Raw genomic sequence first — 72089 nt, forward strand, 5'->3', positions numbered from 1 at the left:
TGAAGGGAGTGAATGTTTAGGGTGGTGGATGGGGTGCCAATCAAGCGGGCTGCTTTGTCCTGGATGGTGTCGAGCTTCTTGAGTGTTGTTGGAGTTGCACTCATCCAGGCAAGCGGAGACTATTCCATCACACTCCTGACTTGTGCCATGTAGATGGTGGAAAGGCTTTGGGGAGTCAGGAGGTGAGTCACTCGCCGCAGAATACCCAGCCTCTGACCTGCTTTATGTGGCTGGTCCAGTTAAGTTTCTGGTCAATGGTGACCCCCAGGATGTTGATGGTGGGGGATTCGGCGATGGTAATGCCGTTGAATGTCAAGGGGAGGTGGTTAGACTCTCTCTTGTTGGAGATGGTCATTGCCTGGCACTTATCAGCCCCAGCCTGGATGTTGTCCAGGTCTTGCTGCATGCGGGCACGGACTGCTTCATTGCAATCTTGCAACCACATCTCTGTAATGGCCATGAGATTGTACCCATTTGTTTCTATTTGTGCCGTCAATTCATCTATCTTTTTACGAATGCTGCGCGCCTTCAGATAAAGAACCTTTAATTTTGTCTTTTTACCATTCCTTCCTAACCCGGCCCCATTTGCTAGTGCACTCTTATGTTTGTACGCTCTGTCCCTTCCTGACACACTCTGAGTGAAGAAATTTCTCCTCATCTCAGTCCTAAATGTCCTACTCCATATCCTGAGACTGTGACTCCTCGTTGTGGACTCCCCAGCCATGGGAAACATCCTCCCTACATCCAGTCTATCTAGCCCTGTCCGTCCCTGTCCATCCAGTCTGTCTAGGACTGCAGAGCTTTGATCTGATCCGTTGGTTGTGGAATTGCTAAGCTCTGTCTATAGCATGTTGCTTCCACTGTTTAGCATGCATGTAGTCCTGAGTTGTAGCTTCACCAGGTTGGCACCTCATTTTTAGATACCCCTGGTGCTGCTCCTGGCAGGCTCTCCTACACTCCTCATTGAACCAGGGTTGATCCCCCGGCTTTTTGGTAATGGCTGGAGAGTCTAGAACTAGGGGGCATAGTCGTAGAATAAGGGATAGACCAGCTGCAAACTTACTGTAATGTTCAAGTTGGCTGAGTGAGACACAATAAACAAGCACCATACATAAAGCTTGCTGCTGATTAAAAGTAAAGTGCCGTAGGGGGGAGAAGTTGACTGGGAACTGCGAGAAAGGAAACCCACACTGCCATCAACAGCCTTATCCATTTCATTGCAATTATGCCACGGGTTTCAGCAATTCTCCCTGCACCGAATCAATTACCCATGTTATAATCCATTCAACATGTTATCTTGAGGCACTTGAGCAGGATGTTATAAATTTGGAGTAAAAACAGAAAACACTCAACGGGTCAGACAGCATCGGTGGAGAGAAACAGTGTCAACGTTTCAGGACGACGACCTTTCATCAGAACTGAAATTTGGATCTACAGTCAATACCTTCTCCAGTACCATGACGATATTCAGTCCCGTACACAGTCTGAGCGTCTTACCTTTAAGGGATGTGACTCTCACTGCCCTATATCTACTTGCACGAGGTGTAACAGTAGTTTTCTTTTGTGATCTGGACTGGATACTTGTATCTTTTGCTTTTCAATCTCTCTGAAGGCAGACCGAGCACACACATGGTGAGACAAGGCATGGTGTATATCATTATGTTGTTTTATTTGACAGCGAGGCATACATAGAGAACAACTGCAATGATCAGACTGATTTCATTCAATCCGTTTAGCTTATCTTCACATAACAATGCAAAATGAAGAACATGCCATGACATCCCCCATCAACGGGTCATCTTACTTGACTTGGGCAAGATGGCTTCCAGCTATTTTCCAGCATGTTCAACCTCTTCACTTCAGAAGGCTGTGGAGGCCAAGTCACTGAATATATTTAAGAAGGAGTAGATAGATTTCTAGACACAAAATTGGCCATGTAGTGAAGAGAATAGTTGTAGACTCCAAGAAGATGTCAATGGGTTGGTGGAGTGGGTGGAAAAGTAGCAAATGGAGTTCAACCCAGAGAAGTGTGAGGTAATGCACTTAGGGAGGGCAAACAGTAAAAGGGAATACGCAGTAAACGGGAAAATATTGAGAGGGGTGGAGGAAGTGAGAGACCTTGGAGTGCATGTGCACAGGTCCCTGAAGATGGCAGTACAGGTAGATAAGGTTGTGAAGAAGGCATATGGAAAGCTCTCCGTTATTAGCCGAGGTACAGAATACAAAAGCAGGGATGTAATGATGGAACTGTATAAAACGCTGGTAAGGCCACAGCTGGAGTATTGTGCGCAGTTCTGGTCACCACATTGCAGGAAGGACGTAATTGCTCTGGAGACAGTGCAGAGAAGATTTACAAGAATGTTGCCAGGGCTTGAAAATTGCAGCTACGAGGAGAGATTGGATAGACTGGGGTTGTTTTCCTTGGAACAGAGGAGGCTGAGGGGAGACTTGATTGAGGTGTACAAAATTATGAGGGGCCTAGATAGAGTAAACAGGAAGTACCAGTTTCCCCTGGTGGAGAGTTCAAGAACTAGAGGACATAGATTTAAGCTGATTGGCGGAAGGATTAGAGGGGACATGAGGAAAAACTTTTTTACCCAGAGGGTGGTGGGTGTATGGAATTCGCTGCCCGAATTGGTGGTAGAGGCAGGGACCCTCAACTCTTTTAAAAAGTACCTGGAACTGCACCTAAAGTGATGTAAGCTGCAGGGCTACGGACCGGGTGCTGGAAGGTGGGATTAGAATGGGCACCTGGTTGTTCTTCGAGCCGGCACGGACTCAAAGGGCCGAATGGCCCCCTTCTGTACTGTGCCTTTTCTATGTCTTTTCTATGATTCTAAAAGGCATCAAGGGGTATGGGGAGAGAGCGGGAATATGGTATTGTGATGGAGGATCAGCCATGATCATATTGAATGGCAGAGCAGGCTCAAAGGGCCGAATGGCCTACTCCTGCATCTACCCGACAATGTGGAAAATTGCCCAGGTATATCCTGTCCACAAAAAGCAGGACAAATCCAATCCGACCAATTACTGTCCCATCAGTCTACTCTCAATCGTCAGCAAAGTGATGGAAGGTGTCGTCGACAGTGCTATCAAGCGGCACTTACTCACCAATAATCTGCTCACCGATGCTCAGTTTGGGTTCCGCCAGGACCACTCGGCTCCAAACCTCATTGCAGCCTTAGTCCAAACATGGACAAGAGAGCTGAATTCCAGAGGTGAGGTGAGTGACTGCCCTTGACATCAAGGCAGCATTTGACCGAGTGTGGCATCAAGCAGCCCTAGTAAAGTTGAAGTCAATGGAAATCAGGGGGAAAACTCTCCAGTGGCTGGAGTCATACCTAGCACAAAGGAAAATGATAGTGGTTGTTGGAGGCCAATCATCTCAGCCCCAGGGCATTGCTGCAGGAGTTCCTCAGGGCAGTGTCCTAGGCCCAACCATCTTCAGCTTCATCAATGAGCTTCCATCCATCGTAAGGTCAGAAATGGGGATGTTCGCTGATGGTTGCACAGTGTTCAGTTCCATTCGCAACCCCTCAGATAATGAAACAGTCCGTGCCTGCATGCAGCAAGACCTGGACAACATCCAAACTTGGGCTGATTACCATCGCCGAATCCCCCACCGTCAACATCCTAGCCTTTCAAGTACCTCTTCGTTATCAATTTTTAGCCCATCCAGTATCTTTTTTTTATATTTGTTCATGGGATGTGGGCGTCACTGGCAAGGCCAGCATTTATTGCCCATCCCTAATTGCCCTTGAGAAGGTGGTGGTGAGCCGCCTTCTTGAACCGCTGCAGTCCGTGTGGTGAAGGTTCTCCCACAGTGCTTTTAGGAAGGGAGTTCCAGGATTTTGACCCAGCGACGATGAAGGAACGGCGATATATTTCCAAGTTGGGATGGTGTGTGACTTGGAGGGGAACGTGCAGGTGGTGTTGTTCCCATGTGCCTGCTGCCCTTGCCCTTCTAGGTGGTAGAGGTCGCGGGTTTGAGAGATGCTGTCAAAGAAGCCTTGGCGAGTTGCTGCAGTGCATCCTGTAGATGGTACACACTGCAGCCACATGGCGCCAGTGGTGGAGGGAGTGCATGTTTAGGGTGGTGGATGGGGTGCCAATCAAGCGGGCTGCTTTGTCCTGGATGGTGTCGAGCTTCTTGAGTGTTGTTGGAGCTGCACTCATCCAGGCAAGTGGAGAGTATTCCATCACACTCCTGACTTGTGCCTTGTAGATGGTGGAAAGGCTTTGGGGAATCAGGAGGTGAGTCACTCACCACAGAATACCCAGCCTCTGACCTGCTCTTGTAGCCGTAGTATTTATGTGGCTGGTCCAGTTAAGTTTCTGGTCAATGGTGACCCCCAGGATGTTGATGGTGGGGGATTTGGCGAACGTAATGCCGTTGAATGTCAAGGGGAGGTGGTTAGATTCTCTCTTGTTGGAGATGGTCATTGCCTGGCACTTGTCTGGCGCAAATGTTACTTGCCACTTATCAGCCCAAGCCTGGATGTTGTCCAGGTCTTGCTGCATGCAGGCACGGACTGCTTCACTATCTGAGGGGTTGCAAATGGAACTGAACACTGTGCAATCGTCAGCGAACATCCCCATTTCTGACCTTATGATGGAGGGAAGGTCATACTAATCTCAAGTATATGTTCCTTTACTGAGACTCTGGCAGCATGTTCTTCCTTGGTAAAGACAGATGTAAAGTACTCATTTAGTACCTCAGCCATCCCCTCTGCCTCCATGAGTAGATCTCCTTTATGGTCCCTAATCAGCCCCACCCCTCCTCTTACTACCCGTTTACTGTTTACATGCCTATTGAAGACTTTTGGATTCCCTTTTATGTTCGCCGCCAGTCTATTCTCAGACTCTCTCTTTGCCCCTCTTGTTTCCTTTTTCACTTCCCCTCTGAACTTTCTATATTCTGCCTGGTTCTTACTTGTGTTATCAACCTGTCATCTGTCATACGCCCCTTTTTTCCATTTCATCTTACTCACTATCTCTTTTGTCATTCAGGGAGCTCTGGCTTTAGTTGCCCTACCTTTCTGCCTTGTGGGAATGTGCCTACACTGTACCCGAACCATCTCCTCCTTAAAGGCCGCCCACTGTTCAATTACAGTTTTGCCTTCCAATCTTTGATTCCAATTTACCTGGGCCAGATCTGTTCTCATCCCATTGAAATTGGCCCTCCTCCAATTGAGTATTTTTACTTTAGAATGGTCCGTGTCCTTTTCCATAGCTATTCTAAATGTTATGATACTGTGATCGCTGCTCCCTAAATGCTCCCCCACTGACACTTGCTCCACTTGGCCCACCTCATTCCCTAGAACCAAGTCCAGCAATGCCTCCTTCCTCATTGGGCCATAAACGTACTGGTTAAGAAAGTTATCCTGAACAAATTTCAAAATTTCCTCCTCCTCTGTGCCCCTTATATTATTATTGTTATCCCAGTCTATATTAGGATAGTTGAAGTCCCCAGTTATCACTGCTCTATAGCTTTTGCATCTCTCTGTAATTTCCCTGCAAATTTGCTCTTCTATATCCTTCCCACTAGTTGGTGACCTATGGAATACACCCAGTAGTGTAATGGCACCTCTTTTATTTCTTAACTCTAACCAAACAGATTCTGTCCTTGATCCCTCCAGGACATCCTCTCTCTCCAGCACTGCAATATTCCTCTATAACCTTTCTCTTTTTATCCTGATATTTCATTTCCAGTCACTACTCATCAGCATCATAAGTATCCTCTAATTCACTATCCGCCAACCCTATCTTGTAAAGGTACAAATTCCTCCTCTTTATTCCGTAACTCATATATGGATTCTCCACATTTACCTTACTTTTGCAATGGTTTAACCTCCCACCTCCCTCGTGGAAGGGATATTTCCCAGTTCTTCTTTCTTTTGTCTATTATTACATTTTCCACAGCCACCTGGTCCAATTAAGTTCTTCTTCACTAAGTTTTCTTCCTGTTCCAAGGATGTTCCCTTGTAATGCTGCTCTTGTTCTTTCTTCATCACTATTTTTCTGCGCAGGTTTCTGTGGCAAAAAAAACCCAAATCTCCCACCCATGTACTTTAGATACACTTCTTGGCCACTGTACATTGGCCACTGTTGTGTTGTTCTTTGCAATTCCTGCATTTGACTTCTGAAGATGCTGCAGTCACAACACATCTTAAACATTCAATGTTAATGGACAAAGCCCCAGGCAATCCTATATTTATTATATAGGAAGATGTAATAGGACTTGTGAAATCAGGCAGTCAAATTCTCCATCAATACACTCCATCTCATATCCTGACTATATTAGATGTCTGGGATAACACTTGACTGTATCTCTTCAAACAAGTCTCTACATCGTAATCACACCAACTAGATGCATCCTGACCACTTTGATTTCTTGACCTAAAAATATTTCTGCAAAAATGTTATTTTTGCTTTTTTTTTCATTGGATCCATTCCTAAATAAATAACTGCATTCCTGAAACCTATTTCATAAACAACAAGAACAAGATGAAATATCTTTATCCCCCAGGAGCTTAGTCACACAATTCAACTCATTTATGTTGCCAGAAACTCTTTGTTAAATTTGACAAATTTGCATCTTCAACTTGCCTCACTACATTAAAGCACCCATTTGTACTTCAACCAGAAATCCAGTTCAAAAAGCTCGAGCTACTTCAAAATCCACCAGCAGTCTTCCCCTTCCCACTCCACAAACTCTCTTAACACTGAAGGACCGATTTTAACTCATCCCAACCAGTGGTAACACGGCAGTAGCAGAGTTAAACTCACTGCACCACTTACCGTCTGTTTCCCACACCACCGCCATATTTACTGGGGCTTTCCGCTGAGTGACGCAGGCACCCGCCTGAATCATGCCCGGAGTTAAAATCAACCCCTGAGTGTTGGTACACGACCAGGAATGACTCACAGGGCAGGTGCATGATTCAATTGCACCGGTTGCTCAGTTAGTTCAATCATTTATTGTCATTACACAGTATTCCATTTCCCGACTTGAAAATGCAAACTGCAACTTACCGTTTGCAGTTTAAAAGTCAAAGTTCCGCCAAAATTCTAAAGATTAGTTACTGCGTCCAAATATGAGCTTTGTTCCAATAAAATATGTGACCCTTTCAAAGTTAACATCACAGGCTTTCTAAATTAATGATGAAATAAACCATCTACAAAGAAGTCATCTCTTCAGGACTCAGTGTTTGTCATGTTTACGTAATGTTCCTGTGATTTCAATAACATTGTGTTTTCCCTGCCAATTTTTTACTTTGCCTTCTACTCAGAATGTCACAGAGGTCACCAATCATATTTGCTAATAATGGGTTTATTTTATTGTTCAGCTCCATAATCCATTGGTCCATTTTCAAGTTCCTTTGCATGATTTTCAATGGATCTATCTTTCTCCTCTGTAATCGTTTCCATACTTCAGCAGGTTGCTTCTGTTGAGAAATAGTCGTTCTATTAATCATAGAATCTTAGAAAGTTATAGCACAGACGGAGGCCATTCGACCCATCGTGTCCGTGCCTGCCGAAAAAGAGCTATCCAGCTTAATCCCACTTTCCAGCACTTGGTCCATTGCCCTGTAGGTTACAGCACTTCAAGTGCTCATCCAAGTACTTTTTAAATGAGTAAAGGGTTTCTGCCTCTCCCACCCTTTCAGGCAGTGAGTTCCAGACCCCACCACCCTCTGGTGAAAAAAATTCTCCTGGGCTTCCCTCTAATCCTTCTACCAATTATTTTAAATCTATGGTCCCTGGTCACTGACACCTCTGCCAAGGGAAATAGATCCTCCCTATCTATTCTATCTAGTCCTGTCATAATTTTATATACCTCAATTAAATCTCCCTTCAGCCTCCTTTGTTCCAAACAAAACAACCCCAGCCTATCCAATCTTTTCTCATAGCAAAAATTCTCCAGCCCTGGCAACATCCTCGTAAATCTCCTCTGTAGTGTAATCACATCTTTCCTGTAATGTGGTGAGCAGAACGTTATGCAGTAGTCAAGCTGTGGCCTAACCAATGTTTTATACAGTTCTAGCATAACCTCCCTGCTCTTATATTCAATGCCTCCTCTAATAAAGGAAAGTATCCCTTATGCCTTTTTAACCACCTTATCTACCTGTCCTGCTACCTTCAGAGATCTGTGGACATGCACTCCAAGTTCCCTTTGTTCCTCAACACCTCTCAGTATCCTCCCATTTATTGTGTACTCCCTTGCGCTGTTTGCCTTCCCCACATGCATTACCTCACAATTCTCCGGATTGAATTCCATTTGCCACCTGACCAGTGCATTGATATCTTCCTGCACTCTACAGCTTTCCTCCTCACTATCAACCACGCGGCCAATTTTTGTATCATCTGCAAACTTCTTGATCAAACCTCCCACATTCAAGTCCTAATCATTAATATATACCACAAAAAGCAAGGGACCTAGTACTGATCCTTGTGGGATCCCACTGGAAACAGCCTTCTAGTCCCAAAAACACCCATCGACCATTACCCTTTGCTTCCTGCCACTGAGCCAATTTTGGATCCAACTAGCCACTTTCCCTTGGATCCCATGAGCTTTTACTTTTTTGACCGGTCTGCCATGTGGGACCTTGTCAAAAGCCTTGCTAAAATCCATGTACACTACATCAAACGCGTTACCCTGATCGACCTTCCTTGTTACCTGCTCAAAAATATCAATCAAGTTAGTGAGACACAACCTTCCCTTAACAAATCCACACTGATTGTCCTTGATTAACCCATGCCTTTCTAAATGACAATTTATGTTGTCCGTCAGAATTGATTCCAATAATTTGCCCATCACCGAGGTTAGACTGATTGGCCTATAATTACTCGGTCTATCTCTCTTTCTCCCTTTTTAAACAATGGCACAATGTTAGCAGTCCTCCAATCCTCTAGCACCATGCCTATAGCCAGGGAGGATTGGAAAATGATGGTCAGAGCCTCTGCTATTTCCTCCCTTGCTTCTCTTAACAGCCTGGGATACATTTCATCCGAGCCTGGAGACTTATCTACATTCAAAGATGCTAAACCCCTTAATACTTCCTCTCTCACTATGTTTAACCTATCCAATATTTCACACTCCTCCTCCTTAACTACATCATCCTCTGCATGGTCTCCCTCTTTTGTGAAGACAGACGCAAAGTATTCACTAAGAACCATACCCACATCTTCCCCCTCCACACATAGGTTACCTTTTTGGTCTCTAATAGGCCCTATTCTTTCCTTAGTTAACCTCTTGATCTTTATGTATTTATAAAACATTTTTGGGTTTTCCTTAATTTTACTTGCCAGTATTTTTTCATGCCCTCTCTTTGCTTTCCTAATTTCCTTTTTAATTTCACCCCTGCACTTTCTCTCTCCTCTACACTTTCTGCAGTATTGAGCTCTCTGTGTCTGACATAAGCTTCCTTTTTTTGCCTTATCTTACCCTGTATGCTTCTTGTCATCAGGGGGCTCTAGATTTGGCAGTTCCACCCTTTTTCGTTGTGGGAACATGTTTACTCTGAACCCCTTGAATCTTTCCCTTGACTGCCTTCCACTGCTCTGATACTGATTTACCTTCAAATAGCTGTTCCCAGTCTACTTTTGTTAAATCACTTCTCAGCTTAGTAAAATTGGCCTTTCCCCAATTTAGAACTTTTACTCCTGTTCTATCTTTGTCCTTTTCCATAACTATGCTAATTTCAACTGAATTATGATCACTACCAGCAAAATGCTCTCCCACTGATACTCCTTCTACCTGCCCAGCTTCATTCCCTAAAACAAAATCCAGAACTACCCCCGCTCTTGTTGGGCTTGCCACATACTGGCTAAAAAAGTTCTCCTGAATGCAATTTAAATATTCTGCGTCCTCTATACCGTTTGCACTGATTGTATCCCAGTTAATATTAGGGTAGTTGAAATCCCCTATTGCTGCCTTATTGTTTATGCGCTTCTCAGAAATTTGCCTACATATTTGCTCCTCTATCTCCCTCTGACTGTTTGGGGATCTATAGTATACTCCCAGCAGTGTGACTGCCCTTTTTTTGTTCTTTCACTTATTCATTCTTATAATATTCATTCTTGGGATGGGGGCATCGCTGGCAAGGCTGGCATTTATTGACCATCCCTAGTTGCCCTGATGAGATGGGCCTTCTACTTGAACCGATGCAGTCCATGTTTGTAGTGATTTGCTGAAACTGCGTGGCTCTCTAGGCTCTGAAGTGATCTCTGAACTTTTGCCATCTCCTTGGGGTACTCAATATTTTCTGCAGAGGCTTCAGGATGTGGTCAAGATAATTGTCATATGGCTGACTTGAGGTTCAATGGCCTAGAAATTGGTGCTGAGAGAACGACCCCCTGCCCCTGAATGGTGAGGCCCAAGGTGCACCCGGTGTTCTCATCGAGCCGGAGAGCTGTGGACAGTAACAGGCAGCTGGCTCGCCAAGTGGGATTGAAGATCGGGCCGCTGGGACACCACCAGCAGCACGCAGGTAAATGATGGAGGTGGGGGGGGTGGGGGTAGGGTGACCGGGTCAGAGGTGGTGATAGTTGGGGGGGGGGGAGGTAGCACTGGTCGGGGGGGGGGGGGCAGTGAGCAGTAGTCGGGGGGGGAACAGTTGTCAGGGGGGAGCAGTAGTCGGGGGGGGGGGGGGGTAGGTAGCAGCGGCAATAATTAGCGGGGAGCAGTGTCGATCGGAGGGGAGCAGTATTTGGGGGGAAAGTAGGCAGAGGGAGCGATGGCGATTGGGTGGGGGGGGAGCAGTAGTCGGGGGGGGAGCAGTAGACCGGGGAAGCAGTGGTGATCGGGGTGGGGGGAGCTGTGGCGATCGGAGTTGGGGAAGGAGTGGCCGGGGGAGGAGCAGTAGACCGGGGGAGCAGTGGCGATCGGGGTGGGGGGAGCTGTGGCGATCGGAGTTGGGGGAGGAGTGGCCAGGGGAGGAGCAGTAGACCGGGGGAGCAGTGGCGATCGGGGTGGGGGGAGCAGTGGTCGGGGGGGAGCAGTAGTCGGGGGGGAGCAGTCGGCAGGGGGAGCAGTGGCGATCGGGGTGGGGGGAAGCAGTAGTCGGGGGGGGGAGCAGTAGGCAGGGGGAGCAGTGGTCGGGGGGGAGCAGTAGGCAGGGGGAGCAGTGGCGATCGGTGGGGAGCAGTAGTCGGGGGGGAGCAGTCGGCAGGGGGAGCAGTGGCGATCGGGGAGGGGGAGCTGTGGCGATTGGAGTGTGGGGGGAGTGGCCAGGGGGGGGAGCAGTAGTTGGGGGGAAGCAGGAGCAATGATTGGTGGGGGGAGCAGTGGTGATCCGGGGGGGTGGGGGGGGAGCAGTGGTGATTGGGGGGGCGGAGCTGTGGCGATTGGAGTGTGGGGGTGGGGAGCAGTGGTGATCCGGAGGGGTGCGGGGGGGGGGGAGCAGCCTGCGTTCTTTTAATGTGGGATTGGGAGGGGCACTGCTGCTCCCCCCGGTTCCACATTCAGGTAAGTATACTTTGAAATCTTGCCTCATAAGTTGCGGCCTTTAGTGGTCTCTTTAAGGACTGCCAGTTAGGCCACATGTAGACCTGGTTTTCCTGAGGTGCAGCTGGCACCAGCTGCCTCGGAACGAAGCAGTCTTGAAGTGAGGGCCTCAAACAGGCATTAGGCCCCGTACTTGCATATGCAAAGGGTATATGCAAGGCACCTGTTTCAAGCGTGTGCCTTGGATGTTTTTTGGCCTTTACCAATATGGGGCCGGTTCACTTAATGAGGGTACACTTCCTGCCCGCCATATTGGAGGCTTAGGAGGCCATTTAGCGTCTGAGAAACGGGCAGTACGTAGCCCTATTTCCAGGCTAATGTCATCTCTACAAAGTTCTATCAAATTGTTACAAAAGATAACCTGCAGCAGTTCAAGAAGAAGGCCCACCACCACCTTCTCAAGAGGTAACTAGGAATGGGCAATGAATGCCGGCCTCACCAGCGACGCCCACACCCACTATTAAAAGGGCCCATGCAAAAATGGATATTGGAGGAGAAAGGGGAACATTTAGGGAACCGTGATCATAGTATCATAAGGTTTCGATTAATTATGGAAAAGGACAAGGAACAATCTAGAGTAAATGAAAAAAAAAGCAAATTTTCATTCATGGAGACTGCATTCTTCTGCCACCCAACCTCTTCCCAGGCCGCTCTCCTGCTGGATTTGTTCCAGTTCCAAAAATTGTGATCCTATTGGAGATAGACTCCACCACAACCCTAGCCACCTCCTGCTCCGAACATTTAGGCTCCCTGGTTTTTTTAGGCAAAAATCCCATTTTCCGATCCGCTCCATTAGAAGTTTTTCTATGCAGTGACCTATAGGGGTCAATGGCTTCATTCCGTTTGTTCAGCGACTGTTCCTTGCTGAATTGATGTTTTAACTTACCACTGAAGGCAAGTTAAGATGCAGTGGATCAAATATTCAATGTGAATCTCTCAGCAGTAAATATAAATCATTGGTAGTAAAAAACGGCTAAAATGTTTATTTAAAGATTTTCTCTTGGGATGTGGCCGTTACTGGCAAGTCCGCATTTATTACCAACCCTAGGCACCCTGAGAAGGTGGTGGTGGGCCTTCTTGAACCTGCACTCCTTGTTGTGATGGTACTTTGATAATGGCGTTAGGTGGGGAATTCTGGGGTATTGACCAGCGATAATGAAGGAACGGTGGCGATACATGTCCAAGTCAGGATGGCGCGTGACTTGGAGGGAAATATGGAGGTGATTGTGTTCATACAACTTTGCGGTTCCTTATATCAAACAGTCTCAATACCTACCTCATGGGGGAAGATTTTTACCTGGAGCCGGGAACTCAACGGTTGGGTAGATTCTCGAGTGGGAACCCCTGAAGTAAAGTGAGCGTGTCAGAATCTGCGATCGCAACTCAATTGAAGGCAATTAATTTTACTTCCGGGTTTCGCATCTCCAAGCTGCACAGCAGGCGTACTGTGCACCTGGGTGATGTGATCTGATGTCCACTATTTAAAGGGCCTATGCAAAAATGGATATTGGAGGCGAAAGGGGAACATTTAGGGAACCGTGATCATAGTATCATAAGGTTTAGATTAATTACGGAAAAGGACAAGGAGCAATCTAGAGTAAAAATACTTAATTGGAGGAGGGCCGATTTCATTGGGTTGAGAACAGATCTGGCCCGGGTAAATTGGAATCAAAGATTGGCAGGCAAAACTGTAATCGAATAATGGGCGGCCTTTAAAGAGCAGATGGTTCAGGTACAGTCCAGGTACATTTCCACAAGGGGAAGGATCGGGCAACCAAAGCCAGAGCTCCCTGGATGACTAAAGAGATAGAGAGTAAGATGAAGCAGAAAAATGGGGCGTATGACAGATGTCAGATTGATGATGCAAGTGAGAACCAGGCTGAATACAAAACACACAGAGGAGAAATGAAAAAGAAAATAAGAGGGGCAAAGAGACATTATGAGAATAGACTGGCGGTCAACATAAAAGGGAATCCAAAAGTCTTCTATAAGCATGTAAACAGTAAACGGGTAAGAGGAGAGGTGGGGCCGATTAGGGACTAAAAAGGAGATCTACTCATGGAGGCAGAGGGGATGGCCGAGGTATTAAATGAGTACTTCGCATCTGTCTTTACCAAGAAAGAAGATGCTGCCAAATTCACAGTAAAAGGGGAGGTAATTGAGATACCGGATGGGGTGAAAATTGATAAAGAGGAGGTACTAGAAAGGCCGGCTCTACTTAAAGTAGATAAGTCACCCGGTCTGGATGGGATGCCCATCCCAGGTTGTTGAGGGAAGTAAGGGTGGAAATTGCAGAGCAGAGGCAATATGAATTAAATGGTGCAATTCTAAAGGGGGAGCAGAAACAGAGAGATCTGGGGGTATTAGTGCACTAATCTTTGAAGGAGCCAGGACAGGTTGAGAAGGCTGTTAAAAAAGCATTCGGGGTACTGGGCTTTATAAATAGAGGCATGGAGTAGAAAAGCAAGGAAGTCATGATGAACCTTTTTAAAACACATCTGGAGTATTGAGTCCAATTCTGGGCACCACACCTTAGGAAAGATGTGAAGGCCTTAGAGAGGGCACAGAAAAGATTTACTAGAATGATTCCAGGGATGAGGGACTTCGGTTATATGGGATAGACTGGAGAAGCTAGGATTGTTCTCCTTAGAGCAGAGAAGGTTGAGAGGAGATTTTGATAGAAGCGTTTAAAATCATGAACGGTTCAGATAAAGTAAATAAAGAGAAACTGTTCCCATTGGCGGAAGGGTCAAGAACCAAAGGACACAGATTTAAAGTGATTGGCAAAAGAACCAAAGGCGACATAAGGAAAAACTTTTTTTACGTAGTGAGTGGTTACGATCTGGAATGTGCTGCCTGAAAGGGTGGTGGAAGCAGATTCAATCATGGCTTTCAAAAAGGAATTGGATAAATCTATGAAGGGAAAAAATTTGCAGGGCTACGAGGAAAGAGCGGGGGAATGGGACTAACTGGATTGCTCTTACAAAGAGCCGGCACGGGCTCGATGGGGCAAATGGCCTCCTCCAGTGCTGTAATGATTCTATGATTCTATGGGGGGAAAATTTCGTTGAGGGCCGTTTTCAGGCGGGGGTAGCGTGATGCGCTAGTACCCCGTGCCCAATGGACCCTACGCACGCAGTACATGAACTTCGTGCTGCCTGCTACTTACCATGATATCTCCGTGCAGCCAGTGTTACCTGCGCTGCTGAGAGGCTGCACGGAGAATGAGGACGTTGGAAATGAGGCGTGCACAGCGCACATCATCAGCAGCCTGCACCTCTTAAAGGTGCAGGTGCATATTTCAAATGGCAGGTACACAGCTAGTGGCACATCCTACCAACTGCACCACTGCTCCATGCATCACACTCCCGTTCACCCACCCACCAACAAACACTGCCCATCCATACGCAATGCTGCACTCGGCATGCTGTATCTCACCCGCACATAGTACCGCGCTTGCAGGCCACACAACCACCGCTCACAGGTCACACAAACTGGCAGCTAATCGACCACATCAGGCACATCACCCACACATCTTGCAGGACATTCACTGACACACTGTCCTCTGTTCTGCAGGAGAAGGTGGAGCATAGCAGCCGGCAGCAGGCGGGACCTGAGGATGGACAGGCACGTTTACACATCCTCACCCCCCTAGAGGAGACGGTGCTTCGGATTATTGGGGGGGCCGTCGCTGCAGCCGTTACGATGTGCCGTTTTGGAGGTCCCGGTGAAGGGGGTCTCTCTATAACTAATGCTCCTTCTCCTTTCCCACATCTCCCTACTCCCATAATCTTTTCTGACTCACGTGCTGCACATGCTGTCAGCGCACACCTCTTACTTGCTCCTCTTCCCACTCCACAACTCAACCTGTTTCCCTTTGTCATTGCAGATACCGTGACAGCACCCTCTGAGGAGGAGGAGGACACTGAAGTCACACCATCACTCGATCTGACACTTGCTTCCACCAGCTCAGAGACTGACACTGCGCGTCCTTTGGAGGTTAGGTTAGAGGAGGGATCTGCATGTGATGAGACACCGAGCAGAAGTGCATAGGAGTCGGGGAGGAAGGAACGGATACCATAGGTGCCGGCTCTCCGGAGGGTGAGGCCGCTCACTAGTTCTGCTGCAGAGGAGTCAGATGAGGACTTCGATGGGCCAGGCTACAGAAGATGGCTGATGGGCGTACACCAACAAATGCTTGTGGCACTGGAAAGCCTGCCATAAAGCCTGCGCACAATGAGAAGGGGCATGGAGAAGTCCAGCTCCAATTTGGCGCAGGGCTTTGTACAGAGCTTGGAGCCCATCCTTTCCAACATGGAACGGGTGGGTCATCTCCATCAGCACACCTGTGGAACCCACCATGATGCAGCGTCCGATGACTGATGTCACAGCATCCATTGCAGCACAAACATCTGCCATCCAAGGTCTGACTGCTGCATATGCAGCTCAGACTGCTGCCTTGGAAGCTCAGACTGCTGCTATCGTGGCTCTGGGGACCACTGTGGAACGGGGCTTTCAGGGCATCACAGCACTCCAGCAATCCGTTCTCCAGCCGATCACCAGGATTGCTGAGGCGCCACCCCAAGAGAGTGGCATTGGCGCCATGGCAGTCAGACCTGCTGCCCTCTCTCAGGACGACAGCATTCCTGCTCCCACCCCTGCCACTCCGCCAGTGCCCCTGTTGTTGCCTCTCGGCCAGCCAGGCCAGACTGCTGCAGCCTATGCTGAGATGGTGCAGTCTGAAGCCGGGCCCTCCTGGCCCAGAGCTGCTCGAGGCCGTCCTCCAAGGCCATCTGCACGTTCCTCCATTGAAGGCCAGCAGCTTTCCACCACCCATGCTCCAGCCACTGGGGAAGCACCTCGTAGGAGTACTAGGATAGGTAAAGGCACATGAACAACAGGCACTAAGGGAATGCACAAGGGTGAATAGTTCTGTTATGTTTGCATAATTTCATTTATTCATTGATAAATGGGACTCTGATTTTGCATTTGGTGGTGGTTTTTATTTATGCAATGAGCTGAGAGGGACACCCATGTGTAATCAGATGGAGGGCGATTTGATGACTTGTGGGAGCAGAAAGATGGGGAATGTAGGACTGTTCGTGAGTTGGGGGATATAGTTCAAATTATTGATAATGGGCACGGATCAGGCGAGCACGCACAGCCCTTGCAGACAAGACGTATGGTTCCTGCTGTGCCCTTGCGTCCTCCTCCACTTCCTCTTCCAGATCCAACCCCTCCTCTTCCTCCTGCTCCTCAGCCTCTTCCTTCTCCTCCTCCTCCTCAGCCTCTTCCTCCTCCTCCTCCTCCTCAGCCTCTTCCTCCTCAGTCTCCTCCTCCGCCACCTCTGGCTCAGGGTCTTCTCCAATCATTGGTGGCAAAGGCTGGTCCCCCATGATGCCGAGGTTGTGCAGCATGCAGCAGACCACCACGAATTTGCCCACCCGCTCAGGGGAGTACTGCAGAGCTCCTCCAACCGGTCCAAGCAACAGAAGCATTGTTTGAGGAGGCCTATAGTGTGCTCCACTATGTGTGTGGCAGCATGGCTCTCATCATAGGCCTGCTGTGCATGTGTGCGTGGGTTCCTGACCGGTGTCATGAGCCACAGAGTGAGGGGATAGCCCTTGTCGCCCAGTCGCCAGCCTTTGACTTGCCGAGTCGGGTGAAAGATAGCTGGCACATTGGATTGCTGCATGACGAAAGCGTCGTGACCCAAGGTAGCGGGCATCGACCTCCATGATTCGATGTGTGTGGTCACACACCAACTGCGTGTTGAGGGAGTGGAAGCCCTTTCGGTTGACGAAGACGGCTGAGTTGATGTGCAGGGCATGCAGGGCAATATGTGTGCAGTCAATGGCACCCTGCACCATGGGGAAGCCAGCAATGCGGGCGAACCCCCGTGCTCGCTCATTCTGATTGTCTCTGTTGAGAGGGAAGGTGATGAACCTGTTCCTCATGTGGTTCAGTGCATCTGTGGCCTCCCTTATGCAGCAGTGCACTGCATACTGAGAGACGTTGCACATGTTGCCAGCAGAGGCCTGAAATGATCCTGAGCCGTAGAAATTCAGCACCACGGTGACCTTCACAGCCACAGGCAATGCTGTCCTCGCCCTGCTCTGAGGCTGCAGTTGTGGCCGCACCAATTGACAGATCTCGGTCACGGCTTCCTTGGTGAACCTCCGGCGTTGGATGCAATCCTCCTCGGTCATGTTGAGGTAAAAGAATTGATCCCAGAAGGCCCTCATTGGGTAGGACCTCCTGCTCGTGCAACGGAGCACCGAGTGAGACAACTGAGAGTTTGGTGAGTGTGGGAGTTCGGTGAAATGGGGGAAGGAAGTGCTGCTTTGTCTTGCTTTTCCTAACTTTTTCCGCAGAGCGGCGGCGGACCTGAGCGGCAGGAGACTGAAAGTGGGGAATAAAAGCAGCAGCAAACCTGCAACAAGAGAAAACTACTGTCGAACGTCACAGGTGAGGCAGGAGTGTCCAAGAGGTGAGCACAGTATAAAAGGAGAGACCGGGAGTGGGAGGAGAGTCTGAGAGGTGAACGCAGGGTAAATCTAAGGCAAGTCATGGCAGCAGAGTTCGCACCCGTGATATGTTTCTCCTGCACTATGTGGGAAGTCATGGACACTACCAGTGTCCCTGGCGACCATGTGTGCAGGAAGTGTGTCCAGCTGCAGCTACTGGCTAACCGCATTTCGGAGCTGGAGCTGTGGGTGGATTCACTGTGGAGCATCCGCGATGCTGAGACTATCGGGGAAAGCACGTTCAGTGAGGTGGTCACACCGCAGGTAAAGATTACGCAGGCAGAAAGGAAATGGGTGACCGCCAGGCAGAGTAAAAGGACTAGGCAGGTAGAGCAGGAGTCCCCTGGGGCCATCTCCCTCTCAAACAGATATACCGCTTTGGATACTGTTGGGGGAGATGGCTTATCAGGGGAAAGCAGCAAGAGCCAAGTTTGTGGCACCACGGGTGGCTCTGCTGCACAGGAGGGGAGGAAGAAGGGTGGCAGGGCTGTAGTGACAGGGTATTCTATTGTAAGGGGATCAGATAGGCGTTTCTGTGGCCGCAAACGTAACTCCAGGATGGTATGTTGCCTCCCTGGTGCTAGGGTCAAGGATGTTGCGGAGCGGCTGCAGGGCATTCTGGAGGGGGAAGGTGAACAGCCAGTAGTCGTGGTCCATATCGGTACCAACGACATAGGTAAAAAAAGGGATGAGGTCCTGCAAGGTGAATTTAAGGAGTTAGGAGATAAATTAAAAAGCAGGACTTCAAAGGTAGTGATCTCAGGATTACTACCAGTAGCACGTGCTAGTGAGTATTTTTTTATTCGTTCATGGGTTGTGGGCGTCACTGGCGAGGCCGGCATTTATTGCCCATCCCTAATTGCCCTTGAGAAGGTGGTGGTGAGCCGCATTCTTGAACTGCTGCAGTCCGTGTGGTGACGGTTCTCCCACAGTGCTGTTAGGAAGGGAGTTCCAGGATTTTGACCCAGTGACGATGAAGGAACGGCGATATATTTCCAAGTCGGCATGGTGTGTGACTTGGAGGGGAACGTGCAGGTGGTGTTGTTCCCATGTGCCTGCTGCTCTTGTCCTTCGAGGTGGTAGAGGTCGCGGGTTTGGGAGGTGCTGTCGAAGAAGCCTTGGCGAGCTGCTGCAGTGCATCCTGTGGATGGTACACACTGCAGCCACAGTGAGCCGGTGGTGAAGGGAGTGAATGTTTAGGGTGGTGGATGGGGTGCCAATCAAGCGGGCTGCTTTGTCCTGGATGGTGTCGAGCTTCTTGAGTGTTGTTGGAGCTGCACTCATCCAAGCAAGTGGAGAGAATTCCATCACACTCCTGACTTGTGCCTTGTAGATGGTGGAAAGGCTTTGGGCAGTCAGGAGATGAGTCACTCGCCACAGAATACCCAGCCTCTGACCTGCTCTCGTAGCCACAGTATTTATATGGCTGGTCCAGTTAAGTTTCTGGTCAATGGTAACTCCCAGGATGTTGATGGTGGGGGATTCGGCGATGGTAATGCCATTGAATGTCAAGGGGAGATGGTTAGACTCTCTCTTGTTGGAGATGGTCATTGCCTGGCATTTATCTGGCGCGAATGCTACCTGCCACTTATCAGCCCAAGCCTGGATGCTGTCCAGGTCTTGCTGCATGCGGGCTCGGACTGCTTCATTATTTGAGGGATTGCAAATGGAACTGAACACAGTGCAATCATCAGCGAACATCCCCATTTCTGACCTTATGATGGAGGGAAGGTCATTGATGAAGTGGCTGAAGGTGGTTGGGCCTAGGACACTGCCCTGAGGAACTCCTGCACCAATGCCCTGGGGCTGAGATGATTGGCCTCCAACAACCACTATCATCTTCCTTTGTGCTAGGTATGACTCCAGCCACTGGAGAGTTTTCCCCCTGATTCCCATTGACTTCAATTTTACTAGGGCTCCTTGGTGCCACATTCGGTCAAATGCTGCCTTAATGTCAAGGGCAGTCACTCTCACCTCACCTCTGGAATTCAGCTCTTTTGTCCATGTTTGGACCAAGGCTGTAATGAGGTCTGGAGCCGAGTGGTCCTGGCGGAACCCAAACTGAGCATCGGTGAGCAGGTTATTGGTGAGTAAGTGCCGCTTGATAGCACTGTCGACGACACCTTCCATCACTTTGCTGATGATTGAGAGTAGACTGATGGGCCGGTAACTGGCCGGATTGGATTTTTCCTGCTTTTTGTGGACAGGACATAACTGGGCAATTTTCCACATTGTCGGATAGATGCTAGTGTTGTAGCTGTACTGGAACAGCTTGGCTCGAGGCGCAGCTAGTTCTGGAGCACAAGTCTTCAGCACTACAGCTGGGATGTTGTTGGGGCCCATAGCCTTTGCTGTATCCGGTGCACTCAGCCGTTTCTAGATATCACGTGGAGTGAATCGAATTGGCTGAAGACTGGCTTCTGTGATGGTGGGGATATCGGGAGGAGGCCGAGATGGATCATCCACTCAGCACTTCTGGCTGAATATGGTTGCAAACGTTTCAGCCCTGTCTTTTGCACTCACGTGCTGGACTCCGCCATCATTGAGGATGGGGATGTTTGCAGAGGAACAGGAGAATAAACCGGATGAATGCGTGGCTGCAGGGATGGTTTCGGAGGGAGGGATTTAGATTCCTGGGACTTTGGGACCAGTTCTGGGGAAGGTGGGACCTGTACAAGCGGGACGGGTACCACCCAAGCAGGACCGGGACCGATGTCCTCGCGGGGGTGTTTGCTGGTGCTGTTGGGGAAGGTTTAAACTAGAGTGGCAGGGGGATGGAAACCTGAGCGGGGAGTCAGAAGGGAGTAAAGTTGAGAGCAGCAAGAGAGGGGAAGACCCAGGAGAAATTTACAATGCAAATAGTACAAACAGTTGTTCAAGAACAAGTGAAAGGGAAAAGCGTAGAGCAGCAGAAAGAAAGTGTACTTTAGACACTACAGATAAAGTGAAAACTAGAAGGCGTAAGGCAATTAACCCAGCATCAAAGCTGAAGGTCAGGCTAGGGTGTGTGGCCCAACTAAGAGTTCTATATACAAATACACGGAGTACAAGGAATAAATTAAATGAACTACAGGTTCAAATTCAAATTGGAGCGTATGACATGATTGCTATTACTGAGACATGGCTGCAGGATGGTCAGGATTGGGAACTAAATATACCAGGTTATAAGGTCTACAGGAGAGCTAGGGTAAATGGAAGATGGGGAGGAGTAGCCTTAGTGATCAGAGATGAAATCACTTCAATGATAAAGGGGGATATAATGAGAGGTAAGCAGCCAATAGAGACCTTATGGGTTGAATTGAGAAATAGGAAAGGATCTAAGACTATAGTGGGAATTGTGTATAGGACCCCTGGCAGCAGCTCTGAAGTGCTAGATTGTATAAATGCAGAGATTAGACAAGCATGCAAGAAAGGCATAGTGGTCTTAATAGGGGACTTTAACCTTCACACAGATTGGGAAAAGCAGACTAGCAACTGTCAGAAAGGTAGCGAATTTCTTGAGTGTGTCCGGGATAGTTTTCGACAGCAGTATGTCCTGGAGGCAACAAGGGGGCAAGCCGTACTAGATTTAGTAATGAGTAATGAACCAGATTTAGTTAACGGTTTAACTGTACGCAAACATCTATCCAATAGTGATCATAACATGATCGAGTTCAATGTAGTGTTTGAAAGGAAAAAAGTGAGTCAGCTGCTAAGATTCTAGACTTGGGTAAGGCCGACTTCAATGGGATGAGACAGAGACTGTCCACAGTAAACTGGGCAAATCTGTTAATGGGTAAAACGACTGATGATCAGTGGGAAATGTTTAAAGAAACATTTAACGTGATACAGAATCGGTTTATACCCCTGAGGGGCAAGAACTCTACTTGCCAAAAAAAACAGCCATGGACAACTAAAGAGGTAAGGGACAGTATAAGACATAAGGAAAGGGCATACGAAAAGGCAAAAAATGGCACAGATCCTGGCGAATGGGAAAGATACAAAGATCAACAAAGGGTCACAAAACAGATAGTAAGAGCTACAAAAAGAGAGTATGAAAAGAAACTTGCAAGAGATATCAAAACCAATACGAAGAACTTTTAGAGTTATATTAGGAAAAAGAGGGTCGTCAGGAGCAGTGTTGGCCCCTTAAAAACTGAAAGTGGGGATATTGTCATTGACAATGGGGAAATGGCGGACATGTTGAATGATTACTTTGCGTCAGTATTTACAGTAGAAAGAGAGGATAGAACGCCGGAAATCCCAAGAAAACTAATATTGAATCGGGGACAGGGACTCGATAAAATTAATATAAGTAAAGCAACAGTAATGATGAAAATAATAGCACTAAAGAGTGACAAATCCCCAGGACCAGATGGTTTCCATCCCAGGGTTTTAAAGGAAGTAGGTGAACGCATTGCAGATGCCCGAACTGTAATCTTTCAAAGTTCTTTAGATTCAGGAACTGTCCCTCTGGATTGGAAAATTGCACATGTCACTCCGCTTTTTAAGAAAGGAGAGAGAGGGAAACCAGGGAATTATAGACGAGTTAGCCTAACATCTGTTGTGGGGAAAATGCTGGAGTCTATAATTAAGGATAGGGCGACTGAACACCTCGAGAATTTTCAGTTAATTAGAGAGCCAGCATGGATTTGTGAAAGGTAGGTCGTGCCTGACAAACCTGATTGAATTTTTTGAAGAGGTGACTAAAGTAGTGGACAGGGGACTGTCAATGGATGTTATTTATATGGACTTCCAGAAGGCATTTGATAAAGTCCCACATAAGAGACTGTTAGCTAAGATGGAAGCCCATGGAATCAAGGGAAAAGTACGGACTTGGTTAGGAAGTTGGCTGAGCGAAAGGCGACAGAGAGTAGGGATAATGGGAAGGTACTCATTGGCAGGATGTGACTAGTGGAGTCCCGCAGGGATCTGTCTTGGGTCCTCAATTATGCACAATATTTATTATCGACTTAGATGAAGGCATAGAAAGTCTCATATCTAAGTTTGCCGATGACACAAAGATTGGTGGCATTGTAAGCAGTGTAGATGAAAACATAAAATTACAAAGCGATATTGATAGATTAGGTGAATGGGCAAAACTGTGGCAAATGGAATTCAATGTAGACAAATGTGAGGTCATCCACTTTGGATCAAAAAAGGATAGAACAGGGTACTTTCTAAATGGTAAAAAGTTAAAATCAGTGGATGTCCAAAGGGACTTAGGGGTTCAGGTACATAGATCATTAAAGTGCCATGAACAGGTGCAGAAAATAATCAATAAGGCTAATGGAATGCTGGCCTTTATATCTAGAGGACTAGAGTACAAGGGGGCAGAAGTTATGCTGCAGCTATACAAAACCCTGGTTAGACCGCACCTGGAGTACTGTGAGCAGTTCTGGGCACCGCACCTTCGGAAGGACATATTGGCTTTGGAGGGAGTGCAGCGTAGGTTTACTAGAATGATACCCAGACTTCAAGGGTTAAGTTACGAGGAGAGATTACACAAATTGGGGTTGTATTCTCTGGAGTTTCGAAGGTTAAGGGGTGATCTGATCGAAGTTTATAAGATATTAAGGGGAACAGATAGGGTGGATAGAGAGAAACTATTTCCGCTGGTTGGGGATTCTAGGAGTAGGGGGCACAGTCTAAAAATTAGAGCCAGACCTTTCAGGAGTGAGATTAGAAAACATTTCCACACACAAATGGTGGTAGAAGTTTGGAACTCTCTTCCGCAAACGGCAACTGATACTAGCTCAATTGCTAAATTTAAATCTGAGATATAGCTTTTTGTCAATCAAAAGTATTAAGGGATATGGGCCAAAGGCAGGTATATGGAGTTAGATCACAGATCAGCCATGATCTTATCAAATGGTGGAGCAGGCACGAGGAGCTGAATGGCCTGCTCCTGTTCCTATGTTCCTATGCTCAGTACCCTGCGCCTCCTCGTCCTCCGTCTCCTCACAGTTTGACCTGCTGTGCGTGGCCTCTCTGCATGCTCCCAGTCATGTACAATGCCCAGCGGGACTGCCCATGGTTGTCAGGAATGTTGTTCAACCATGGCTGTAACTTTCTGACCTCAAAAGTACTCTAGGATCTCTCAATAAGAATAGAGAGCTTCAAAAAACACTTCCTACTCCTCCAGCAGCCAGAAGTAATAATCCAGCAACTAACCTGCAACGCCTGCATGGTCCCTTTAAATAGCACTGATGGGGGGTCCTCCAGGCACTCTAAGACATGTTCAGATGGTCGGGCTTAAGACTGTGCGTTGAGTTGAACGTTAAGGTCCAAAATGGTGTCTGTCACTTTAAATCAGCGTTGCACACTGATTGCACCCATTTTCTCCTTACTTTACATGCTTCCGGCATTCAGTATTTGTGCCTGCACTAACTCCTATACCAAGATGGTGTCTGTCGCACGTCACGCTGGAAATGTGCGTGCGCATCCAAGATGCCATCTTGGATGTCAGAGAGGCCGTGTAGCGCGGAAACAATGGGCGCTACACGGCCCAATTTAGCGCCCTATGACTATAAAGCTGTGGATGGACATCAAGGAAAGGCAGCACCCAGGTTCTGCTAGTTGCAGTGAGAATCAGGAGGGAGGTCATTTACCCAAATGCCCGGAGGAAGAAACCTGTTCTGCCACCAAGAAGGCATGGCTGGAGGTGGCAGAAGAGGTGAGCGGCAGGAGCACGGTGCCCAGGTATTGGTTGCAGTGCAAGAATCAATTTAATGACCCAACCAGGTCAGGAAAAGTGAGTACATTTGTTGATTCATCCACATCATGTGTTGTGGAACACCCCCCTCCCTCACTCTGTGTTGGCCTACTCCATTACATCACTCCTCGCACTCACTCAAGCTTCAGCATCAACCATCCTACACATTCTGAGCACTTCCTCACCTCCCCATTTATGCACCCACCACTGCCGCTCACCCTAATCCTGATGCAATGTGATGCATTGTCAGCCTCACCCAAAGCAATGCGTCCATCGGGTGAATACGTCACTCACAAGTCGGTTCTTTCTCCTCTTGTAGGAGAAGAGAGGGTAAAACGCAAGGAGAGGATTGGAACTGGAAGTGGCCGACCACATAGTGGAGGTGACAGATGGGGAGGAGGAGGTCATGGAAATAAGTCGGACCATCGCATCCCTATCCATCGGAGATGGAGAGACTGAGAACCTGCAGGTGAAAGGTGACAGAACTTTAACATCTTTCACACACATGATGATTTTATTTCATCAATGACTGAACTCTGACATTCCTGAGTATGGTGATTGGTAAGATCGTTACTTTACCGAAGACTAATTTATATCACTGTCTGTTGTCTTCCAGGGCCTTCATGCGCACAAGAAGAATGTGGCAAGATGGAAGAGATCGATTCCTCAGAATACCTGATTCCTTCTGAGGGTGCACCGTCACAGGACATACAGTATGCACCGGCTCAGATACTCACACTCCTGTTAGACAGATGGTTCGGTCGTCACCTGGTGATTCACCATTCACAAGTGAGCACGAGCAGACACTGGTGGCGGGGGCAGCTGTGGAGAGTCCGTGTCAGGGGACGCACTCCTCTCCAAGCTCTGCTCAGCTGGATAAAGATGCTGAATCCTGAGGGCCATCATTGAGAAGGAGAATGATTGAGGTACAGCTGCATCTTTGCGACGTACAGAAAAACTTGCCACACACACTCTCCACAATAATGGAGAGGCTGGAGGAGTCCAACTGCAAAGCTAGTGGGTTGATGTCATTAATAATTGTAGAATGTCTACCATGGAGAGAGTGGCTGCCTCCATTGATGTTGCACTTGCCCGGGAGAGGGAAGATGGCAAAAGGGGACATGAAGTGGGGACTCCACTCAAAGCACTCCCACCTCTCACCCGTTGCCCCCCTCAACCAGTAACCAAAATGCTGCCTCCTCTCCTGATAGCCGAGTCTACCCCTGCACCGGTGCAGGTGGAGCAGTATTTGGAGGGGCCCTCACGGGCTCCAAAACCCAGAGGTTGTAGGCCAAAGGCATCTCAGCAGTCAGGGCAGGCATCTGAGCAACTTGTCTCTACCTCTGCTCAAGCCACAGAGAATGCACCATGTAGGCAGGAAACGTAAGTTAAAGCAATTGTTGTTCACCAAGGTTATGCGCAAGAGTGTTTGAAGGAATGTTATATTGGTAGGTCTCCTTTTTTCATATTGATACATTACATTTATTGATTCTCACCACTTCCATTTCTTGACCATTATTGCGTCCTGAGTGTTAAATCACCCTTTCATTTGCTTCATGATCAATGCCAATACATGATGGTACCCATTGGATGGTTGTGCTTTGGGTTTATGTGTGGTTGAAGGACTGTTTTGTGCAAAGGATGGGGGGTGGTGGGGGGGTGATGGGGGGGTGGGAGGTTTCTGACAGGTTGACTGAGTATCTCAATGTTTTTATTTTGTAAATCTCATTCTGAGAACCTGTGAGATGTGAGGGGATCCCTGGCATCATTGGCCGCTATGTGTGTTGATAGTCTGGCGATGGGTTCCCCATCTTCATTTTCTCTTCCTCCTCATTCTCCTCCTTCTCGTCCTCGTCCCCCTCATCCTCTTCTCCTCCTTCAATGTTGCCACAAGCAGATGATGCTTGACGAGGGCCTTCGTCCTGCTCCACCTCTAAACCTCTCTGCTGCACTATGATGTGCAGGATGCAGCACATCACATTTATTCTGTAGACCCTCACTGGCGAGTACTGAAGGGCACCTACAGACCTATCAGGCACCTGAAGCGCATCTTCAACACGTGTATGGCTTGTTCAATGACATACTTGGTGGTCACGTGCCTCTCATTGTATCGCTTTTGTGCCCCGTTGGTGGCGTTCCTCACAGGTGTCATGAGCCATGTTTGCAGGGGATATCCCTTGTCTCCAACGAGCCAGCCCTCCAGTCTGTCTCCTGTTTGGAAGAGGTCTGGAATGTTGGACTGGCGCAGAATGAACGCATCATGACAGCTGCCAGGGAATCTGGCGCACACCTGTAGAAATCTCTTCCGGTAGTCACACATCAACCGTGCACTGATGGAGTGATAGCCCTTTCAGTTTATGAAGACTTCTGGCTCATGTGGTGGTCCTTGTATTGCCATGTGTGTGCAATCGATTGCGCCCTGCACCTGCGGGAAGCCAGCCAGAGAGGCGAAACCCACTGCCCGCTCATTCTGGCTGATGTCATCGCGGGGGAAGTTCACGTAATTAGACGCCCTGGCAAACAACCCATCTGTCATCTGCCATGTACACATAGGTGCAGACAATTGAGATACCCTGCAGTTGTCACCGGTGGTGCCCTGGAAGGACCCAGAGGTGAGGAAATTGAGGGGCAGTGGTTACTTTTACTGCGACGGGCAATGCGTAGCCACCAGGTGCAGCCAGGAGCAGCTCTTTCTGAAAGAGGCTGCGGATGTCTGCAACCACCTGCCGACTCAATCTGAGCCTGCGAAGGCACTGCTTCTCAGAGAGGTCCAGGAAGCTCAGCCTCTGCCTGTGTGCACTCTCACATGGGTAGTACCTCCTGCGACATCGGCCCCTCTGTTGGTCCCCTCCCTGCTGTTCTCCAGGTCCTTGATGCGCACCTCTGACTTGTGCATATACAGATCCCAATACAGCACAATCTGGCTGCCGTGGATGGTCATTTTTCTCCTCCTCAGATGTCCTCTGGAATACATCCATTATGCCCACTCCCCACCCCCCCATCCTGATCTTGTCAGTTTGAAAAGATGCAAAGTCTTCCTAAAGCTGTCTCAACAAAGAACTTTCAATCTGAACACTAGAAGAACTCTCAACCACATGTTTGCCTGAGAGAACTGAGAGACTAGCTGCAATGCCTGAGCTTTTATTGAGATGTGTCAAATGAACTTCTGCATGAATCTCGCTCCGTTTCACTGGCGAGATTGAGAAGCCATGGGAAACTCGTGCAGGTGAGGTTAAAATCCCTTCAGACTTAGAATTCACAAAAAATTAAGTGCTTCAACTATCTCAATGAGGTACATTGACCCTTTAACAATCCGCCCGCTGGCATTAAGTAGGGGCGGGACTTCTGGGCTTTGGATGCAGTGCACACCCAAACACCCTGAGTTAAACCCAAAAGTAGGCGTGTTGGAGCCGGTTTGCGGTCCCACTGATGAAATCTACAATTTTGACCACCCGCCCGCCCCCAGCCCACCCGTTCTTGGGAGTTAAAATTACCTCCATGGTGTCTGGATTGGACACTTGCACCAACACACTTTAGTAGGACTGCAGAGAATTCCAAGGGTACATCTAAAAGACCACACCTGCACATACAGAAAAACAGAAATGTATTGAGCCCCTTGAAATATTCTGCTTCAGGTGAATTAAGGGTACAATCAGATTTGGAATCATAGAATCATAGACTGGATACAGCACAGAAGGAGGCCATTTGGCCCATTGAGCCTGTGCCGGCTCTTTATAAGAGCAATCCAGTTAGTCCCATTCCCGCTCTTTCCCCTTGGCCCTGCAAATTTTTTCTCTTCAAATATTTATCCAATTCCTTTTTGAAAGCCATGATTGAATCTGCAAACACCATCTGCAGATTTATTAGTGTTTGAATTGCTAATCGTCCACATTTTAAGATGGTACATTTGTGACAACTTTGCAATTAGTTCCTCAAAAAGTGGCAGCGATAAGCAGAATCGTAAACAACTGAAATACATAAATTTGAATAAATTACTAAATCAATATGTACAATTCATTGTCTTGTGTCAATAATTAACATAGAACATAGCATTTGAGCAATTTAAATTGCTTACTGAGAAAGATGAAAAAATATTGCTCTACATATTAATTCTATTTTTTAACAAAAAAAGGATTCATAACTATCACTATAATTATTGTAAAACTTGAAATTTTAAGCTCGGTGATTTACTTTTGCCTTGACATGAGCAGGCACTTTTCAAACATTAAGAAAATATGTGGAGCAAATAACATTATGAAAAATTAATTATTCCAAACTGCGTACATACTAACGCAAACCCCCGATACCTTCCCTATTCCTCTCCGTAACCTTACCTTATAGATAAGACACTGTCATCGAGTCTCTGTCAGCGTCTAATTCACCTACTGTTGGGTAATTGTACATAGGTGCAAAATTGTTCCAACTCAAGGATCAGAATATCTCGATATGGAAAGAGCAAAGCACACAATATGGGGATCTGATGAAAGATCAGCGACCTGAAACATTAACCCTACCTTTACTTCTTTACTCAGAGAGTGGTGAGAATGTGGAACTCACTACCACATGGAGTGGTTGAGGCGAATAGCACAGATACATTTAAGGGGAAGCTAGATAAGTACATGAGGGAGAAAGGAATAGAAAGATATGTTAATAAGGTGAGATGAAGTAGGGTGGGAGGAAGCTCGTATGGAACATAGACACCGGCATAGACCAGTTGGGCCGAATGGCCTGTTTCTGTGCTGTAAATTCTATGTTATTCTATGTAGTGTAATTCCTCTCTCCACAGATGCTGCCTGACCTGCTGAGTGTTTGCTGTATTTTCTCTTTTTAAAACATTCAATGTATTCTGTTCAAACTCACCTCTACAGCTGAGGAATGATGAGAACCAATCCGAACACCCACTCATCTATTGGAAAGACAATATCTGCTGCATAATGATTTCCCGATGTCAGCCAGGGTGTTTCCCCAAAAGAAGAGAGGAGAAGTCGGCGGGGTAGTTACCTCAGACATGGATCATTACAATGTCATGGACAGGTACAGAAAATATTCAAAAAGGCTAATGGAATGCTGGCCTTTATATCCAGAGGACGAGAGTACAAGGGGGCAGAAGTTATGCTGCAGCTATACAAAACCCTGGTTAGACCGCACCTGGAGTACTGTGAACAGTTCTGGGTCACCGCACCTTCGGAAGGACATATTGGCCTTGGAGGGAGTGCAGCCTAGGTTTACTAGAATGATACCCGGACTTCAAGGGTTAAATTACGAGGAGAGATTACACAAACTAGAGTTGTATTCCCTAGAATTTAGAAGATTAAGGGGTGATTTGATCGAAGTTTTCAAGATATTAAGTGGAACTGATAGGGTGGATAGAGAGAAACTATTTCCGCTGGTTGGGGAGTCTAGGACTAGGGGACATAGCCTAAACATTAGAGCCAGGACTTTCAGGAGTGAAGTTAGGAAACACTTCTACACGCAAAGGGTGGGAGAAGTTTGGAACTCTCTTCCGCAAACAGCAGTTGATGCTAGCTCAATTGTTAATTTTAAATCTGAGATTGATGGATTTTTGTTAACCAAAGGTATTAAAGGACGTGGGGATATGGCAGGTATATGGAGTTAGGTCACAGATCAGCCATGATCTCATTGAATGGTGGAACAGGCTCGAGGGGCTAAATGGCCTACTGCTGTTCTTATCTTCCTATGTAGACCACACGTGCACACCTTCTTCCAGGCAGTTACAGTGAGGTATGGGCAGGTAGAATGCTTCTTGCTTCTCTGCTTTGTCAGGCAATTGTGCACTGTGAAGGGCATCCTATAAGAAGGAAGGGAATATAGTTTAAAACTGGAGGAGGTTTTTGGAGGTGTCAGTTTCGGCTCAGTTGTAGCTCTCTCATCTCTCAGTCAGAAGGTTTTGGGTTCAATCCCACTCCAGAGACTTGAGCACAAAATCTAAGCTAACACACCAGTGCAGCACTGAGAGAGTGCTGCATCTTTCGGATGAGGTGTTAAACCGAGGCCCCGTCTGCCCTCTCAGGTGGACGTGAAAGACTCCGTGGCACTATTTCATAGAAGAGCTGGGGAGTTCTCCCCAGTGTCCTGGCTAATATTTATCTCTCGACTAACATCACTAATGCTGTTTGTGGGATCTTGCTGTGCGCAAATTGGCTGCCCCGTTTGCTACATTACAATAGTGACTTCACTTCAAAAGTACTTCAATGATTGTAAAGCACCTTGGGGACATCCTGACGTCATGAAAGGCGCTATATAAATGCAAATCTTTTGTTTTAATGGATATTACAGATTGCTAGCGTACACAATTAAGGGAGATTTGTTGACGTATTAAAGAACTTTACAGCACATTAAATTTGTCAGCCAGGAATGTGGGATGGTGCAGCTGAAGAATTACAAGGACATCAAGTGAATGCTAATTAAGACTGGGAATTGCTCTGCATAGTCTGAATTATGAAAATCACTTCATTTTAAAAATGTAGACAACAATAGCCTTACAGCTGAATGAAAAGCTCAAAAGATACAGATGAGAGATGATTGCCGGTGATAGTAGCAAATGAATGCCTAAACTGTTTGGAAGAAGTTCCTCTCTCTGTTATCTTAACTCCGACAGTCGCCTCTTTACTTTAAATGGGTTAATGCCTCTCCTCCGTTGTTCAGTTCAATGGGACTGCCCCCACTTTTACCCCACCTTTATCATCCAATCATAACCAGAGCATCTCCAGCATTGGCTTCTCTTCCTGCCGCGCACTGTTACCTCTGGAGACCCCCAAGGATCTGTCCTTGGTCCGTTCCTCTTCCTCATCTACAAGCTAACCCATCACAATATCATCCACAGACATGAGCTCAATTTCCACATGAATGCAGACAACACCCAGCTCTATCACTCCACCACATCTCTCAAACTCTCCACTGCCTCTATGCTGTCACACTGCTTGTCTGACATCCAGTCCTGGGTGAGCTACAATTTCCTCCAGCTAAACATTGGGAGGACCGAAGCCATTGTCTTTGGCCCCCGCCACAAACTCCGTTCCCTCGCCCGTCCCTGATCACTGATCAGGTTGAAGTTGACTGTCCGTAACCTTGGCGTCCTATTGGACCTTGAGCTGAGCTTCCGACCCCATTTCCTCTCCGTCACAGAGACCGCCTACTTTCACTTCCTTATCATCGCCCGTCTCCGCACTTGCCTGAGCTTATTTGTTTCCGGAACACTCATCTATACCTTTGCCGCCTCCAGACTCGACTATTCCAATGCTTTCCCTGCCGGTTTCCATCCTGCCCTCTCCATAAACTTCAGCTCATCCAAAACTCTGCTGCCGTATCCTATTTCACACCATGTCCCACTCACTTAACACCCTTGTCCTTGCTGACCTACATTGTTTCCGGTCCCCTAAATGCTGCAATTTAATATTCTCATCCTTGTGCTTAAATCTCTTCTTGAGCTCGCCCTTGCCTATCTCTGTAACCTCCTCCAGCCCTATTACCCCCTGAGAACTCTCCATTCCTTGTGCTCTCTCCCTCCCTTTGGCCCACCATTGGCGGCTGTCCATCTCCCTCTCCTCCTTTACGGTCCTTTTAAAACCTCTTTAACCAAAATTTGGTCACTCCTCTTAATATCTCTTTCTTTGGCTTGACTCCCAATTTTCTCTGTTTACGCCTCTTAAAGCCCCTTTGGACACTTTTCTATATAAATTCAAGTTGTTGCTGTTGTTGCTAAATTAGCAGAAAAAGGAGTGTCATCCAAACACAATTATCAACCATTCGTTAATATCACAGAGTGATTTCTTACACTATTTCCTTTGAAGGTGACAGAAGTCATGAGATCCAAATTGGAATAAAAGTTATTATATTATCATATTGGTTGTAAAAGTATTGTACAGTAAACTCCATCACCAATATTTAAATTGCTGTGTTTTAACTTCAGTCGTAGAGAGTTGAATTTTAGGGGATATTATGTAGAAGTCAAAGAGAAACAAGCACCAATCTTACACGGGCCCTAAAATCATCTACAAGGACATCAAGCTCCATTATTTTCAGGAACAAAGATTGACTCAATCTCCACTCACCAGTGAAAGACTCTGATATTAGATACAAGTAAGTTAAGTATAATCTCCACGAATTATCAAAAGGAGAGCTGGACAGCTTAAAATAAAGCAAAGAACAGAAAGGCACAATCTGTCCAGTACATACAAATATTCAGAAAAAAAGCACCTCAAATAATATAGAACAGAACTTTGACACTTATATTAACAAAAATAATGACTGCTAAATGGTAATTTTTCTGTAGAGGAATAAATTACTTGTATTTTTCTCCCAGCTCCCCAGAGCCACCTATGAACAAGAGTGGGGACATTCCTGAGTCTCTGGCAGTACACGGCTTTCAAGAATAGCCAAGCAATGACTCAGTCTTTCATTCTTCCTCCTTCCTTCGATGTCGGTTTGTTAGATGTGTGCTAAGATTTAAGAAGATATATGCAATAAATAAAGGATCCCTCTTACAATGTTAACTAACCCTGACCAATGAACCCAGTAACTGCATTTTTTCTCTGTTTCGTATATTATTTTCCTTCTAAGTACCATTCCGGTGAATTGAGACTTCAAGGAACCAATAGATGGATAAGAAATGTAATGAGGAATGTCCATCAGACATTATTGTTCCCTGCAGGCTGTGATCGCTTCATGGTTGCACAATTATTCTGTTAAAGTTTAAGACCAAAATGGACAGAAATCTTCAAAACTGCATCCCTTAAAAATGAATCATTACATTGAATTTCTTCTTGCATTTCCTTTTAGCAAAGCTTCCTCTAAAGTCTAGTGTACAATCTCCAACTGTCTGCAATGCATCAATCTCAAATTGTCTGTAGTCAAAACGTTAGTTCTGTTCTATCATACAAGTGACGAGCACAATGGCCTGCACATGGAAAGACTTGAGATCCTGGACTACAGATAGCTTGTAAGTGACCTTTCCAACAGAATCTGGATCAGGCAGTTGTCCTTCTCTTAGGAGCATCGATACCTTTTGTAAAGAAACTGAGCTCTGACTTTCAGTGCACCATTTGCACATTGTCCCTGCTTAGTTCTTGAGTCACTGATGCCCCGATTAAAACAGGAACAGATGGTGTCATCTCCATAAAGGTCAGTATGGGAGATTGTTATATACGCCAGATGGCAATTTGCTAATAAATACTCAAGATGGCAACGGTCCCAAATCATGCCTTGAGGAATCCCAGTGGACATCCAACTGCAAGATTGTTGCAACCTTGACCAGTACCCTCTGAAGGCAGTTGAGCTCAGAGAAAAGATAAAAGTTTCCATGGAGTGAAAATGAGGGGGGAGAAATGTCGTCCTTCATTAATAAAAGTTTAGTGTTATCTGCTAGTTAACCGGGAGGCAGTAGGAGCATGAATTTCATTGCACTAAATTGATATTTAAGAATGTCATTAAAATGATAGCTGATGACAGCCTTAATCCAATGTGTCCGATGCTGTCAAACACCATCTAACATTGTTTCTTTTTTCTTTTTTTAGGATTATTTGACCCACGCTTGTTGAGCCATTTTTATTACTTTCTTGCTGTGGCAACAGCTGATTGGTTGGTCAGGGTTTCAATACAATAATTAGGAGATTATATGAGACCAATTCATAAAATCATCATAGAATCAGAGCAAATTTTTCCTTTTCAAGTATATATCCAATACCCTTTTGAAAGTTACTGTTGAATCTGCTTTGAGGCGAGTGGACCAATTTCCTGTGGTCCTGCCACTGGCCTCTTTAGGCATGTGCAGTGTGCGTAACACTGGGATCACCCCCCGGTTCGAGCACAATCCAATTTCTCAGACCCTGCCTCTCTTTATACAATATAAATCAAAAGCTACAACAATTCAATAGCTGGATAATCAAACTATTGTCATTTTCTTCCTCACGCATTTACAGTCTCTCTGTTTTAACAGGAAAATTCAACATAAACTCAACTGATTAAAGCTTTAATTATTTGTCATCTAGCCTTTTTTACAAATAATTTTGAAAAATGACTGACCAAAAACTTCTAGGAGCTAAAGTATGATATTCCAGCAGTCCGGGTGATGGAACGGTACTGTTGTATCCTGGACAATTGGGTACATGGCACATGCTCAGACGGCACAAACTGCATTGAGTTAACAGAATCACAGTTCTGGGCAAAAAATCAAATCCAAACCCAGGTTGTTGAGGCCTTCAACTAAAAACATTAATGAAGGCATTAAAAGAGATAAAAGACAATTCAATGTGCAAATTTAAGCATATTATTGTGAAATATGTAAAAATTGAATTTTTAAATTTTTAAACCCTTAATGTGAACATAAGAAATTTCAGTTACTAAGAAAAAAATGGCAATTGAAAACTGTTTCAGATAGCATTTTGAGTGAACTGTGGGGATAAGATAATACAGCATCACATCATGGTGTGACAGGTTATTGTTCAGATTAACATGGGAAATCTTATTCAAGTACCACCTAGTGTCATGGCGCGGAATTGCGACAGGTAAGTGTGAATAATTTTATATTGGAATTCCCACAGGAAGTTTTACATAGCAGTTTTTAATGCAGATTTGTAGATTTGTTTGTATGTTGATGTGCGTACTATGGGGTATTATACAGTCTGGGCATTAAATATCACCTGGCTGGAGGGCAGAAAGGACAACTTCTGCAGGGAGGATGCCACGCCTCTTACAGGACCTTCCAGATTTTCCTTTCCCTGCTCCACTCAGGCAATGCTTAACACCCAGGCGATGAAGATAACATTCTAGCCCTGTGTAACCAGGAAGCACTTGGTGTAACCATGGACACCTTTGTATGTCCAAAAGTACGCATTTAAAAATGCAACTGTGGACCTGTAGTGCAGTACAAACTCACCTTTTTTATATTTGAGCACCAAGGATTATGACCACAGGATCTCAGCATAAACAAAGTACATTATACACTTAAAGGGCCATTGTCTCGTTACAAAGTGTCTGACAAGACATTTTAAAGAACTGTAGAGAGATGAGTTCTGATTGATGGAATGATGACATTTGGCCATTGGAAAGTTTTTAACTTCAAAGCAAGCCTCAAAATAATACTACATGGAAGACTGCATCAAATGTTGGAAAACACATACCAGCAGTCAACACTGAGGGGTTTTAAGAGTAGTCTGATCCCAGAACAAAGCCTGACTGAAAAGTCCCCAATACCTCTTTAAGAAGAGCAAAGGTAAAGAATTCTGTAGGCCTGTGGAACACACATAATTCCCACAGATGTAACTCATTAATGAGAATTTAATTTGAGGTAAGCAATGTAGAGGCAGCGTGTCATCTTGCTGAGGAGGCTGGGGAGGTGGCAGCTTATGGTAAAAGCATTCTTACACCTAGCCTATGCTTAAAGGAACCAGCAGCAATTGACAGCAGCTATCTCTCAGTTGTGATCTTTTCAACTAAAGTATCGATTCCCATATAGAATAGCATCTGCAATGATCAAACTATTTAAACTCCTGGCCAACAATATTCCTTCAACCAAGACAACCAAAAAAAAGGAGCATTTATCACAATTACTATTTGTGGGACATTGCTGTGCACAAATTGGCTGCAGTATATCTCTATATAACAACAGTGACTACATTTCAAAAGTAATTCATTGGCTAAGAAGTGCTTTGGGAGGTGAGACGGCCTGAGGAAGGTCGGTAAGTTAATAAAGCTTCTTTCTTGAGAAGTTTGCAGAGTTCACCACCTACTGTGGATTGGCCGGTTTGTTTACATCAGGAATGTATAGATTCCAAGGCAGAAATTCCTATGGTCAGTGCCCTTTTATAAAGAAAAAGTGAAAAATTGGCAGGTATTTCACACAGGTTAGGAATGATAATTTAGCAGCAATAGAGCACTGAATTGATGCATTTAGCTAGCAATGAAAAGATTACCATTTACAAAGGTGAGTGGGAGTAAGTAGAAACTGAACAATGAATGTGGGAAAGTGTTCCCCGGTCAAATGTATACAATTTGTGGCTTATTTAAGTTGGAGACCTGTTTCACAGTCCCACAATGTGCTGAGGTTATTGATGCTCTGAATTCACCCCCTTTACATTGCAGAACAGAGCACCACAGCAACCATGACCTTAAAGGAACTGTGCTTGAACGTTGTGGACACTTGGGCGAACTTGTCACATTTGTGATTACAAGTTTCTGAACATAGCCTCTCCCTGAAGTGGGTGGAGACAGTCTGAACACACCAATAATTCAAGTACTAAGAGCTGAGCCCAGCGGCTTCCAAAATACAGGTGACAAGCTGAAGTATCCGGCAGTGCCACTGACATTTGCCACTGGCAGCGTGGGAATGAATAACTAGAGACACATGGCCCACCTCATTTCTCTCACATCATATGCGACTGAGGCTGTCTCCTATAATATCAATACTGCATTAAACAATGGAAAAAATTAACAGAGTCACAGTTCTTTTTTTAAGGGTTTTATTTACTTTGCCGATTTTTCCGCGCCCTGAAGACGCTAGTCGAGGCTTTCCGTTTGAGGGCCATCTTGCTTTTTATTCATTCATGGGATGTGGGCATCACTGGCGAGGCCGGCATTTATTGCCCATCCCTAATTGCCCCTGAGAAGGTGGTGGTGAGCCGCCTTCTTGAACCGCTGCAGTCCGTGTGGTGAAGGTTCTCCCACAGTGCTGTTAGGAAGGGAGTTCCAGGAATTTGACCCAGCGACAATGAAGGAACGGTGATATATTTCCAAGTCAGGATGACGTATGACTTGGAGGGGAACGTGCAGGTGGTGTTGTTCCCATGTGCCTGCTGCCATTGTCCTTCTAGGTGGTAGAGATTCTGGGTTTGGGAGGTGCTGTCGAAGGAGCCTTGGCGAGTTGCTGCAGTGCATCCTGTGGATGGTACACACTGCAGCCACTGTGCGCCGGTACTGAAGGGAGTGAATGTTTATGGTGGTGCATGGGCTGCTTTGTCCTGGGTGGTGTTGAGTTTCTTGAGTGTTGTTGAAGCTGCGCTCATCCAGGCAAGTGGAGAATATTCCATCACACTCCTGACTTGTGCCTTGTAGATGGTAGAAAAGCTTTTGGGGGTCTCCAGTGGCTGGAGTCATATCTAGCACAAAGGAAAATGGTAGTGGTTGTTGGAGGCCAATCATCTCAGCCCCAGGACATTCCTGCAGGAGTTCCTCAGGGCAGTGTCCTAGGCCCAACCATCTTCAGCTGCTTCATCAATGATCTTCCCTCCATCATAAGGTCAGAAATGGGGATGTTCGCTGATGATTGCACAGTGTTCAGTTCCATTCACAACCTCTCAGATAATGAAGCAGTCTGTGTCCACATGCAGCAAGACCTGGACAACATCCAGGCTTGGGCTGATAAGTGGCAAGTTACATTCGCACCAGACAAGTGCCAGGCAATGACCATCTCCAAAAAGAGAGAGTCTAACCACCTCCCCTCGACATTCAAAGGCATTACCATCGCTGAATCCCCCACCATCAACATCCTGGGGGTCACCATTGACCAGAAACTTAACTGGACCAGCCACATAAATACTGTGGCTACAAGGGCAGGTCAGAGGCTGGGTATTCTGTGGCGAGTGACTCACCTCCTGACTCCCCATAGCCTTTCCACCATCTACAAGGCACAAGTCAGGAGTGTGATGGAATACTCTCCACTTGCCTGGATGAGTGCAGCTCCAACAACACTCAAGAAGCTCGACACCATCCAGGACAAAGCAGCCCGCTTGATTGGCACCCCATCCACCACCCTAAACATTCACTCCCTTCACCACCGGCGCACAGTGGCTGCAGTGTGTACCATCCACTGGATGCACTGCAGCAACTCGCCAAGGCTTCTTCGAGAGCACCTCCCAAACCCGTGACTTCTACCACCTAGAAGGACAAGAGTAGCAGGCACATGGGAACAACACCACCTGCACATTCCCCTCCAAATTACACATCATCCCGACTTGGAAATATATCGCCGTTCCTTCATCGTCGCTGGGTCAAAATCCTGGAACCCCCTTTCTAACAGCACTGTGGGAGAACCTTCACCACACGGACTGCAGCGGTTCAAGAATGCGGCTCACCACCACCTTCTCGAGGGCAATTAGGGATGGGCAATAAATGCTGGCCTCGCCAGCAACGGCCACATACCATGAACGAATTTTTAAAAAGGTGAATCACTGGCCGCAGAATACCCAGCCTCTGACCTGCTCTTGTAGCCACAGTATTTATATGGCTGGTCCAGTTAAGTTTCTGGTCAATGGTGACCCCCAGGATGTTGATGGTGGAGGATTTGGCGATGGTAATGCCGTTGAATGTCAAGGGGAGGTGGTTAGACTCTCTCTTGTTGGAGATGGTCATTGCCTGGCACTTGTCTGGCACAAATGTTAGTTGCCACTTATGAGCCCAAGCCTGGATGTTATCCAGGTCTTGCTGCATGCGGGCACGGACTGCTTCATTATCTGAGGGGTTGTGAATGGAACTGAACACTGTGCAATCATCAGCGAACATCCTCATTTCTGACCGTAGGATGGAGGGAAGGTCATTGATGAAGCAGCTGAAGATGGTTGGGCCTAGGAACTCCTGCAGCAATGTCCTGGGGCTGAGATGATTGGCCTCCAACAACCACTACCATCTTCCTTTGTGCTAGGTATGACTCCAGCCACTGGAGAGTTTTCTCCCTGATTCCCATTGACTTCAATTTTCAATCTTACTAGGGCTCCTTGGTGCCACACTCGGTCAAATGCTGCCTTGATGTCAAGGGCAGTCACTCTCAACTCACCTCTAGAATTCAGCTCTTTTGTCCATGTTTGGACCAAGGCTGTAATGCGGTCTGGAGCCAAGTGGTCCTGGCGGAACCCAAACTGAGCATCGGTGAGCAGGTTATTGGTGAGTAAGTGCCGCTTGATAGCACTGTCGACGACACCTTCCATCACTTTGCTGATGATTGATCTCCAGTTGGATGAGTCCTCAGCTAGCCTCAGACAGTTCCCCCTGCTCAGTATTTTCAGCTCCAGGCTATTTGCATGCAGAAGGCCGTGTCCTGCACTGGATCAGATTACCATGTGTGCCTGTGGCCCCATGGGGTCCGTCCCTAGACCACAGTGGGGATATGGCGGAGCGCATCCCCGAGGGGCTTTCCAAACTCCAGCCCGGCCTCTGCGTCTGCTGGGAAATGGGCGGGAGGGGGAGGGACAGGGTGGAAGACGAGGCCACTGACTCTTTGCCAGGTAACATTCAACTGCTGACATTCGACCTCCAGCACCAGGCCGGTGTGGCCTTGGCAGAGAACATTGGCAGGCTATTCCACGAGAGGTGGCGAAGGGTTATCAGACCCCAGCCTAATCCTGTCCATCTCAACTCCCACACATAAAAGAAGGAAGAAAGGAAGGAGATTGTCACTTTAAGGTTAGTGACTTTTATCAAGCTTCAGGTTGAATTTTAGATGTTTGGAACACGGGGAGGGGAGAAATGTCAGGCAGAAATAATAGGAAAAGAACAAAGCAGACTCTGTGGGCAAGTGATAGAGGCTAAAGAAAGACTTACATTTATATCACGCCTTTCATAACCCCAGGACATCCTAAAGTGCTTCACAGCCAATGAAATACTTTTGACGTGTAGTCACTGTTGAGCCAAGTGGTCCTGGTGGAACCTCACGGGTACGGTAGCGTAGTGGTTATGTTACTGGGCTAGTAATCCAGAGGCCTCGACTAAAATCCAGAGTCATGAGTTCAAATCCTGCCACGGTAGCTGGCGAATTTAAATTCAATTAATTAAATAAAAATCTGGAATTAAAATACTAGTATCAGTAATGATGACCATGAAACTACCGGATTGTCGTAAAAACCCATCTGGTTCACTAATGTCCTTTAGAGGAAGGAAACCTGCCGTCCTTACCCGGTCTGGCCTATATGTGACTCCAGACCCACAGCAATGTGGTTGATTCTTAATTGCCCTCTGAAATGGCCTAGCAAGCCACTCAGTTGTAAAATCTCGCGACGAAAAGTCAGAATAAGAATAAAACCGGACGGACCACCCGGCATCGGACCACTAGGCACCGGACATGAAAATGGCAAAAAAACACCAAGCCCAGTCGACCCTGCAAGGTCCTCCTTACTAACATCTGGGGACTTGTGCCAAAATTGGGTCAGCTGTCCCACAGACTAGTCAAGCAACAGCCTGACATAGCCATACTCACAGAATCATATCTTTCAGCCAACGTCCCAGACTCTTCCATCACCATCCCTGGGTATGTCCTGTCCCACCGGCAGGACAGACCCACCAGAGGTGGCGGTACAGTGATATACAGTCAGGAGGGAGTGGCCCAGGGAGTCCTCAACATTGACTCTGGACCCCATGAAATCTCATGGCATCAGGTCAAACATGGGCAAGGAAACTTCCTGCTGATTACCACCTACCGTCCTCCCTCAGCTGATGAATCAGTCCTCCTCCATGTTGAGCACCACTTGGAGGAAGCACTGAGCATAGCAAGGGCACAAAATGTACTCTGGGTGGGGGACTTCAATGTCCATCACCAAGAGTGGCTCGGTAGCACCACTACTGACCGAGCTGGCCAAGTCCTGAAGGACACAGCTGCCAGACTGGGCCTGCGGCAGGTGGTGAGCGAACCAACACGAGGGAAAAACTTACTTGACCTCGTCCTCACCAATCTACCTGTCGCAAATGCATCTGTCCATGACAGTATTGGTAGGAGTGACCACCGCACAGTCCTCGTGGAGACGAAGTCCCGTCCTCACACTGAGGACACCATCCAACGTGTTGTGTGGCACTATCACCGTGCTAAATGGGATAGATTCAGAACAGATCTAGCAGCTCAAAACTGGGCATCCATGAGGCGCTGTGGGCCATCAGCAGCAGAATTGTATTCCAGCACAATCTGTAACCTCATGGCCCGGCATATTCCTCACTCTACCATTACCAACAAGCCAGGGGATCAACCCTGGTTCAATGAGGAGTGTAGAAGGGCATGCCAGGAGAAGCACCAGGCGTACCTAAAAATGAGGTGCCAATTGGTGAAGCTACAACTCAGGACTACATGCATGCTAAACAGCGGAAGCAACATGCTATAGACAGAGCTAAGCGATTCCACAACCAACGGATCAGATCCAAGCTCTGCAGTCCTGCCACATCCAGTCGTGAATGGTGGTGGACAATTAAACAACTAACGGGAGGAGGAGGCTCTGCAAACATCCCCATCCTCAATGATGGCGGAGTCCAGCACGTGAGTGCAAAAGACAAGGCTGAAGCGTTTGAAATCATCTTCAGCCAGAAGTGCCGAGTGGATGATCCATCTCGGCCTCCTCCCGATATCCCCACCGTCACGAGAAGCCAGTCTTCAGCCAATTTGATTCACTCCACGTGATATCAAGAAACGGCTGAGTGCACTGGATACAGCAAAGGCCATGGGCCCCGACAACATCCCAGCTGTAGTACTGAGGAATTGTGCTCCAGAACTAGCCGCGCCTCTAGCCAAATTGTTCCAGTACAGCTACAACACTGGCATCTACCCGACAAGGTGGAAAATTGCCCAGGTATGTCCTGTCCACAAAAAGCAGGATAAGGCCAATTACTGCCCCATCAGTCTGATGGAAGGTGTCGTCTGACAGTGCTATCAAGCGGCACTTACTCACCAATAACCTGCTCACCGATGCTCAGTTTGGGTTCCGCCAGGACCACTCGGCTCCAGACCTCATTACAGCCTTAGTCCAAACATGGACAAAAGAGCTGAATTCCGGAGATGAGGTGAGAGTGGCTGCCCTTGACATCAAGGCAGCATTTGACCGAGTGTGGCACCAAGGAGCCCTAGTAAAATTGAAGTCAATGGGAATCAAGGGGAAAACTTTCCAGTGGCTGGAGTCATACCTAGTACAAAGGAAGATGGTAGTGGTTGTTGGAGGCCAATCATCTCAACCCCAGGACATTGCTGCAGGAGTTCCTCAGCGCAGTGTCCTAGGCCCAACCATCTTCAGCTGCTTCACCAATGACCTTCCCTCTATCATAAGGTCAGAAATGGAGATGTTCGCTGTTGATTGCACAGTGTTCAGTTCCATTCGCAACTCCTCAGATAATGAAGCAGTCCGAGCCCGCATGCAGCAAGACCTGGACAACATCCAGGGTTGGACTGATAAGAGGCAAGTAACATTTGCGCCAGGCAATGACCATCTCCAAAAAGAGAGAGTCTAACCACCTCCCCTTGACATTCAACAGCATTACCATCGCCGAATCCCCCACCATCAACATCGTAGGGATAACCATTGACCAGAAACTTAACTGAACCAGCCACATAAATACTTTGGCTGCAAGAGCAGGTCAGAGGCTGGGTATTCTGCGGTGAGTGACTCACCTTTGACTCCCCAAAGCCTTTCCACCATCTACAAGGCACAAGTCAGGAGTGTGATGGAATACTCTCCACTTGCCTGGATGAGTGCAGCTCCAACAACACTCAAGAAGCTCAACACCATCCAGGTCAAAGCAGCCCGCTTGATTGGCACCCCATCCACCACCCTAAATATTCACTCCCTCCACCACCGGCGCACTGTGGCTGCAGTGTGTACCATCCACAGGATGCACTGCAGCAACTCGCCAAGGCTTCTTCAACTGCACCTCCCAAACCCGCGACCTCTACTACCTAGAAGGACAAGGGCAGCAGGCACATGGGAACAACACCACCTGCACGTTCCCCTCCAAGTCACACACCATCCTGATTTGGAAATATATCGCCGTTCCTTCATCGTCGCTGGGTCAAAATCCTGGAACTCCCTTCCTAACAGCACTGTGGGAGAACCTTCACCACACGGACTGCAGCGGTTCAAGAAGGCGGCTCACCACCACCTTCTCAAGGGCAATTAAGGACGGGCAATAAATGCTGGCCTTTCCAGCGACGCCCACATCCCATGAATGAATAAAAAAATCTTTAGCTACCGGAGACTCCAGAACAATCCTGGAGGGTTGGCAATCCTAACCCAGAAGGTGGCCAACCAAAATCAGCCACCAGTGGGCTAAGTGGCTGAGGTCCTCCTGCTCACCTCTGTGCAGCCAGAGAGGTAGTTGTCCTACCACTGACCATCCACAGTGTCTGTATGAAAATATTCACAGTGACTTTAAAACAACTGTAATTGCAATATAAGTGATGCTGCCTCAACAGTACTGGGACTGGGTGTCTGAATCAGATAATCACTCCAGGAAGTGTGGCTCATCAATATTAATGGGCCGTCAGTTTGCAAATGGAAGCCTATTGAAAACCATATGAGATATAAAATAGAGATCAGCAGTAGTAGTAGCATAACGCTTTGTAAGGAGTCTTACAACACCAGGTTATAGTCCAACAGCTTTATTGGAATCACAAGCTTTCGGAGCTTTGCTCCTTCGTCAGATGAGTGTAGGATTCCGTAAATGCACAGTCAGAGAACAATGCCTGGTGATTACAGATAATCTTTCCAACTGCCTGTTATCACACCTAGGCAGAGAGATAATTACAGCAATCAAAGGAGTGGATGGTGTTCAGACAGGTTAGTCAGGGAAACATTACATCCCAGACTACTGAATACACAAGCGGTCAGAACACAAAGACAGAGAGAGAGAGAGAGAGACACACACAGAGAATGACCAGTTGTATTAAAAACAGATAACTTTTTTTTCGCTGGTGGGGTTACGTGTAGCGTGACATGAACCCAAGATCCCGGTTGAGGCCATCCTCATGGGTGCGGAACTTGGCTATCAATTTCTGCTCGACGATTTTGCGTTGTCGTGTGTCTCGAAGGCCGCCTTGGAGAATGCTTACCCGAAGATCAGAGGCTGAATGTCCTTGACTGCTGAAGTGTTCCCCGACTGGGAGGGAACCCTCCTGTCTGGCGATTGTTGTGCGGTGTCCGTTCATCCGTTGTCGCAGTGTCTGCATGGTCTCGCCAATGTACCATGCTCCGGGGCATCCTTTCCTGCAACGTATGAGGTAGACAACGTTGGCCAAGTCACAGGAGTATGAACCGTGCACCTGGTGGGTGGTGTCCTCTCGTGTGATGGTGGTATCCGTGTCGATGATCTGGCATGTCTTGCAGAGGTTGCCGTGGCAGGGTTGTGTGGTGTCGTGGACTCTGTTCTCCTGAAAGCTGGGTAATTTGCTGCGAACGATGGTCTGTTTGAGGTTGGGTGGCTGTTTGAAGGCGAGTAGTGGGGGTGTGGGGATGGCCATAGCGAGGTGTTCGTTGGCCGAGTTGTCTACGGATGATAGCCAAGTTCCGCACCCATGAGGACGGCCTCAACCGGGATCTTGGGTTCATGTCATGCTACACGTAACCCCACCAGCGAAAAAAAAAGTTATCTGTTTTTAATACAACTGGTCATTCTCTGTGTGTGTCTCTCTCTCTCTCTCTCTCTCTCTCTGTCTTTGTATTCTGACTGCTTGTGTATTCAGTAGTCTGGGATGTAATGTTTCTCCGTCTGAACACCTTCACTCCTTTGATTGCTGTGATTATCTCTCTGCCGAGGTGTGATAAAGGGCAGTTGGAAAGATTATCTGTAATCACCAGGCATTGTTCTCTGACTATATATGCTGTGCATTTACGGAATCCTACACACACCTGACGAAGGAGCAAAGCTCCGAAAGCTTGTGATTCCAATAAAGCTATTGGACTATAACCTGGTGTTGTAAGACTTCTTACATTTGTCCACCCCAGTCCATCACCGGCATCTCGACATCATAACGCTTTGTAACATTATAGGGTGCATTCAAAGGCACCCCCTGCTTTGCCGCTTGGGGTACTGGAATCTTACAGCTGCCTGAGGGAACATTAGAAATTCCAGCTACTTTCATTTTTAATCCCTTCTCTTGGAATGCATATCATCCATTAAGGAAGTTATTTTAGAGCATGGTATCAAAAATAAATTCCCTGTTGCTTTTTAAATTGTTTCAATGCTTATTTGTTCCTATGTAACTTTTCCTTTTTTGAATACACAGCAAGATGATTAGCATTTTTGTTTGATGACAAAGACTTTCCATAGCTACTTCACGTTGAAAAAATATACCGTTCTTCCAAATCACGTACAGCCCATTGCTCCTAAGGCTGGAGAGTCCAGGAGAGCGTCGAGGACTGACCCAAATCAGTGGTGATGGGGCTGTGGGGTTGGGGTTGGAGGGAGAGCTGGGCTTGATCAGTGGAAGAAGGACAAGAGGGGAGAGACTGACCCAGATCAGTGGTGGAGGAGCTGGAGGTTGGGGGTGAAAGGCCACTGACCCAGAACACTGTTGGATGTGAGGGAGAGAGATTGACCCATGTAAGAGCAAAATATTTAAAGCAGAGTTTTGGTATCGAAAAGCTCTAAATTTGTCTTCACTTCTACATTAATTAAATTTATTTTTCTGTTGCAAGTTTCATAAAGAAACTATAGATTGGCATTATTATCACTGTCAATACCATGCAAACTATTTCTGGACAAAAGAACCCCATTGAAACTTATCTGAAGTAATTTCTGTCTTCAGGATGTGGGGACAGAGTGACAAACTGACACCTAAGAGACTTTATGCTGTGGAAGTACCTGTGAGTCAAAAATAAGCATTAAAAACAATTTAAAAAGCAACAAGGAATTTATTTTTGATATGACACTCTAAAATCATTTCCTTTATAGATGATATTGAGGAGCAGCGATAAAAAGAACAATGGTTATCCATTCCAATGTGCTGTACTTTGAATTTATTGACACTTTCCATCTCAAGACCAACAGTTAATCTCTGATCTGTTCCTGACAGGAAACCACTTCAGTTGTCTCCGATAATCCAACATGCTGCTATTGGACTGCAGAGAAACCTGCTTCTGATAAGTATTTTATCTCCGCAAGAGCACAGTTTGGATATACAAGAGGGAACCAGGCAGTCAGAATGAGATGAGAGAACAAACCGATCCGAAAAGATACTTCTTGCACTTGTATCCAGTCACAGCTTTCCTTTGTCATTTTATTTCTTTCTTTCTGACTCTCTCGAAGATTTAATTTGCTGACAGCATCCTAATGCCTGAGAAGAAGCTTTTCTGACCATGAAACACATGCAGAAGACATTAAGAAATCTTTGATCTGTTCAATTTTTACAGATGAAATGAGGAAAAGTAAAACTTGAGGACAGTTTATTGAACTCAGAATGCTATTTCAGAGACTGTAAACCACAATTGCTTACTGTTAACACCAACTAGTCAACTGCCTTTAAATTTAAGGGTGAATTTGCTGTTTAAAAACAAATGAAAAAGCTGTTGACTCCACTAATGTGACTCACATAAAAAGAAAAGAAAGAAGTTGCATTTATATGGCACTTTTCACTACCTCAGCACATCCCAAAGCACTTTACAGCAAATGAGGTCCTTTTGAAGTGTAGTCACTATTGTAATGTAGGAAACATGGCAGTAAATTTTTGCACAGCAAGATCCCACAAAGAGGAATGACCTGATAATCTGTTTATAGCGATGTTGGTTGAGGGTGAAATATTGTCCACCTGTAAAGGAACTTCATACAGCCAGGTTACAAAGAACTACTGTCAGACAAATCCCTTTCAGTGTTTGAATCTGAATTTGTCTCAAGCAATTGCTCCCACTTCTCAGTGTATTTGATTCATTTCTGAATATAAATACAAGCCTGATATAGGTTGGTTATAGGCTTAGGGCGCCATTACACTCAATGTAGGATTCATTGCCAACTCCACATTATCAATCTAAGCTGAAGCTTGTGTTGCAGTATTTCCAGAATAACCTTGAGCTCCCAATGCAGCTCCTTCATCACTAAAAACAATGTTGTATCAGGTACTAGGCTCTCGCCAGCTGTTGTTAACAAGAGGCCCCTTCCCATTTCTGGACTTTAACAAACACATCTGATCCTGACGACACAGAGTGCCAGTCTCACTTTAACACATTCAGGCCCTGTCTTTTCCAGCATTACTCCAGGACATCATGGCGACTAGAACTCAGCGGGTGGGTGGATTTGCGTGTGGTGAACCCGGAAACAAAGTGAGTGCGTTTAAATTGTATCTCGATTGCAGCCAATTACTTTTGTTTCCAGGTTTCGCGTCATCAGGCTGCGCAGCAGGCCTACTGCACACCCGAATGATGTGATTTAAAGCCCGCTATTTAAAGGGCCAGACCCAAGAATGGATTTTGAAGGAAAAAGGAGAAATGAAGTCCAGGAAAGCAAAGCAAAGGCTGCCCCTAGATTTAAAGATGCCTCCGTGGATGTACTGCTGGCTTCAGTGAAAGACAGGAGGGAGGCAATATTACCAATGAATGGCAGGAAGAAGCCTGGCTCTGTAGCCAGAAATACTTGGCTGGAGGTGACAGAAGAGGTAAGCAGCAGGAGCACAGTGCCCAGGTCTTGGGTTGAGTGCAGGAAGCGTTTTAATGACCTAACTAGGTCAGGAAAATTGAGTACAGTTGCTGATTCACCCACATCCTGTGCTGTTCCACATCCCCCTCCCCGCACCCCCATCACTCGGTGTTGGTACACCTACCCCATCACATAACTCCTCACACCCACTTAAATGTGAGCAATAGCAACCATCCTTCACTTTCTATGCACTTCTGCAACTTCCCATTTATTCACCCACCACTACCACCCACCAATCCTGATGCAATGTGATGTATCTGTCTGATAGTCGCCCTCTGATACATCTCTTTCATTGTCAGCCTCACCCAAAGCAATGCACTCGTCAGGTCAATACGTCACTTTCTGTCACTCACAGGTCTGTTCCTTCTCCCCTTGTAGGAGAGGAGAGCGCAAAACGCAAGTGAGAGGAGCAGAACTGGAAATGGCCGAACACATAGTAAAGGTGACAGATGTGGAGGAGGAGGCCATGGAAATAAGTCAGACCATCACATCCCTATCCATCGGAGATGGAGAGACTGGAAACCCGCTGATGGCTGGTGACAGAACTTTAACATCTTTCACACACATGATGAATTGGTTTTATCGATGATGTAACTGAGCCAGACCTCAGTATAGTCAGTGGGAAGATTGTCACTTTTGCGATGAATCATTAGTATCACTTTCTATTGTCTTCCAGGGCCTTCACACCTTCACGAGGAATCAGCAGGAATGGAAGAAAGCGATTCCTCAGAGGAGCTCATTCTCAGGACGTACAGACATGCACCAGCACTGATGGGCCTGTTAGACAGATAGTTGGGTTGTCACCTGGTGATTCACCATTCACAAGTGAGCACGAGTGGACATTGGTGGCGGGGGCAGTTGTGGCGAGTCCGCGTTGATGGGTGCGCTCCTCTCCAGGCTCTGCTCAGCTGGACATACATGCTGAACCCCAGGGTTGACAAGGAGAAGGATAGAGGTACAGCAGCAACTTTGCGAGGTACTGGAAACTGTGCCATGCACAATAGCAGAGAGGATGGAGGAGTCCAACTCCATCGTTAGTGAATTGGTGGCGAGAATATCTGCGATGGAGAGAGTGGCAGCCTCCATTAAACTTCAAGCACGCCTCTCAAATGAGTCCATTCGGGCCATGACAACGGCCATGCAGACTCTGGATGCCAACATGTCTGCCGCCTTAAACAGGCAGACAGATACTTTATCCGTGGCCTTACAACGTAGCACATCTGCTCATCAACCTGCTGACCAGCAGAGTGGTGGGAGTAATGTGGCCTTGGCCCGGGAGAGGGATGATGGCAAAAGGGGACATGGAAGTGGGGACTCCACTCAAAGCACTTCCACATCTCACCCGTTTTCCCCCCTCAACCAGTACCTGCAGTGCTGCCTCCTCTCCCGATGGCTGAGTCTGCCCCAGCACAGGTGCAGGAGGATCAGTCTTTGGCTGGGCCCTCACGGGCTTCAAATCCCAGAGGTCATAGGCCAAGAGCATCTCAGCAATCAGGGCAGGGACTTGAGCAACCGGCCACTACACCTGCTGAAGCCACAGGGGATGCACCATGTAGAAGCAGTAGAAAGAGAAAGGCTAAGCAATTATAATTCACCAAGGGTATGCACAAGGGTGTCTGATGAGCTGTCATGTTGTTAATTTATATATTTTTTATTATGATGGCACATTAACTTTAATCATTATCACCGCCATTGGCCATTATTGAGTCCCTTTTGTGAATTTGCCCATTCATGTGCTTCATCATCATGAATACCAAGACATGATGCCACCCATTGGGTGCCTGTGTATCTGAAGGCTGTTTTGTGTAAAGGGAATGGGGGATGGGGTTAGTGGGGTGGTTATTCCAGGCGACCTGAGTATTTCAAAGTCTTCAATTTGCACATCTCATTATGAGGACCTGTTAGAGATGAGGGAATCCCTGGCATCATGAGCAGCAATGCGCATGGCTGCTCTGGCGATGGGATCCCCATCTTCATTTTCCTCCTCAGATGTACTGTGGAATAGATCCATTGCACCCCCCCATCCTGATCCTGTCACTTTGAAGGGCTCCAAAATGGGAGTAAATTTGTCTGAACACAAGAATTCTCAGTCTTAACAAAGAAATCTCAGTCTAAACACAAAGAACTCCCAGACAAGGGTTTGTCTGAGAGAACTGAGTGCCCAGCTATAATACCTGACCTTTTATTGAGATGAGTCAATCCCAGGTTTAAAGGGTCAAATCAGCTTCGGCTGCAACTCACCTCTGTTTCAATTGTGTGTTTCAGAAGCCCTGGGAGACACGTTCAGGAGGAATATGTTTCTGTTGCAGAATCTACAAAAAGTGAAGTACCTTAAATGTTTCAACTACCTGAATTGGCCCTTTAAATATTGGCCCGTCGGCTTCAAGTGGGGACGGGACGGGTTTCTTTTGTGCGCACGCGTCCTAACACGCCTGGGATAAACCCGAAGTGGGCATGTTGGAGCCGGGAAGCGGTCCCGCTCCAAAAAGCAGCTACTTTAACCTCCCACCCACCCCAACCCACCCATTCTTGGGGGTTAAAATTACAGAGTTATCCCCTATGTAACTCATTGGTAAAACTACAGAGATAAACAGTGTGACTTTATTTCACCGCCCAGGGTGCAGATAGAACTAGGCCCATGCAGCTATTAGGGGCACCTACATCTTGAAGCAGTATTTCAAATGTCTTGACAGACTGGGGTCACCACCAGCCCTGTCAGGGTCTCAAACACCTGCTTCTTGACACAAAGAGGTCTATCCCTGGAGGAGAAGGGGACCAAACATCAGTTGAGATCCCAGACACCTACCAAGAGTATATCACTGAAAAAATACCTGTGCGGCCAGGAAGACTTGGGGTGTGCCAGGTGTTAATCCAAACAACATTTGGCTATGTGTCTGAACTGTCCCTTTAAAGAACCCTGTTGTTCGAGAAAGTGGCTCCATGCACTTCTGTAACTTTGTCCTCTGCATTTCCTCCACTTTCATCAATGCCTGTCCTTTGCTGCGCTGTCACATTCTACACAGTCAGTCTCAGCAGGCACCAAGTTGTACCTAAAGTTTCCTAGACATGGTAGTTGTAGGGTTGCCAACTCTGGTTGGACATATTCCTGGAGGTTTCATCACTTAACTACCTGCCTCCAACCTCCCCACCCCCACACCCTCGCCATCAGTCACCTGACATGTGACCTTTCCCACCAATTGGAAAGTGAATAGATTCTTGACTGTCAGTCAAACAGCCTTTTTTTCCCAGGTCCAATATTTTTATAACTAGTAATCAAAAGTGTTCAAAAACAATGTTTTTAAAACACAATTTTTTATTGCCCGTATGATTTTTCTCCTGGGTTTTGCTCGCAGCAGTATCCTGGAGATTAGTCTTTAATTCCTGGAGATTCCACAGCAATCCTGGAGGGTTGGTAACCCCAGGTAGTTGGGAGCATAAGATGTAAACGGTGAGGCTGGTGTTTTTCATGCTGTATTCCTGATGCATCACCATGTTAGAAAAAAAGAACTTGCATTTATGTCGTGCCTTTTGTTCGAGAAGCTTTGCTATGTGAAGATGTTTCCGGATTCCGTTTTGTATTGAGGACTCCATTTTGTGGTTCAAGACAGTTTTTGCTGAATTTACTGAAATGGGCATCATGTGGGGAATGTCAACAAGACAGTCCAAATCGCCAAGGCCCCTTGCAAGGCTGGTACCGACTGTCACCATATAAGACAGATTCTGATTCCTTGTGTAGTTCTGACCTTCTAAATAGATACATCTATTTGTTTTACAACTATGTGTTTGCCTTTTCTGTAAATGTAAGGAGACAAGCCAGCTTATGTTAGGTCCTGAGGCCCACTGTGGGGCCTTATCACCCCCTGGTACCACAAGACCACAGGTCAATGGTACCTAATGTAAACCAATGGTAAAAGTGATGGAAGAGGTAACACTATGACCTTCTAGCCGAGGGATGAAGAAGACTATTGTGACGTGACGTTAGGAAGATCCAGGGTCGGCCACCCTGCTGCTGATCTCAGCAACTGTAACACAAGGTCTTCTGCAGCGTTCGCATCGCTGTGTGTGGTGTCTGTGAGGAACACTTCCTCTAATAAATCTATAAGCAAAGACTCTGCATCTAGAACTCTCATTCCCTGGCACAGAAACAATTGCTCCAAGCTTGTTTCTATAGTACATTTACTAACACCTTTCATGTCCTCAGGCTGTCCCGAAGTGCTTCACAGCCAAGGGATTACTTTTGAAGTGCAGTCACTGTTGTTATGTAGGCAAACGGAGCAGCCATTTGTGCACAGTGAGGTCTCACAAACAGCAAATAAATGAATAACCAGGAAATCTGGTGGTGTTGGCTGTGAGGTAAATGTTTGCCAGGACACTGGACAAACTCCCAGCTTTTCTTCAAATAGTGCCAGGGGATCATTTACACCCACCTGAGAATAGCAGACAGGGCCTTGGTTTAATGTCTCATCTGAAAGGCAGAACCTTTGAGCACTAGAGCAATAATCCAGAGAACGTGTGTTCAAATCTCACCATGGCAGTTAGAGAATTTGAATTCAGTTTTATAAAAAGCTGGTAACAGTTAAAGTGACCATGAAACTGTCGGATTGTCGTAAAAACCCAACTGGTTCACTAATGTCCTTTAGGGAAGGAAACCTGCCGTCCTTACCCGGTCTGGCCTATATGTGACTCCAGTCCAAAACTAGGGGCCATAAATATAGGATATTCACTAATAAATCCAATAAGAAATTCAGGAGACACTTCTTTACCCAGAGAGTGATTAGAATGTGGAACTTGCTACCACGTGGAGTAGCTGAATGGCCTGTATCTGTGCTGAGAATTCTATGTAATTCCATGTAATAGACTCACACCAACATGGTTGACACTTAACTGCCCTCTGAAGTGGCCTCGCAAGCTACACAGTTCAGGGCAACTAGGGATGGGCAATAAATGCTGGCCTTGCCAGCGATGCTCACATCCTAAGGATGACTTTCCTCTCCTCATGTGCAGGCAGTCGGTTTCTCATTACTGTATAGCTTTTTTTGTCTTGCTCTCCTCAGTGACATCATTTGCTTCTCAACTTTCAACATATCAGGCTAGTTTTTTTTTTGGTCTGGCCCTGTCCCATTGACTATCCAGGAGATGTGGGGCAGATGGGACTGGACATGAGCTTAATGGCGCACTCAGCCATGTGCCTGACTCAACCTGTGGATGCTGGGTTAATTGAAACTTTCAAGACTGAGATCGATGGCTATTTGTTGTAAGGGTATTGAAGGATATGGAACAAAGGCAGGTAAATGGGGTTGAAGTAACAGATCAGCCATGATCTAATAGAACAGAGGAACAGGCTCGAGGGGCTGAATGGCCTAATTCTCATCCTCTGTTCCTATGTTCATGCTCTTCTGCGAACTTGCCAACGTTCCCATTAATAGCTATACCATGCGGTTGCTTGATGTAGTTCCTTGCTGCAATCCACTCTCAAAGGAAGAAAAGTTTTATATTCATTACCAATTATATGAAGCAGTTTGAAATAAGAGACGCACCCACATTTGGTTAAAATCTTTTACTTGAATGAATGCACACAAAACCTAAAGCAAGTGGGAGGGAGCAGCAATGACAGTCACCTAGAGTCTAAAAATGACACGTAAACTACAGAGGCGTGTTCGGGAAACAGGTTGTCACTTACCCACTTAAAATGAGAACTCGGGATCGAAATGTTTTATGATCAATTGACAGCAATTCTCCCCCACTCTCCAGGGCCCAGGAAAGATCAAGTGAGATAACTGTAATCACATTGATTGTGACATTAATCCTATGCTATCTCCAGTCCCTGAGGAAAAAATTAGAAATTCAAATTCTTTCTTTCACACCTTAATTTCTTCAGTATACTTAGTCCACCTGCCCTGTTTACATGGATACACTTAACATTATCCTTTCTGTATAAATTATAATTATGTTTCTCAGTGGCTGTTCCTTAAATATAAATTTTGTTGTTGTGCATAGTCTAAAGAGTTGGAGTACAAGAGTAAAGAAGTCTTACTACAATTGTACAGGGCATTGGTGAGACCTCACCTGGAATACTGCATTCAGTTTTGGTCTCCTTATCTAAGGAAGGGTATACTTGCCTTAGAGGGGGTGCAACAAAGGTTCACTAGATTAATTCCTGGGATGAGATGGTTGTCCTATGAAGAGAGGTTGAGTAGAATGGGCCTATACTCTTTGGAGTTCAGAAGAATGAGAGGTGATCTCAGTGAAACATATAAGATTCTGAGGGGGCTTGACAGGGTAGATACTGAGAGATTGTTTCCCCTAGCTGGAGAGTCTAGAACTAGAGGGCATAATCTCAGGATAAGGGGTCGGCCATTCAAGACTGAGATGAGGAGGAATTTCTTCATGCAGATGGTTGTGAATCTTTGGAATACTCTACCCCAGGGGGCTGTAGATGCTGAGTCATTGAGTATATTCAAGACTGGGATGGATAGATTTTTGAACTCTAGGGGAATCAAGGGATATGGGGATCGGGCGGGAAAGTGGAGTTGAGGTTGAAGATCAGCCATGATCTGATTGAATGGTGGAGCAGGCTCCAGGGGCCGTATGGTCTACTCCTGCTCCTATTTCTATGCTCTTAAAGTAATTTATTACTATTTTTTTTCTTCCTGGGTTTTATTGAGTAATTTTAGTTAAAGCGCTTAGAACAGTTACATAGATTTTATGAAGTTTGACCTCCTTCTGTTCGTGTTTGCACTGTGATTACTTAATCATGCATTAAATGGAAGTTCTCATTGAAAACACAGCAGCCCCGCTGTTGTGCTTCATTTTGGGGCAATATTCAGGCAGCTGGGAGTGGATAATGGGCCGAAGTCCCTCCTCACTGGACATCTGCCCACTTTGCACCATAACACACAGTTGCAGTAGGGTGAGCACGTCATTTAAATAGGGAGTGGGCATGTCTGTCCTACAAGGCACTTCCCACCATTCGGGCATGCAGGACATCAATTGTGAATCACGTCCATTTGACAAGGGCCTTCAAGGTTGTTAAGTGATGGTGAGTATATAAAGGCCCTAGAGAGGACATAGTCATCTTAAAGGTAAGTGTATTTCAGCCATTTCTATCCCTTTAACTTCATTTTTTTTTGCTACTGATAGTTTTGAGTCTTTGTACCAAATGTTGTAAGTTATTTATTTTTGCTCCAAACACAATTACTGACCAATGTGTTTCCCAGTAGGAATTCCCCTATCTGGTGTGTTTGGAAGAAGAAGAATTTTTATACTCTTCATTAAATCCAATGTAAAGTTAACATGCAACTAGCAGATATACAAATTATCAGTAATAAATAACTCCTCCCAGTGACAAGCTACACAGTGGTATTGGTGAGGCCTGATTGCAGGTCACCAGGCCCCTGACCCACTGGGATCACAGGAATGGGGAATTGACCCTACAGTGAATTCTATGCAGGATGGTAAGAAGTCTTGGTTCAGTGGTAGTGTTCTTGCCTCTGAGTCTAGAAGTTCATGGGTTCAAATTCCCACTCCAGGGACCTCAGTACATAATCAAGGCTGACACTTGAGTGTAGTACCTGAGGAAGTGCTGCACTGTCAGAGATGCCATCTTTTGAATAAGATGTTAAACTCTGCCCTCTCAGGTGGACGTAAAAGATCCCATAGTGGTATTTTGAAGAAGGGAGTTCCCTCTGGTATTCTGGCCAATATTTATCCCTCAACCAACAGCACTCAAACTCATTATCTCATTGCTGTTTGTGGGATCTTGCTGTACACAAATTGGCTGCCATGTTTCCTACTTTACAACAGTGACTACACTTCAAAAGTACTTCATTGGCTGTAAGGCACTTTGGGACGTCCTGAGGTTGTAAAAGTAGCTATAGAAATGCAAGTTCATTCTTTCTATGTGTGCTCTGACATCTGCCATCAAAAAAATGATTAAATATCTTGACAGTGTTGATAGTGAGATTCACAGCACTGTAAGTTAACAAGCTTGTTCTGAAGCCACACTGGGAATCAAACAGCAGGTTATGTGCATTAGCTTCTCATATGAATTGGATTCAAAAGCCTTCGATGAAGATGGCAAAAAGATATTCGTCTATAGTTATCATGCTCTGATTTTGATCTTTGTTTTGCATAAGTATTACAGGGAAGAATCTGCGCTGCTGTACACTCATGGTGGAAGCACGCACCAGCCACGAAGGGAGGGGGTTGAAAAATCAGGCCCTGTGTCGGAGCACCAGAAGTGGTCTGGGATCGCATGGCCCAGTATTTTCTGATCTGGTGGGGCTAGAGGGAGGCTCGAGCTGCTGCAGTGCCCGAGTCTCATTAAAACCCCCAAAAACATGGAGCTGAGATGAGGCTTCTCTGCTCACGTTTCACACTGATTTATTCCACCAGTGTGATGTTATCACTCTCTGCTTGTATAAAACAGGCTCACTTGGAAACCAGAACCATGATGTACAGTACAAAAGTTGTTCCGGCTGTAATATTCGTTGCTGTTACAAGTGACAGGGAAGTTGTGTTTCTTTGGGCTTTCAGGTCAGTTATTACCTTCATTGGTTGTTTACGGCTGTTCTCAGATTACGGCTGATTTTTGCTCATCTTTTTGTTTCTGCACCTATCGTTCTGGAGAGTTGCCCTCTGCCTAGAAACAGCCCTGCAGCATAGGATGGGCATTTGTTTGGGAATTCCTCTTGTCTTTAGGGAGCTAGAGAACAAGGAATGGTTCTACAGACATGAGAAGAGGCATCAAAGGAAGACTCAGTGGACCCAACTCTACACAAGGAAGCGGTCAAACATATAATGCTACAAGTCCAAGAAGCTCTGTCTTCATCATTTACAGTCGACTTGGGAGGCACCCTTGGAACTGCATCTCTTGCATCTCCTGCAGTCAGATCTTCAAGCCCCTTCCTCGATTGGGATGGATATGCCTGTGGCGGTGAACTTGTATGACACTGGCTCTTTACAAGCTGCCTCGGGTAACAGTCTGTAGTGCACCACTGTATACATCAGGCCATCGATGCATTTTTTGCCAGGGCAGTGGACGTCATTGCTTTTCTTAAGGACCAGTGGTATTGGGTCTTCAATCCACAACCTTCTGACTCAGAGGTGAGAGCGCTATCAGTTGAGTCAAGCTAACACTTGGAAGCCAAGTTGTCACTTATCATAGAGCACAGACACAAGGCATACTGAAAGAACGATTCCGCTCTCTGGTTAAGTCCAGGGCGTGCTTCTCTGAAACATCTCCAAAACAATTGTGCACTATAAACTGCACAATAATATTCTCAGGAGAGGAGTCACCATGCGGCAGGGTCAAGAGTAGGGTCAGGAAGTCCCAGAAGATAGAGAATAATGAGGTCTGGGCTGAGGTAATTGCCGGCTCCATTGGAGCTACAGCATGGATGACAAACCCTACAATGTTTACTGGTGTCACTAACTAGTTCACTTAAACTATGAAGGCAACCTGAAAGGTTTTGAAGAGGTTTAGAAATCATCTGTCCCATGTGGCCATCTTTTTTCCGACATTATAACAGTGACTAGACTTCAAAAGTACTTCTTTAGGGTGTCCTGAGGTTGTGAAAGGCACTATATAAAATTCAAGTTTATTCTTTCTTCTTTCTTTTATGCTGTAGGTGCGCTATATTAATATTAACCCAGCGTGTGACTAGGATTGTATAATTTCTCAAGGAAGGTGTACTAAAGGATAAAATTGTGCCTTATGGGTCTCATTGCTGACCAGCGGAACAGTGAACTGACTGCCCCCAATCTTCCACTTTGACTCAACCCATTTGATTTAATTATTCACTGCGACCAACCCAGCATTGGCCGTGTGCAGGGAGCAAACCAAATGGGGCCAGTGGGAAATCTGTCTAACAGGTCCAAATCAAAAGGATACTGTCACTTTAAGGTTAGTGGCTTTTATCGAGCTTCAAGGTGAATTTTAGATATTTGGAACACTTTCGCCAGCTGGGGGAGGGGAGAAGTGCCAGGGAGAAATGAAAGGAAATGAAGAAAGTGGATTCTGTGGGCATGTGATGGAAAGTAAAGGAAGATTTACATTTAAACAACGCCTTTCACAACATCAACACATTCCAAAGCGCTTTACAGCCAATGAAGTGCTTTTTGAAGTGTAATCACTATTGTAATGTAGGAAATGCAGCAGCCAATTTGTGAACAGCAAGGTCCCATAAACAGCAATGAGATAATGAGCTGATGATCTGTTCTGGTGGTGTTGGTTGAGGGATAAATATTGGCCAGGATGCCAGGGAGAACTCCCCTGCTCTTCTTCGAAATAGTGCCATGGAATCTTTTACGTCCACCTGAGAGGGCAGACGGGGCCTCGGTTTAACGTCTCATCCAAAAGACGGCACCTCCGACTGTGCAGCACTCCCTCAGTGCGGCACTGGAGTATCAGCCTAGATTTTGTGCTCAAGTCTCTGGAGCAGGACTTGAACCCACAACCTTCTGACTCAGAGGCGAGAGAGCTACCCATTTATGCCAAGGTACATCACTCACTTCCTGTCTGATGGATGGCCAAATAGACATGTAGCTGCAGAAGGTGGGTGCGAGGAGGGTTATCCAATTTAGCACTGCAAGGCACCATTCTCAAAGAGCAGCAGTGTATCTGTCCTGGCAGCCGATGGTAACCAGGCTAAACACGTATACCCCACCATGTACTCCTCGTCCTTGCCAAGCCCTCACACAACCTTACAGCTCTTTCTTTGCATTTCATTCATAACTATACCACAGTGGGGACACCTTCACGATAATAATGAAGCAGTCTGAGCCCGCATGCAGCAAGATCTGGACAACATCCAGGCTTGGGCTGATAAGTGGCAAGTAACATTCACGCCAGACAAGTGCCAGGCAATGACCATCTCCAACAAGAGTGTGTCTAACCACCTCCACTTGACATTCAACGGCATTACCATCGCCGAATCGCCCACCATCAACATCCTGGGGGTCACCATTGACCAGAAACTGAACTGGACCAGCCATATAAATACTGTGGCTACAAGAGCAGGTCAGAGGCTGGGTATTCTGCGGTGAGTGACTCACCTCCTGACTCCCCAAAGCCTTTCCAACATCTACAAGGCACAAGTCAGGAGTGTGATGGAATACTCTCCACTTGCCTGGATGAGTGCAGCTCCAACAACACTCAAGAAGCTCGACACCATCCAGGACAAAGCAGTCCGCTTGATTGGCACCCCATCCACCACCCTAAACATTCACTCCCTTCACCATCGGCGCACTGTGGCTGCAGTGTGTACCATCCACAGGATGCACTGCAGCAACTCGCCAAGGCTTCTTCGACAGCACCTCCCAAACCCACGACCTCTACCACCTAAAAGGACAAAAGCAGCAGGTACATGGGAACAACACCACCTGCACGTTCCCCTCCAAGTCGCACACCATCCCGATTTGGAAATATATCGCCATTTCTTCATCGTGACTGGGTCAAAATCCTGGATCTCCCTTCCGAACAGCACTGTGGGAGAACCGTCACCACACGGACTGCAGCGGTTCAAGAAGGCGGCTCTCTACCACTTTTTTAAGGGCAATTAGGGATGGGCAATAAATGCCGGCCTTGCCAGCAACGCCCAAATCCCATGAACGAATAAAAAAAAACCGATGCACTCTATAATTGTAAATCTTGCCACACTCACACCTTCCAAGACCATAACACTTCTATTCATTATAAAACACCATGCTGCATGATGCACAGTCCACTTACAGGCACCCAGTACAAATTGTACAAATTGGGCACATCTGTTACTCTGCATGTGCTTCAACTTCCAGCCTCTGAAGACTTCTGTTCTGCTGGTACAACATGACAAACCTAGGACACAACCTTCAAAGAGACTTCCCTCACTGGCCATAGCTGGCAAAGTCACATCTCTTCTGACATCCTCGGGCAGGACTTATGAACCAACATAAATGGGTATTGGTGGGTATGGGGATATCTATGCAACCCACCTCAGGCACAGGCAGAACTCTCCCTGATAAATTCTCTTCAACTCCTCCTTACCCCTTATCTCCCAGAGGAAAAGAGGAATTCCAAAAGGAATGCTCATTCTAATAGCAGGGACTGTTGTAAATGAGGGTAAAACTCCCTGGACTGGTAGGTGGTAAAAAGAGAATTTAAAAAAACAGTAATAGGCAAAATTAAACTGCAATGTAGAAGTCTATTCCACATGTTGATCACTCTTTGTATGAAGAAGACTTCCTGGCATCAGTCATAAGTTTGCTGTTCATCAGTTTGAAGTCTGACCCTGTTGTCCCACTGTAAAGGTTTAACTTGAAATAGCCTCTCAGATTGATATCCTGTTTGCTATCTTATATAACTCTATGACCGTATGAGAATGAATATGCTCAGATCATGGTTTCATTTCTTAATTAATGATGATTCTGGAATGGATAAACTAGCAATGCTGTTAATAGGTTTGGGATCATTTTTGATTAACTTAATCTTGGCCTGAATGTACCATTAAGTTCTGCAGGGGGGTCTACTGTGCACACTCAAACAATCAACCAGTCTGGACCCCGGCAAAGGAACAAATGGGGAATGATATCATTACATACAATGTACAGCATTCAAACAGAAACAGGCCATTCGGCCCAACAGGTCCATGCCGATGTCCGAGCCTCCTCACTCCCTTCTTCATCTAATCTTATCAGCATATCCTTCTATTCCTTGCTCCCTCATGCATTAATCTAGCTTCCCATTAAATGCATCTATGCTAGTCGCTGGCAGGACAGATCCACCAGAGGTGGTGGTACAGTGAGAGACAACCAGGAGGGAGTGGCCCTGGGAGTTCTCAACATTGACTCCAGACCCCATGAAATATCATGGCATCAGGTCAAACATGGGCAAGGAAACTTCCTGCTGATTACTTCCTACTGCCATCCTTCAGCTGATGAATCAGTCCTCGTCCCTGTTGAGCAACACTTGGAGGAAGCACTGAGGGTAGCAAGCGCACAGAATGGACTCTGGGTAGGGGACTTCAATGTCCATCACCAAGAGTGGCTCTGTAGCACCACGACTGACCGAGCTGGCCGAGTCCTGAAGGACATAGCTGCCAGACTGGGCCTGCGGCAGGTGGTGAGCAAACCAACACGAGGGAAAAACCAACTTCACCCCCTCCTCACCAATCTACCTGTCGCACATGCATCTGTCCATGACAGTATTGGTAGGAGTGAGCACCGCACAGTCCTTGTGGAGACGAAGTCCCATCTTCACACTGAGGACACCATTCAACGTGTTGTGTGGCACTATCACCGTGCTAAATGGGATAGATTCAGAACAGATCTAGCAGTTCAAAATTGGGCATCCATGAGGCGCTGTGGGCCATCAGCAGCAGCAGAATTGTATTCCAGCACAATCTGTAAACTCATGGCCCGGCATATTCCTCACTCTACCATTACTAACAAGCCAGGGGATCAACCCTGGTTCAATGAGGAGTGTAGAAGAGCATGCCAGGAGCAGCACCAGGCGTACCTAAAAATGAGGTGCCAACCTGGTGAAGGTACAACTCAGGACTACATGCGTGCTAAACAGCGGAAGCAACATGCTATAGACAGAGCTAAGCGATTCCACAACCAACGGATCAGATCAAAGTTCTGCAGTCCTGCCACATCCAGTCGTGAATGGTGGTCGACAATTCAACAACTAACGGGAGGAGGAGGCTCTGTAAACATCCCCATCTTCAATGATGGTGGAGTCCAGCACGTGAGTGCAAAAGACAAGGCTGAAGCGTTTGCAACCATCTTCAGCCAGAAGTGTCGAGTGGATGATCCATCTCGGCCTCCTCCTGATATCCCCACAATCACAGAAGCCAGTCTTCAGTCAATTCAATTCACTCCACGTGAAATCAAGAAACGGCTGAGTGCACTGGATACAACAAAGGCTATGGGCCCCGACAACATCCCAGCTGTAGTGCTGAAGACTTGTGCTCCAGAACTAGCTGCGCCTCTAGCCAAACTGTTCCAGTACAGCTACAACACTGGCACCTACCCGACAATGTGGAAAATTGCCCAGGTATGTCCTGTCCACAAAAAGCAGGACAAATCCAATCCGACCAATTATCGCCTCATCAGTCTACTCTCAATCATCAGCAAACTGATGGAAGGTGTCGTCGACAGTGTAAGATTCTCAAAATTCACAGATCCCCCAAAACTCGAGGAAAAACCCTAAAGAAAAGGACTTTGGACTCTTTTCTAACCATTTCAGGGTGACTCACACACGCGCCGCACCAGGAAGCATCAACCAGGGAAAAGTACTTTTCGAGGAATCCACGACCTTTAAGGAACTCGCTTCCTCGTAGGGGCGACTGTAAGAATTCTGGGAATTCACCTATTCGCCGAGTATGGAAAAACTTTGGCCATTGACTAAAATCCTAAGATGGAAGGATAAGTGAGAGGTCACCAGACGAATCAACAACACACACAGTGGAATGTGGGAGAATTACTGCTTCAGACCTGTCTCTGTTTTAATGCAAAACCTACAGCAGGTGGTCAACACTCACTGCCATTGAAAGAGGCAACTGCTCCAGACATGGTGGGGCCATGTCTTTGTTTTAAAGCAAATCCGATCAACACCTAGGACGTTGGATACAAAAGGAAGCCTTGTGTGACAAGCTCTAAAAATCGGAATTAACAATGTCCCATCGGGAGAAGCAATTGCAACATGATGAGGGACCATCAAAAAGCCATCAAAGATTCTTAAGGACTTTGTAAGAACTGTTTCAACAGACATGAAGTGTTTTTTTTAAAGTGACGACGACCATTGTAAGAGAGGGATATAGAAGTGGAAACTCGAAATCTCTCTCTCTCTCTCTCTGGCTGGCTGGCTCTTGCTTGCTCTGGTGTTCTGCTTCTCTTGGTCTGTTTTTTTTTCTTGGAGGAGAGCAGCTTGCAGCGAACAACAAGGCGAGGGGGCAACAGGAAAGCAGTTCGACAGGGAAGGTCAGCAGCTCTAGAAGCAGGCCGACACACAAGAAGAAACCAGAGCAACAGCCCCAGTGACCATCAGACACCTCTCGGCAACAAGGGCCTTACGAAACAACCAACCGAATATTACCACCAACCAACCGGGTAATATTGGGCCACCGTGACCAAAGAAAACCAACTCGGGAGAAAACCGAAGATCCGCAAAGTTTCCACTCTACAATCTATTTCTAACTTACCTCTGGGTAAATTACTGTCAAGGATTCGTTTGGTGAGCATTATCTCTGGTCCTTTAGAGTCCAACTTAGCCAGTACAGTGGGATTGGGAGGGGTGAGGTATCCTTCTACTGTAATTTCCCTCGCGTGCACTGAAGTGTTCCCCATTTTATTAGAGTGTTAAGGTTGTTGAGTTGTATTTTCTCTCTTGACTAAAGATCAAAGTTTCTTGCACCAAAACCAGTTGTCTGCTGCACTTTGTCACAACCCCCAAATAAGTCCAAGGTCTAGAACCCAGGGAGTGGGAGCGATTCGAACTGCTCAGAAGTCAGAGGTGAAGCTGACACACACCACCACCCCCTACAGACAGTGCTATCAAGCGGCACTTACTCACCAACAACCTGCTCACCGATGCCCAGTTTGGGTTCCGCCAGGACCACTCGGCTCCAGACCTCATTACAGCCTTGGTCCAAACATGGACAAAAGAGCTGAATTCCAGAGGTGAGGTGAGAGTAACTGCACTTGACATCAAGGCAGCATTTGACCAGTGTGGCACCAAGGAGCCCTAGTAAAATTAAAGCCAATGGGAATCAGGGGGAAAACTCACCAGTGGCTGGAGTCATACTTAGCACAAAGGAAAATGGTAGTGGTTGTTGGAGGCCAATCATCTCAGCCCCAGGATATCGCTGCAGGAGTTCCTCAGGGCAGTGTCCTAGGCCCAACTATCTTCAGCTGCTTCATCAATGATCTTCCCTCCATCATAAGGTCAGAAATGGGGATGTTCGCTGATGATTGCACCGTGTTCAGTTCCATTCACAACCCCTCAGATAATGAAGCAATCCGTGCCCACATGCAGCAAGACCTGGACAACATCCAGGCTTGGGCTGATAAGTGGCAAGTAACAATCGCGCCAGACAAGTGCCAGGCAATGACCATCTCCAACAAGAGAGAGTCTAACCACCTCCCCTTGACATTCAATGGCATTACCATCGCCGAATTCCCCACCATCAACATCCTGGGCGTCACCATTGACCAGAAACTTAACTGGACCAGCCATATAAATACTGTGACTACAAGAGCAGGTCAGAGGCTGGGTATTCTGTGGCGAGTGACTCACCTCCTGACTCCCCAAAGCCTTTCCACCATCTACAAGGCACAAGTCAGGAGTGTGATGGAATACTCTCCACTTGCCTGGATGAATGCAGCTCCAACAACACTCAAGAAGCTCGACACCATCCAGAACAAAGCAGCCCGCTTGATTGGCACCCCATCCACCACCCTAAACATTCACTCCCTTCACCACCGGCGCACAGTGGCTGCAGTGTGTACCATCCACAGGATGCACTGCAGCAACTCACCAAGGCTTCTTCGACAGCACCTCCCAAACCCGCAACCTCTACCACCTAGAAGGACAAGGGCAGCAGGCACATGGGAACAACACCACCTGCACGTTCCCCTCCAAGTCACACACCATCCCGACTTGGAAATATATCGCCGTTCCTCCATCATCGCTGGATCAAAATCCCTTCCTAACAGTACTGTGGGAGAACCTTCACCACACGGACTGCAGCGATTCAAGAAGGCGGCTCACCACCACCTTCTCAAGGGCAATTAGGGATGGGCAATAAATGCCGGCCTTGCCAGCGACGCCCACATCCCATGAACGAATTTTAAAAAACTACTCCTTGTGGTAACAAGTTCCAAATTCTAATCACTCTCTGAGTAAAGAAATTTCTCCTGCATTCCCTATTGGATTTATTAGTGACTATCTTATATTTATGGCCCCTAGTTCTGGTCTTCCCCGCAAGTGGAAACATTTTCTCTACATCTACCCTATCGATCCCTAAAGACCTCTATCAGGTCACCCCTCAGTCTGCTCCTTACTAGAGAAAAGAGCCCCAGTCTATTCAATCTTTCCTGATAGGTATAACCTCTCATTTCTACCATTAGAAGCACAAATCAAAGAAAAGAAACCAGGTTGTGTTATTTGGAATGGAGAAGCCATTTGGTTTTATGAGGGAATGGAAGACAGGAAAGGAATGTGAAAGAGACATGGTAAGAGTGAACATGAGATACAGAGAGAGGAAATGGCAGAAGTAATGAGACAGGCATTTTGAGCAAGAGGAAGAATGAAAAAGAGATGAAGAAGGGAGAGAGGGAATGAGAGAGTGAAATCGAGATTTCATGTAAATAGTTGGAAATAAACAATGTCAAAGGCCACATTGATGATCCATGTTTTAAAATGTATTGCATGGAATATGTGCATTTACAGTGAGAATATTAGTATTCTGCACATGATGTATATTGTCAGCACACAATGGACCAGATTTTGCAGAGAAAATAATGGCATCTGAACGACGCATGCTGTTATCAATGTGCAAATCAGCCAGCAACTTGTGGTGAGGAAAAGATACCCTGTGAAATTGTGAACTGCCACTAGTTGCTGGCCGATTTGAGCCGCTCCGCCATTAGCTCCGTGAAAACGGCATCTTGTGCTTAATCCCCCCATGATTTTCATGAAGTTCCTGCATTTGCACATTAATTATCCATCAAAGTCACCACAGAAAGTTAAGTCTAATAATTACTAGGCGCCCTTTTAATGACATGATAAGTGTCAATGACTGCCAATCAACCTCTCTTTCCTTCAGGTTGTGAATTGTTTTTGGAGATTTTAAAAATGTCAAATATTAATTATTGAAAATTGTTTCTTACTTTTCCTTTCTGTCTCTTTTTTCTCTCTCTTTTAATCCAATCTTTCATTCCCTCTCTTTATTTCTCTTTCTGTACCTGATTTAACATTGAATTCACCCTCCTCAATTCTTCCTCCTTTTACATTGAATTACATAAAATGTACAGCATAGAAACAGGCCATTCGGCCCAACAGGTCCATGCCGGTGTTTATGCTCCACATGAGCCTCCCCCCTCCCTACTTCATCTAACCCTTTTATTTCTCAATCCTTAAATCTCATTGATTAAGGAGATACACTGTTTGTCCTGTTGTTCACCAATATCCCAGAAGCCCTGTTGCACTCGCTGTACTGTTATCAGCTTGCACTTCCAGCAACTTTGTGGGCAAACAAGCCTAACTAACGGGGCAGGCCGCGAGATGTCCTGCTACAGCAAAATCAGGACCAATGTATTTTTCTATCTCCTTGAGCTTTGGAAGGCTGATCACTCACCCACTCTTGACCTATATATTTTAAAATGTTACCACCTGACCACATATGCAAGACTCATTCGTTCACCATTATTAAAGTCATGAAAAATGATGCAACTTCCATTCCTATAATGGCTGATCATTTCTTCAGGATATCCCAAAGTGCTTCACAATCGATGAATTACTTGTGAAATGGAGTCACTGTTATATCGACAGACGCCGCTGATAATTTGTGCACAGTAAGGACCCACAAACAGCAATGAGATGACTGGCCAGGTAATCCGTTGGAATGTAATCTTATAGTTTAGAGAAAAATATTTTTTCCAATTCTATATTGCAGGTGATAAGGGCTCAATGTTTGTGTATGACATTGCTCTGCCTGTTACTTTTACACAGGCACTAATCCATTTGTTGTAACTGGGTTAATGTCTCCTTCACACAGCAATCAGAAGAAATTTATATAATTGTTCTTCTACTAATAAAGTCAACAGTCTTTTGGTTTTTTTAAACATGTGTGGGTATATTTAAATTCCAGCCACTGCAGTAGGTTTAACTGTGATGAACGAACCATCCAACTCCTGAATAGAAGGCTTCTCATTCATTGGAAGATTTCAATGCTGTGCAAGATTATTTTTCGGCACAAATAAATGCGAGGGAAATGGTTGAAATGGATGGAAATTTAACTGAAATCCCATGTTCTGCCCAGCTTCCAGTTTCCCACCGGGTGTTAAATGAGTGGAGTTAGTAGTTGGAAGAATCCTCGCTCTCCTCCCTCATAATATATTACCATGATCTGTGGGGATTTAATGCATCTCCTAGCTAGTTCTTCAATTACCATCTCTTACACATCTCATTACTTTACAATGGGACTACACTTGGGCCAGATGGAAGTATGCCTTTGATTAATGCCTTCCACACAGGAATACTGAGGTGTAAGACTGGGCTCTGACAAACCCTGGGTAACTGAGCTTTCCAAGACATTTGGGAGTGAACTTCAAAATGCCCTGAAAGCCTCCAAAGGTGAACATCAGGAACTTGACTAATCTCCATTGGAAAGAGTTTCTGCCCCTGCCAGAGAATTGAAATGACCCTAACCAAAGTCACAACTGACATCCCCTGTGAGTGACGGTAGTGCAATATCTGTCCTCATCCTCCTCCACCTCTCTGCAGTCTTTGACTCGGTTGACTATAACATCCTTCTCCTGCACCTCTGCTCCGTTGTTCATCTCAGTGGGGCCTCATTTGGTTCCACTCTTACCTATCCAATCACAGCCTGAGCATCTCCAGCAATAGCTTCTCTTCCCACCCTACCCCACCATCTCTGGAGTCCTCCCCAAATTATTGGCCCCCTCCTCTTCCTCATCTACATGCAACATCATTCGCAGACATGGGGCTCGATTTTAAAAGGGCAGCGGGATGGTAGCGGGGGGCGGGGGGGAGTCAGTGGGCGCGCGGCAAACCTGAATAATAAAAACTTACTGTTCCCCACGCGATCGCGACTTAATTGGTGGCCATTAATCTTGTTTCCGACCCAATGGAGCAGCACAGGGGTAAGACTGCTCCAAGATTCAGCGATGCCTCACTTCAGGTGCTACTGGCCGGGGTGAGGAGGAGGAGGAGGGAACTACTTTACCCGGCGGTCAGGAGGACGCGCCCTGTCTCTGCCGCCAAGAAGACCTGGCTCGAGGTGGCAGAGGAAGTCACCAGCAGGAGTAACATATCCTGCACCTGGGCTCAGTTCAGGAAGTGTTTCAATGACCTAACTAGGTCAGCAAAAGTGAGTACACTTACTGATTCTCCTGCATTCCATGGTGTACATCGACCACCGCCCAACCCCTCCTCTCATTCTGCTCTGCCAACACTACTCCATCACATCACTCCTCACACCCATTCGTTGTCAATTTACCTTCACTTCCTCAGCTCTTCCTCACCTCTCCATTTGTGACCTCACCACTACCACTCACCCCAATCCTCATCCAATGTGATGGCTCTGCCTCATACTCACCCTCTGATGCACCTCTTTCACGGTCAGTCTCACCCAAACCAATGCATTCAGCGGCTGGCCACTTCACCCTCACTCACTCACATGTCGGTACTTTCTCCCCTTGTAGGAGGAGAGGGCAAAATACACGTGAGAGGGTGAGGACTGGAGGGGGGGCCACAACAAGTAGTGGTCCTCACAGAGGCAGGGGAGGAGACCCTGCAGATCAGCCGCACCCTCGAGTGCCTGTCCGTCGGGGATGTTGAGACTGGCACCCCGCAAACGTCTGGTGACACAACTTTAACATTCATCACACACAACATGAATTGATGTTATGAATAATTGGCATGTTGAACACCTCAGTATGCTCATCGCAACATGACACATCGGTGATGATTCTTAATATTGCCTTCTGTTCTCTTCTAGACCCTTCAAAGACCGCAATGTCAGGAGAGGACGATTCCTCAGAGGAGCTCCTGGCCTCTGAGGGTGCATCGTCACATCTTAGTGAGCCATCCACCAGCACAGATACTCACACCTCGGTGGGTCCTAGTAATTAGTTAGTTGGGTTGGTACCTGGTGAGTCACCACACACAAGTGGGCACGAGCAAACACTGGTGGCAGGGGCAGCTGTGACGAGTCAGCGTTGGTGGGCGCACTGCTCTCCAGGCTCTGCTAAGCTGGACACAGATGCTGAACCCCGGGGCCAACCTTTAAAAGGAGAATGATGGAGGGGCAGCAGCACATTTGCGAGGTGCTGGAACAGGTGCCACGCACACTCTCCACAATCGTGCAGAGGATGGAGGAGTCCAACTCCTGCATGAGTGGAATGGTGGCACAGGTACGGGAGGGAATCTCTGAGGTAGTATCACAGGGACATGAGCAAGTGTTTGGGATAGTGTCGCACGTAACTGCTGAAATGTCTGGGATAGTGTCGCAGGTAAATGCAGGAATGTCTGTAATGGAGGGAAGGCTAGCCTCCATTGAGCTTCAAGCACACAATTGAGTCCATTCAGGCCCTGACAACGGCCGATCGGACTCAGGGTGAACAACATTCTGCCACCTTAAACAGGCAGACAGAAACTTTACAACTGGGCTTCCAAGGCATCATACATGTCCTCCAAACTGTTCTCCAGCAGTTGGGAGTGATGTGGGCCTGGCCCAGGGGAAGGATGATGGCAAAAGGGGATATGGAAGTGGGGACACCACTCAAAACGCTCCCACATCTCACCCGTTGCCCCCCTCTCAAGCAGTACCCGCAATGCTGCCTCCTCTCCCGATGGCCGAGTCTGCCCCTGCACAGGTGCAGGTGGAGCAGCCTTTGGAGGGGCCCTCATGGGATCCAAAACCCAGAGGGCATAGGCCGAAAGCATCTAATCGGTCAGGGCATGAACATGAGCAACCTGCCACTACCTCTGTTACAGCCACAGGGGATGAACCACGTAGAAGTAGTAGGAAGAGAAATGCTAAAGATTTGTGATCACGAAGGGTGTCTGACAGACTGTCATATTTTTCATTTATATTTGTTTTTTGTTATATTCACATTAAATATTATCATTCTCACCACTGTTGTCACACCTTGCCCATTCTTGAGTGCCTTTTGTGATAGGGCCCTTTCATGTGTTCATCATGAACGGTGACACTTGACGCCACCCAGTGGGTGCGTTTACAGTGGGTGTATGTGTAGTTGCAGGACTGTTTTGTGCGGGGTGGGGGAGGGGGCTGATGTTGGCACTGATCTTTCTCGATGGTGTGAGGACTGGACTCTTCTCACTTTCTGATCTTATGAGAACCGTTCAGATATGAGTGACTCCCTGGCCTCACGAGCAGCCAGGTGAGCTGGTGCTCTGCCCATAGGTTTGTCCTCCTCCTCCTCCTCCTCCTCCTCCTCCTCAATATTGATGGCAGATGTGGATGCTGGATGAGGGCATGGGGCCTCATCAACCGGTCCCCCTCTCTGTTGCGCTGTTGTGCAGAACACAACACATTACTATAATGCATCCCACTCTGACTGGTCCGTATTGAAGCACTCCCCCAGAATGAACAAGGCACCTAAATCACATCTTAAGCAGCCCTATCGCATGTTCAATTGTAGACCTGGTGGCGATGTGGCTGTCGTTGTATCAACGCTGTTGCTCGGTGATGGGGTTCCTCAGAGGTGTCATGAGCCACGTGTGTAGGGGACATCCCTTGTCCCCGAGGAGCCAGCCCTTAAGGGCGTTCGGAGCGTGGAAGTGGCCCGGGATGTTGGATTCCCTCAGAATGAATGAATCATGACAGCTGCCAGGGAATCTGATGCACACGTGAAGGAATCTCTTGCGGTGGTCACAAGCTAGCTGAGCGTTGATGGAGTGATACCCCTTTCTGTTGATGAACAGTCCTGGCTCGTGTGGAGGTGCTCGTATTGCTATATTGCTATAACAGCGCCGGGTAAAGAGATGCTGCCAGGCCCAGCCGGGAGCAGCTCGGCATGAAGGAGGCTGCAGATCTCTGTGACCACCTGGTGATTCACTCTCAGCCTCTGTATGCACTGCTCCTCAGAGAGGTCCAGGAAGCTGAACCTCGGTCTGTAGACCCACTGGCGAGGGTAGTGCCTCCTGGGACATCGCTCCCTCTGTTGTTGCCCTCTGTGCTCTTGTGCAGGTCCCTGTGGTGCAGCACTGTGTTGTGGAGCTACAAGTGGCGGAAGTGCCCGCCGTGCCTGGCGAGGATGGTGATGTTCCTTCTCCTTGGATGTACTGGTGAATGCAGACATCATGCCCCCACCCCCACCCCATCCTGATGGTGTCAGTTTGAGGGGGTCCGAAAAGTTGGTAAATATGTGTTAACAGAACAATTCTGAGTGGAAACCAAGAATTTTCAATCTAAACACAAAGAACTTACAGCCAAAAGTTTGTCTGAGAGAACTGAGTGCCCTGCTGCAATAACTCACCTTCTATCCCCATCTGTCAAACAGGCATTTAAATGGCCAAATGGCTGCTGGCTGCAAGATGACTCGTTCCCCATGACGTGTTTCACACAACACAGGAAACACACTGAGGCAGCGCTGAAATCACTTGCCTTCATTGAAAATTATATTTATTCATTTTTAAACTACTTCAACTAGGTGATATAGAGCTTTAAATACCATCCCACCGGCTTTAATTGTCCACGGGACTTCTGGGTACGGGACGCAGGCACCCAGATACTCTGGGTCATGCGTGTTCTTAGACATGTTGGAGCCGGGATTTCTGCCCGCTCCTCAAAAACACGATTTTCTTTGCCCCGAACGCACCCACAGGTTTCTTTTAAAATTGTGCCCATGTGGTCCACGTCCACATGAGTAACACTCCGCTCAACCTCAACACGTCCCTTGGGACCTCCACTGCCTCTGTGTTGTCAGACTGATTGTCCGATGACCAATCTTGGATGAGCAACAATTTCCTTCAGCTAAACATTAGAAAAACCAAAACCATTGTGTTTGGCTCCCACCATAAACTCCGTTCCCTAGCTACCGATTCCAACCCCCTCCCTGGCCGCTGTCTTGGACTGAACCAGACAATTCACAACCTCGTCGTTCTATTCAGCTGTGAACTGAGTTTCCATCCCCATATCCTCTCTATCACAAAAAACCGTCAACCACATCCGTAGCATCGCCCATCTCTGCCCCTGTCCTCAGTCCATCTGCTGCTGAAACCCTCATG

Source organism: Heptranchias perlo, chromosome 11 (assembly GCF_035084215.1).
Source record: "Heptranchias perlo isolate sHepPer1 chromosome 11, sHepPer1.hap1, whole genome shotgun sequence".
Taxonomy (NCBI): Eukaryota; Metazoa; Chordata; class Chondrichthyes; order Hexanchiformes; family Hexanchidae; genus Heptranchias; species Heptranchias perlo.